This window comes from Suncus etruscus, chromosome 11 (genome assembly GCF_024139225.1).
Source record: "Suncus etruscus isolate mSunEtr1 chromosome 11, mSunEtr1.pri.cur, whole genome shotgun sequence".
Classification (NCBI taxonomy): domain Eukaryota; kingdom Metazoa; phylum Chordata; class Mammalia; order Eulipotyphla; family Soricidae; genus Suncus; species Suncus etruscus.
Genome location: NC_064858.1, coordinates 78,664,658 through 78,718,261, shown reverse-complemented (window position 1 = coordinate 78,718,261; position 53,604 = coordinate 78,664,658). Strand labels below are relative to the sequence as shown.

The 53,604-nt window shown below is 46.0% G+C and overlaps 1 protein-coding gene across 1 annotated transcript; it reads right to left on the bottom strand.

The window, feature by feature from the left end:
• Positions 1-4,736: 4,736 nt before the first annotated feature.
• On the bottom strand, positions 4,737-18,704 carry LOC126022529 (keratin, type II cytoskeletal 7-like). The gene is made up of 9 exons (XM_049783478.1): positions 18,405-18,704; positions 17,077-17,288; positions 14,799-14,859; positions 13,655-13,750; positions 11,355-11,519; positions 9,877-10,002; positions 7,228-7,448; positions 5,255-5,289; positions 4,737-5,037 (listed from the first exon to the last, which is right to left on the bottom strand). Exons 1-9 carry the CDS (start codon positions 18,702-18,704, stop codon positions 4,871-4,873), a joined length of 1,383 nt encoding a protein of 460 aa, XP_049639435.1. The 3' UTR covers positions 4,737-4,870.
• Between the last annotated feature and the right edge of the window lie 34,900 nt (positions 18,705-53,604).

The window sequence follows — 53,604 nt, the reverse complement described above, 5'->3', positions numbered from 1 at the left end:
CATGGCTGTCAGAAAGCTCCTGGGGGGGCTGCTCTTCAGAGTTAGCAGCATGGTGGGTAGCAGCAGGCATGACCTCTGGGCCTAACCCCTCCCTCTTGTGGAAGGTTTTTGAGAGTGGCCCTAAGATGTTGGGCTCCAATCTGGGTGGAGCACAGAATCAGTGCCCAGTAATGTCTAAAGAACAGAAAGTATGAGGGGATCAGAGAAATAGGACCTGCTATGTTATCACTCTGGCCCTACAAAGATGATTATTTTATTTTATTTTGTTTTATTTTGGTATTTGGACCTCACCAAGAGTGCTCAGCAGTTACTCCTGGCTCTTCACTCAGAAATTGCTCTTGCTCTTGGCAGACTCCAGGACCAGATGAGATGCTAGGGATCAAACTCTGGTCAGCTGTGTGCAAGGCAAATGCCCTACCTGTTGTAAAGCACATGGTCCAGTCCCATAATGATTATTCTTTTTCTCTTATTGTTTTTGTTTTGTTTTAGGGCTATTTCTCATGGTATTCAAGGGTTACTCAGTATTCCTGAGTTCTACATTCAGTAATCACTCCTGGACATTTTTGGGAAACTATATAGGTTTCTGGGGATCAAACCTAGGTCAGCCATGTGCAAGATAAGTGCCCTACCTCCAAATTATTGCTCCACACACCCCCCCACTAAGAATTATTGATTTTTTTGCCACACCCAGTGATGCTCAGGGGTTACTCCCAGCTCTGCACTCAGAAATTGCTCTGGCTTGGGGGACCATATGAGACACCAGGGGATCGAATCTTGGTCCATCCTAGGTTAGCGCTGGCAAGGCAGATGCCTTACCGCCCCCACCATGGCTCTGGCCCCAAGAATTATTGATTTGGGGGGGGTGGGCCATACCCGGTGACACTCAGGGGTTACTCCTGGCTATGCGCTCAGAAATCGTTCCTGACTTGGGGAATCAAACTGCAGTCCGTCGTAGGCTAACGCGTGCAAAACAGATGCCTTACCGCTTGTGCCACCACTCCGGCCCCAGAATTATTGATTTGATAGAGATGTCTGACTTATATTGAGATTTACTGGCCCTCACAAAATGTACATAATCGGTCAGAGGAGAATAAATGTAACAATTAACTCTGTGCTCCTGGCCTGCAGGCTTAAAGGGGTGGGTCCATATATGCAGGCCCATATAGAAGAAGGGACTAGGGGTTCCCGGTACTCAACCCCAAGGTGAGAGAAAAGTGGATGGCAAAAATGATCCAGCACTCTCTGGAACAAGTCTGGGTTTAGTGTCCAAGGAATCCCATCTGGATCCCCAAAGAGCTGAAGCTGATCAGTACGTTCTGGACCCTAAAAGCTGGCCTGCAAGCAAACACAACTCACCAGGCTCAAAGGCTTTAGTAAAAACACAGAGAAGGCTGGGGGGGTCCTCTATACCTGCCTCAGCTCCCCTAAAGATGCTGAGCCTTTAGCTGCAACTCTCAACCTAGAGATCAACCCCAATGCCAATGCCTCAAGCAGGAGAAGGAGCAGATTAAGTGTCTCAACAGCAAGTTTGCTGCCTTCATCGACAAAATGGGTGACTTTAATTCATCCATCCTGAACTCCTTAGCCAGGACTGATGATGTAGTTGGGAGACAGGAGGAGTGTAACCTTGATGAGCCCACAGTGTGGTAGAGGAGACAGATGCACATCCAGAGCATCACAGAACACACATCATAGAAGATAGGACAAGATACCCTGATTGATGATTGGTCTGTTACACAGCCCAGAAAAGAGGACCAGACCCTACAGATAAAATTGATATTCTTTTTGCTGTTGTTGTTTGTTTGTTTGTCTTTGGGCCACACCTGGCATTTAGGGGTTACTCCTGGCTCTGCACTCAAAAATTGTTCCTGGCAGTTTCAAGGGACCATACGGGATGCTGAGGATTCAACCTGGGTTCATTCCGGGTCAGCTGCATGCAAAGCAAATACCTTGCCACTGTGCTATCACTCCAGCCCCAAAATGAATATTCTTGATCATACCCTTCCTGAACCAGGAGGTGCTGGGAGGACCTGAGCAATCTGTCTAAATGGAATGACTGATATTTTATATAATAATGTTAATTATACCTACAGAAAGCATTTAATAATATCCACACTTGTCTCCTTCCATGTTTGTGTCAAGCCTTATGATTTGATGGGGAGTCACCATGTCTGCACCAGAAAGTGCCCAAGAGGTAGTGAGGTCTGTCCAACTGGGAAGATTGAGAGAGTTGGGGTGATGGAGAGGACAAGGAAAATCCCAGGAAAGGTTCTTAGAGATGGAAGAGGAAAAAGAGGAGGAGGAGGAGGAGGAGGTAAGTAATCTAAAGCAGGCCTGGGAGAGAGAGAAAGTAGGCTGAAAGCATTCCATTCTGAGTTCCTCAGGGTAGGATTTCAGATTTGTTTATCTGTCTTGAGGGACAGGTGCAAGGACTGGTGACAATGGTGTGACTCGAACCAGGTTTCTTCTTGTGTCTCTTTAGGCAAGGAGAGCCCCGCAGGGGTTGCGCTGCCACTCCTGTCATCTGGCTGACTGTGTCTTGGCCTGTCTGTGCAGATGGTGAGGCCCGATCTGCATACTGAGCTCTCCCACCTCCACACCAGGTGCACTTTCTGGAGCAGCAGAACAAGATGCTGAAGACCAAACAGCAGTTCTACCAGAACTGCAAGTGCTGCAAGAGCAACCGGAGCTAACATTCACCAACACTACTACATTGAGACCTCAGGTGGGAGGCCAAGTGCATAGAGGCCAACAGTGGGAAGCTGCCATCAGAGATCAACTACATGCAGGAGGTAGGAAGGCAGGAGGAATTAAAAGGTTACTGACAAAAGCCCCATCTCTTTTGTTGGGAACTCTCCATCTCTGTGCCAGTCACCACCAGTATTCTTGTTTGTTTGTTTGTTTGTTTGTTCTTGGGTTATACCCAGAGGTGTTCAGGGCTCTCACTCCTGGCTCTATGCTCATGGGTCACTCCTGGCCTTGCTCAGGGGTTGATATGGTATGCGGAAATCAAACCCTGGTCTGCATCATGCAAAGCAGAAGATACCCTCTATGCCTTGCTATCTCTCTGGAACACCAACATCCAGGGGTCTTTGAATTGCAACAGATCTCGACCTTGCCTTCTCCCTACCCTCATACTCCTCACCCACCACAGTGTGAGCAGCAGAATTGTCTGCAAGGACCACTACACTGGTGACCAGCAGTATCTGCAATGCCTCAGTGCCCCCAGCAGTGGGAACCTGGCATCAGATGGACAGAACTACAGCAGCTGTTGCTCTGAGCTGCTTCATCACCTAGGCCAGTGCAACGGGTACAAGCTCTGCAAATCCCATAGCCAGACATCCAGAAAAGCCTTCAGAAACCAGCTTGTTACAACCACCGGAAACTGCTGTCTTCTGAGTTTGCTCCCTCTTCCTCTCTTCCTTTGTTCAGGAAGGACAGGATATGCTCTACCTTTCTGGCCACTGTGTCATCATGTGTCAATGATGGTGTCCTTACCCAAGGCTGAGATCCATTCCTGGTCAGGGCCACTTGGGAGGCTTGGAAGGGACAGAATGACCCTATAGCACAGATGGGGCTATATTGGGCATGTTGTTGTCTAAGACCCCATACTGGCCTGGGGGTGGATGGAAGTGGTTCAGTTCCCTCCCCTTCTCATGCATGCTCTTACATTTGCCAATGAAGTTCACAAAGCACAAATAATATGTTCTGAGACTCTCTCCCTTCCGGACTGAACTCCATTTCCTGCTTTCCCCAAACAACAGAGGAGCTGGTCTTAGTCTGTCCCTATCTCCACATTCCCGAAGGGGGGACTCTCACCCACAGCCCAAACACTCCCCACCTCCAAGGGAGGAGGAGAGGAAGGGAAGAGAGAAGCCAGAAGACCAGTCTTTGAAGAGAAGGGCCAGGGGGCCGGGCGGTGGCGCTAAAGGTAAGGTGCCTGCCTTGCCTGCGCAAGCCTTGGACGGACAGCAGTTCGATCCCCCCGTGTCCCATATGGTCCCCCAAGCCAGGAGCAACTTCTGAGCACATAGCCAGGAGTAACCCCTGAGCGTTACCGGGTATGGCCCAAAAACCAAAACAAACAAACAAACAAAAAAAAAAAACAAAAAAAGAAGAGAAGGGCCAGGTTCTGGACCTCATGAGGGCAGGGACACAGGTGCACTTCCTCCTCTTCCACCTCAACAGAAAACTTGGTGACTATGAGAGCAAAGTCCCCTTAAATGGCATCCTCATGCCTGCCCCACTATCACCTACAGAGGATGGGGGAACCCCACACATAACATCTCCTATCAAGAATTTAGACAGTTTCATCCAAATACCTTGCACCAGCCCCAGAGTGTCCTCCAGGTTTTCTGGGGTATCACATACCAGGTACCAGGACAGCTAAAGACAGTGGATCTGAGAGCTAGATGTGAATGTGCTGGGTAAAGAGAAGGCACCATGTGGAAACCTCTGAGACCCCATCAAGAGGTGCCTCTCAGACCACTTTTATCAGAGCTAAGCTTGCTTGCAGTGTTTCCTGCCTCCTAGAGAGACTGGCATGTTGGCCTGTCCTGGCAACACAAAGTGAAGGAGCCCGGTTCTTAGCACAGTCCCCTATGCCTCCAATCCTGGCCCTTACAAATGCTTCCCCAGTGTCCAGGACAAACCTGTCCCTCCTCCTGCCCCTACCCCATTACCCAGTGATGGACCACTAGTGACGCTAGGAGGGCAGATGCAGACTCAGACTCATCCAGATCTCAGAGACTGCTTTATTCGGGACCATCCCCACATCCTTTTCCAGACTTGCAGTATTGGGGCAAGAGGCACAGGCAGGGAAGGGTGTCCATGGGTGATGTGTGTGGAGTTCAGGTAAGGGGCTACTGGTTCAGTTAAGGGCACTCCTGCGGGTGGAAGATGTGGTCCTGAAGGATTGCAACTTGAAGGTCCCAGGACTACCACCGCTGGAGAAGTTCAGGGCGTTGCTACCCATGGTGCCCCCGAAGGTCAGCTTGCTGCCAGTGCCGCTATTTGCTAAGGTGGAATTGACCACAGCTGGGAGAAAGGAGAGAAATTCAGCATGGAGCCCTCTTTGAGGAATCTGTGGGGCTGTGCCTCAGCTGCCCCATGCCACCTCCAGCCCTATTCTCTCACATTGCTAGAACATTGAAGGAAAGAAGACTCCTGGGTGCCCTCGGGTACATGTGCCTCCATGAAACTCAGCCCACTCTGGGCAGTACAGGACTAGGGAAGGGGCCCCACCCATACTTACAGATGTTCACAGCACCTGCACCATCTCCATCCAACCTGGAGACAAAAAAGTCCTGGGTGAGTGCTCTCTTCTGTGGGCTAGATCAAGTCTAGCGCTTCAGGTCTGCCCTCACCAGGCCTTCCTGTGGCCTTGACACCAAGTGAGTGAGCAGAAGGTACAAGGGGTAGGGGGTCTGGGGGCAGGGTATAGTCAGAGCAGTCACTGACTCTTTGGCAAAACACAACAGTGCTCCCAGAGTGCTCCCAGAGAACTTGAGGCTGTGTGCAAGTTTGGGTCTCATATCCTGATGTCTAGCACATTACCCACAGCCTGCAGACTCTCTGAATCTCCTTTGCTCAATAAATGTTCATCTGGCCTGGGAGTAGTAGTTCACTCCTAAAAGAGCTCTGTTCCCCAGGCTTCAACTTACTGCAACTAGTGTGTGCTGTCTCATAGACCCATAGCAGGGTGGGGAGTATCTGACTTTCCCATGCTCTTCCAGGGCCGGGGGCATTGCCACAGTGCCTCCAGGCCCTCACCAGCCATAGTACCCTTCTGCATCAATATCACACTGGTGGTGGTTTGTGGGTGTTTGAAGTCCACTGATCGAAAGTTCAGGACACAGGGGATTCGGTACACAGGTACTCTGATTATTGACATCATTGACTGCCTCTCCTAATCCTCCTTCCTTAAGGCAGTCTGCCACTCTTCATTACTGCACCTCCAGCTTTTAGCTTAAGGCCTACTGCTACTTAATGTGCATGGAAGTACTTGGAATTGTTGAGTGAGTGAACCTGACTGTGGATGGCAGGTACAAAGGGCGGTGCTAAGCACCCTGAGTAGCAGAAACAGGTCCTACACTGGAAATTAAAAATCCAGAGACAGCTGGGTGTGTGTGTTTTGTGACTCACAGTTCCATTACCACCAAGCCCTTTGCCGTGGGGATGAGTTTACTTTGGTGTGTGTGTGTGTCAGTGGAAGGAGTGAGGGGGAGTCCAGCAGCCTCAGTTGCCCCAGTCAGGAAGGCTAAGAGCAAGACAGGTGTGAGGAAGCTTGCAGGCACTAGACTCACTTGCAAATGTGGGCAGGGAGAGGCAGGCAAGTTGCAGGCAGCAGTAATGCCATAAAAGGATTTAACACAGTCTCAAGCACTCACAAAGAGGGGCTCAATTGTCTACAGCTAGCAATTTGGGTGATTTTTCCTTTCTTTTTCTAAATAAACATCTGCTTCTGCCTTACTTTATACTTGTAACTTGAGATTCGTACTTCCCACAAAATCTCCTAAATTGCTGAACTTCTGGACTTCAGCCTGGACATACCCCAGGAAAGGTGTGTGGAAATTTGGTATCTATCATCATCCTGTTAGTGGGCAGGCATCCTCTGCCTGTCCCTGAGCCATTGTCCCTGGATCCCACTGATGCAGAAGCCTTCCAGTTTTGACTTAAAGAAGGAAAAAGAGGCCCAGAATAGGCCCATTTGCTGACCCTAAAATGGGACTGTAATATCCACAGTGGAGAGATGCATGGGAAAGGACGTCTTGGCTGGGACAGCAAGGCCCTGTGCCCCAGATCATCTGCACACTCTTCCCAGAAGCCTCAGAGATCCAAATCCTCTTACTGCAAAGACTGGATGCCAATCAGGGACAAGACAACCCTGCAGAGCTGCGGCTTCTCTTCCTCCTTCCTTGCCCTCCTTCCCACTGCCAGCCTGTAGCTACCAGCCGCTCTGCTCCCCACCCTGCTATCATCAGCACCCAGGCACTTAGTTCCCCACCCACTGTTCCCTTGTCTTCCAATTCTTTTCCTCTCTTGTAATCTGAGAGAGAGAGAGAGAGAGAGAGAGAGAGAGAGAGAGAGAGAGAGAGAGAGAGAGAGAGAGAGAGAGAGAATATCCCCTGCAGAAAAAGACACATAGGGACAGCTTGTAGGTTGATTTCCATCCATTCCCAGGCCCCTCTGTGCCCCACAAATGCTCCCTTCCCAGCCTCTCCTTACCGGCTCTCCTCGCCCTCCAGCAGCTTGCGGTAGGTGGCGATCTCGATGTCCAGGGCCAGCTTCACACTCATCAGCTCCTGGTACTCGCGCAGCTGCCGTGCCATGTCCTGCTTGGCCCGCTGCAGGGCGGCCTCCAGCTCGGCCTGCTTGTCCCTGGCATCCTTGAGAGTCCGCTCCCCACGCTCCTCCACCTCGGCAATGGTGGCCTCCAGTTTGGCACGCTGAAGGGCAGGAGGGGGTTGTGAGCAGATACTGCCTTACTGCCTCTATGCTGCACTAGGCTGTAGGCCACTTATTCATGGTGGTTCTGTTAGACCCCCATCCACCAAGAAAGTCTGCAGCTAAAAATATTGACTTGCCAGCTTAGTGGTAGAACACAAAGTCCATGGCTCAGTGGTAAATCACATGCCAGCACCAAAACTGTGAGTCTCCCAATGCTGGGTTCCAGTTCTGGCGTGGTTGGCTACCTACCACCCATGACATCTTGGACATGATCACCTGAGTTGTTATCAACTCCTTAGAATTAAGCCGAAGTTTCCTCTTTTCCACAATAGCAAAGACCAGAGGTCTACCTCCCGATTGTTGCAGAGAGATCATGTGAGGTAAATAAGGTTATACATAAGTTCTTGGCACAATGTCTGGAATTTAGTAAGAGCTTATAAACTGTTGTGATTACTGTTATTTTAATAAAGGCTATTATGATTTATAAAGACCCAACCCTCAGCCTCCAGGGACATAGAGGCTGAGAAAGAATTCTGGGGAAGAGATCCAAGACCATGGGATCCTACTTTGAGTCTCCAAATATCTGTCAGATAACAACTAAAACTACATTCAACAAGGAGCCAATTATATGACCCCAGAATCTAGAGCAGGGAAATGCTACCTCCAAGCTTCAAAATGTATAAATTTCTATGCGACTGTAGCATTCCTTCTGCCAGGGGGTTATCCCCCACCAAGAACTGGAACCCAGAACCCAATACCAGAATCTAGTCTGGCCCAAGGCCCCTCTAATTAGCTACAAGGCTGCGATGGCCCTCTCCTTCTTCTCACTGTCTCTGGTCTCTATCCTCTCCCTCTCTCATGCCCACTGCCTCTGCTCCTCTGCCCTCTAGAAGTTTACTCTTTGTTCCTTATCCATTGGTCATACTGTTCCACTGGTGCCACCTTAGCTGGTGCCATAGTACTGCCTCTAGGTCCCCTCCCCAGTGGTCAGCACAAGCTTTGGGCCCTGCTCTGTAAGAGAAGATGGCCTAGGAAAGCTGTAGGCAGGAACTGCATCCATTCATCCTCTCCTTTGTGCCTCCCCCACTACCTGGTGGAAACAGCTCATTTCACAGGTGACCCCTGGTTCTGCACTGGGGCAGAGCAGCCTCCACCCTGGCGCAAACAGGCACATAGGGCTAGGAGAGGAGGACTGTGTCTGGGTAAATCACCCCCACATTCCATCCCCCTGCTTATCTCCCTGCTCCCTGAAGCAGCTGCCTTCCCACTGCAAACATATGGGTGCTGCCTCCCCCACTGCAAACATATGCTTGTCCCCTCCCCCAGCCGGGACTTGGGGACCCTCCCTCAGCAACACCTGCGCCTAGCACATTCTCTTGCCCTGATTGCACCACAGTGCTGGGGAAAAGGATGCAATGAACCCTTCAGACAGATCCCTGCTCTCATGGCGATTTTAGTATTCCAGGGAGATGACAAGAACTAATTTCATTAGACAAAAAAAGTTCTAATTGGGACAGGTGCTTCTGGCAACTTCAGACACAACTGGAGGTGGCTGGGGTGGGAGAGGAGGAAAGTATCCTAGTGAGGTCACCTTGTCCCCCCCTCTCCCACCGAGGAAGGGGTAGCTGCTGGCAAAGCTGGGAGAACGGCATTCCAGGGGAGCAATCATTTCTCAGGCCCTGAGGCATGTGTGTGCTTAGAAAATGTAAGGCATGGGGTGGGGGAGTGGAGCAGGCTTAGGCTGGTGTGGCCAGAACATATCAGACAGAGAGTTCTGGAAGGAGAACATAGAGGTTCCTTCTGGCCTCTGTGCTCCCACTGTCACAGCTCCATCCAGCCCCAAAGCTAGTGCAGGACAAGTAAGTGTTCAAAGTCAATTTGGAGGGTGGGTCTTCTCTAGGACTCACTGAACCAGGACATTTAATCCAGGAAATCTCCCAAATGGACTGAGAAGAAGCATGAGCTGAGCAGATTATAGGGTTGGGGCCAGTGGGGAAGGGGGCCAACCTCCTGCTCCTCATCCTGAGCTTGGCCTAAAAGGCCCAAAGGAGCAGACCAGTTAGGCTAGGGAAGGGCGGAGCCAGGGCAAGGTAGGCGGGTCCAGGATTGACAGTAGAGCTGGAGGAAGCAAGGTAGAACAGAATAAGGCAGGCTGGGTGGTTGCAGAGTGGGGTCAGGTGAAGCCGGCAGAGCTGGGCGGAGGCAAGGCTGGGAAGGGTGGAGCCAAGGTTAGCTGGGTTGAGAACGAAGGAACTCCCTGACTGGGCAGTGTGGTCATGGAGGGAGGGGGCAGGGGGAACAGAGCCAGTGGAGAGCAGGGCTGGGCAGGGCTGAGAGAGAAGGGTGGAGCCCGGGAAGGAAGCAGAATGGGGTCAGGGCCGGGCACTGGGTAGAGCAGGCCAGAGGCAGATAGAACACTAGTCCCACCTGGTTCTTGGTAGTGTCGATCTCAGACTGCAATCTATGGATGGTCCGGTTCATCTCTGCAATCTCGTTCCGAGTATTCCGGAGTTCTTCCCCATGCTTGCCAGCCTGGGCCTGAAGGCTCTCGTACTGGAGGCAGGCACAATACACGAAAGTGAAAGTCCGGCAGGAGCACTCTTTTTAGATGACAGCTCCACTCCACATCCAGGGCGACAGAGCTGATGCTCAACAACCCTCACCCAATGCCAGAAGGCTGCACTGCTCACAGTGATGTGGGGCAGAGGTTTTGTTTCCACTCTGCTATGGCAGGGAGGACAAGGATGAACTCCCAGGGCCTATCTGCAATGATAAGGAGTTCTTCCCATTTTGGTCAGTCCCAGTGCTGGGGAAACACTGGAAGTCTGAGCTTCTCATCTGTTCAGCACCCTCCTCACCAAACCACCCACTTTACAGATGAATAGAATGAGGTTTATACAAAGGAAGCTCTGTCTGCAGATTACATGAGTCTAAGGAAGAAAGCATGAACCCAGCTCCCCAGGCTGGTGGTGCCTGTCCTCACTCAGGTACTATGCTACCTCACTAACTCTACTTAAAAATGCTTCTTTAGGGTCTAAGAGCTAGTACACTAGATTAGGCATTTTCCTTGCAGGCAGCCAACACAGGTTTGACACACAGCCACAGCATATGGTTCACTGAGAGCACTGCCAAAAGTGATCTCTGTGCACAGCCAGAAATAAGCCCAGAGCACAGGGTGTGATCCAAAAACAAACAAAAAGAAAGAAAGAAAGAAAGGAGAAGAAAGAAAGAAAACCCTCTACTACCTTTAAATCTTTTCTCCACCTGCCCCAAACCCCATCAGTACTTGCCTCAATGAACACATTCAATGTTTAAACCCAAGGATCCAGGATCTAGTCCTCACTTTTCCATCTACTTAACTGTGTGCCATGGATTACTTAACCTGTGCCTTAGTTTCATTGTTGGTAAAATGAGAATAATAGTGTCTGTCTACAAGGGCTGATCTAAGGGTTAAATCGGGCCACGAAGGCTGGCGCCACAATACAGTGGTAGGGTGTTTGCCTTGCAGTCAGCCAACTCAGATTCAGTCCTGAAACACCACATGGTCCTCCAGATCAGACCACCAGGAGTGATCCGTGAGTGCAGAGCTAGGAATAAGCACTAAGCATAGTCAGGTATGGCACAAAAGCCTAAATCAATCACCATGAGTAAACCATGCCTGGTCTGTGAGTGCTTGCCGGATTTGGCTATCGTAACATTAATCTATGCCTCCCCTCCAATTGCTCCCCATCAGACTATGCTCTCCCCCAGGATTTCAACTCCTCTTCTGTGGAGTCAGAGAGTGCCACTGACTCACCCCCCTTGCCTCACAGAACAGTGGAACCCAGGACAAAAGTCTAGAGACAGGAAAGTAGCAAGTCACCCACTGAGTACCACCCAACCAGGAGAACTCCAGCCCCTCACACCTTGGTCTGGTACATGGTCTCGACCTCAGCCCGACTACGGTTGGCGATGTCCTCATAGTGGGCCTTGACCTCAGTGATGATGCTGTCCAGATCCAGGGAGCGGTTGTTGTCCATAGACAGGACCACAGAAGTGTCCGAGATCTGGGACTGCATCTCTGCCAACTCCTGTAAGAACCAGATCGAAATTCAGAACTTAGGACCTCCCTGTTCACACACCTATCTAGGTTTCCCCACACACTAGAAGAGCAAGAGGAAGACGAAGCTGAAGCAGGTCTGAGTCTACTAGGCATGAGTGTGTAGGCCAGCAACTGCTAAATTGTTCTACACACTTGGCCCCCTGCAGAATCCATGAGCCACTTCTCAAAGGAGAATCTGATGGAGTGATAGGGGATAAAGAGATGACAGCATGTGACACATTATGGGGAAATCCTAGTTGTGATGGTATGGTGTAAGCACTTCTGTAATGGAGATATAGTGCAAACCAGTCAGGCTCCGTCCTGTACCAATTTGGCCTTAATTTGTTTGTCTTTTGGGGGCACACTCAGCAATGCTCAGGGGCTATTCCTGGCCCTGTACTCAGGAATCACTCCTTTGTGGGCTTAAGGCTCATATGAGATGCTGGGAATCAATCCCAGTCAGTTGTGTGCCTTGTGAAGCACCCTACCTTCTGTATAATTACTCTTACTCCCACATGGTGGAATTGTTCGGGAAAACCCATCTATATTACACTGTTCATGGGGGAAAAGTGATTTATTTTTATTAAAATATATGTATAGGACTGGAGTGATAGCACAGCAGTAGGGTGTTTGCCTTGCATGTGGCTGACCTGGGAAGGACCCTGGTTCAATTTCCGGAAACTCATATGGACCCCGAGCCTGCCAGGAGTGATTTATATTATAGTAATTATTATTATATTTATTATATATGCAGGCTTCCTCTTTCAAGTCTATGATCTCTCCTCTTTAACATGTATCTCCTCTTTCTGCTTTTTTTCTATGCCAGAGAAGCCCATGTTCTCTCTTGAACATATATTCCTCCCTGCTCACATTTTTCTAAGTAAATTTCTTTCAATAAAAACTATCTTGCCTGAGGATGGAAAGATAGTACAGCAGGTAAGGTGATTGCCCTACACTCCGGCATCCCATATGGTCACTTGAGTACCACCAGGAGTAATTTCTAAATAAAACTATCTTGCTTCACACACATAAATGTATACATATATATAAAATATATCAATTTATGTAGGAAAAGGCAGATACAAGATGTTAAGAGTGAATAGATTTGAACTGTTTTCTTTTTTTGGGGGGGGTTGTTTGTTTGTTTGTTTGTTTGGGCCACACCCATCGGTGCTCAGGGGTTACTCCTGGCTGTCTGCTCAGAAATAGCTCCTGGCAGGCTCGGGGGACCATATGGGACACCGGGATTCGAACCAACCACCTTTGGTCCTGGATCAGCTGCTTGCAAGGCAAACGCCGCTGTGCTATCTCTCTGGGCCCATATTTGAACTGTTTTTAATTTTTAGTTTTATTTTATGTTCTGGACATTTTGCAAAATGAGTGTGTATTGCTTTTATAATGAGAGAAAAATAATCAATACACATACATAGTATATAATACCATATATATTATGTATATTGATTTTAAAGCTTCAAGGAAGCTGTATGTGCAGACAAAGACTAGATTAAAGGAAGCTGAGAACTTGTCTGTAGTACTCTTTAATGTCCTTAGTCAGCCCTACCAAAGACTGGACCACTCCATCTTCTGCCAAAGATAAGTAATGTTTGGAATCCTAAGAGAAAAAGGAGCTAGAGAAACCAGGGCAGGTAAATTTGAAAGATGTTAGGAACATATCTGCCTAATGAGAGCTTGATTTTCAGTCCCTCTGTAGGAAACCTTGGGCATTCCTGTCTCAACACCTGGGACTTTCTGTTATACCAGTTATGTTCCCTAGCCTTTTAGTTTCATTCAGCTCCTCCCCATGCCCCTTCCTGACAAATGGTCATTTTTCTCCAGAAGGTCAGACCTGAGTTCAAAAAGATAAAGAATAGATAAAAAACCAATCTCCCTCCCTCTTCCCATCCCCCTCACACAAACATACACACAGATACCAGGTAGAACAAATGGCCTTAGTTAGGGAGGGTATATAGGATATGGCATGACTCCCATCCTTAAGATACCCACCATCTGATGGGAATGTGGCACTGGTGAAGGGATGTGTTCTATTTATGACTGAAATCCAACTACAATGTTGTTTGTAATCACGGTGTTTAAATAAATATTTAAAAAAAATAAGATACCCACTACTTCATAGAGGTTCTTCAAAAAGTTTATCTCATCATTCAGGGCTTCCACCTTAGCTTCTAACTCCACCTTGTTGATGTAAGCAGTGTCCACATCCTGTGGAGAGAAAGGGGACACAAAAAGACATAGAGAAATATACCTCATTATTCAGAAGTTAACCAATCCATAGGTGTGAATTCGATGACTCTCATGGCTGCCTAGCTGGCCCACAAAGCCTAACCTCCACAAGCCCAGCCTATGTGATAGACCTCTCCATGCATCCCAGGACCAGAAGAAGCTCACAGCACTGTAGTCTAGAGTAGCCTGACACTCACCCCAACCCTTCAAATCTAGTATTTGGTCATTCCTAAAGGATTGAATAGTTTTCTCTGCCACTGTGGACTCTGTGACTTTGAATAAGCCACTTCACCTCTGAGAAGCACAAATTCTCATCAAGCAGGAAAGCATAAAATCACTCAATTCTCAGAAAGCCCTTTCCAAAATGGGAGAAATCTCAGTGCTGGAGGCTGAACTTGAAGGCTGGTTGCTGACTTTGATGTTTTACTTCTGAAAAATATTTTTCCTGATGTTTCAAAACTTATTCTTTCATAAGGCTAGACACCTCTGGGAGGGACCACATGACCTCCTCCCAGAGACTCTAGAACCCACCCCTCCACATTGCATTTCTGTGATTAGACCCTGAACACTGAAATGAGAGTGTGTTGAATCAGAAAAGTAAGGTTTTCCTAAGGCCTCCCAACCAGTTGCCCATCTCCAGACATGGAGTGCTCACTCAGCCCATCCTGCTCACTCAAGGCTGACCTGAGCCTCCATTCTGAAATGAAATATTCCAACTATGACAGAATTTCCTTATTTAGAGCATAAAGGACCCTTTCTAAACCACATCCTTTGGTGTTAATTCTAACCCCTCTAGACCCAGAAGCAAATCTAGTGAATCAACACACACACACACACACACACACACACACACACACACACACACACACACACAGAGTTTTTGCTTGAAGGACCTGACTTAAACCTCTCCTTCCTGTAGCTCCTGGACCAAACCTTGTGCATAAGTCCTACCTATGGCCTGCCATGTGGTCCCCTGTCCAATGTGTCTTTAGCCATAACTCCCCATTTTACTTGTCTGCACTCTCACCTTCTTTATCACCACAAACTCATTCTCAGCAGCTGTGCGGCGGTTAACTTCATCTTCATACCTGAAATAGAGGTGGAGGGGGATTAGCATAGGTTTGCCTTTAGCCCACTTTTTGTTTAACTGTGAAAATCTGCCCCATATCATCTTCACCCCACCCCCAGTTTCAACCAGAACACCAAATGCCTCTGACTTTTTCATCTGCCCAATCTTAAAAATTAAAGTGTTTCTATGAGGTGGGAGGAGGGGGAAGCGAGGAGGCATGGAACAGACTTGAGTATGGGACAAAGGCCATGGATACTTCGAGCAAGAAAGCAAATTCTGTAGGGACTCTTTTCAGAGAATCAGTGCTGGTGTCCCTATACTGCTTACCCAGTGCTGCTTCCTGTGTACATATTCATTAATCCCCACCATAGCTTCTAGCCATGGAATCTTTGGGGATGGGAAGAGAAAGGCAGAGAACTCTGACCAGCTGTAGGCTATTACGTGACAAAAGCCCAGACTTAAAGCCTGGCTATGGATTTCCAAGTCAGGGACTTAGCCACGAATTGGCTCACTGCCTGAGAGTGAACCTGAGCAGGAGGAACCTTGAGTATGCAGGAAGGGAGTAAAAAAAAAATCCCAACAAGATGATCTCTCCTTGCTTACAAACTGTTTTCACCAGCTGACCAACATGGATCCAAGAACTATGGCTAAAAGACACTGGCCTTGCCTTACCTCATTCCCCACAGCTACTCTCCTAGACCTATATCTTAGGAGGCATCAGCAAAGCAAGATACAGGGCAAGAGGGCATGATAGCCTAACTCAGATTTCATCTGGGGACCCACAAACAGCGTCAGAGACAAAAATCAGCTGTAATCAGCTCAAAGGTACAGCAAGAGGATGTTGGAGCTACTCTGTTGGGGAGCTCGGGGTGCTCAAGCAGCAGAGTCCTTCCAAAAGCCCAAACTTCCCAAGTCCCACTCCCTTGGATCCCTAGAATAGTTCTGGAAAGAGCTTCAGGCTACCAATCCATTGGCTGGGCCATGGGTGGCTAACAAGTTTGACACAAAGAGCCAAACTTTTAAACTGTGAGAGTCAGAGAGCCACACCATGCAGTGGCCTGCCAAAACAGACAAACACTCACACAAAAGCATATAATTTTAACAATAATATATTAAACACATAAGAGGCAAAGATCCGTGGTCATTTTGGCCGGGAGCCACATGCGGCTCGAGAGCCATGTGTTCGCCACCCCTGGGATGAGCCAATGGTGAGGACAGTTTACTGGGCCCTGAACCTGAGCATCATTTCAGTGCTCTGCCTAGATCCCAGGAAAGTGCTGGAGGGTTACAGGTTAGGCAGTGTGTGCACACACATGCATGTTGTCATGACAACAGTTTTTGACTGAGTGTCCCAGGCCATCCCTGCCTAGTACCTGTCTGCTTCCACCTGTTGTGGGATTAATCCTGTTGACTGTTGCCCCAGGGAAGTAGAGGGGAGCTCCCTCAGCAGAGGCCTTTGTTTGTTCTACCTCCAGTCAGAGTCAGAGTCCGAGTCCACTCAGACTTAGTCATATACCCCCAGCTCCTCCCCACAGTGCCCCCTGGGTTGGAATGCTAGACAGAGCCACGCCCAAGCCTCAGGCTTAGGTTCCTTTTTGACGAGAACAGGGGCACTTCAAAGGGCTCAAAACAACACCCTGTGCCCCCTTCCCTTCCCTTCCTCACAGCCTCCTGAATTCAGGCTCCTGCCATGAGCAGACATGCCCCCTTTCAGCTGCTGCAAGCCATCCCACATCAACCAGTGGGCACTGCCCTTCCCCACCCACGAACCCACCCTGGTGGCTTTCCAGGGCTCTTCCTATGGGCCAAACCCCAAATCCAGGTCCTACTTCTCCCAGTGATGGTTTATCTCAATCAAGATCCTGCCTAACTCCTCACCTTAACAAAATGGACTTGTTCTAGAATAATCTTTAAGGGTCCTGCCATTTCTGACGCACCTATCAGAGGTCGCCTGAAGCCCTACTCTCTCTTGGGGTCTTGGTCAGTTACCCAAAGGACATAAGCGTGGGGTGGGGCTGGGAGGAGCTATATCATGGGGAGAAAACAGAAGAAAAGATCAAACTCGCTGAGAAACTACAGCAGGGACAAGTAGGAGAGAGATGGACATGACTCTAGTGACTTCCCTTTGGGGAGTTGCTATACTCAGCATCTCCTGAGCTTGCAGAGGGGCAGCAAATGAGGGACAGGGGCTCCAGGGTAGTACTGGGAAACTCCAGGTGGTATTGGGGAACAGTACTTATTCTTGAAGTCCTCCACCGTGTCCTGAACATTGCGCAGCTCCACTTCCAGATTGCTCCGATTAGCTTGCAGCCCCTCCAGCTGCCTCTGCAGGTCAGCAATGTGGGCTTCAAAGATGCTCGGCAGGCGGCTGCTCTGATTCCCCTTCTGCTTCTGCAGCAACTCCCACTTGGTCTCCAGCAGCTTGTTCTGCTGCTCCAGAAACCGTACCTAGGAGGGAGTGCAAAAGGGAGCTGCTGTGGACCAGATCCTGCCACTATACCTCAACAGACCCTTGAAATCACTCGGTTCTCCCCAACCTCACAGCCCAGGTACACACACCTCCACCACACTCAGGGCCGACCCCCTCCTGGGTACCAGATGTGACCTGACCCCTTCCTTCAGACTGGATTCCCCAATCAGTGTTCGATGAGCATCTGCTATGTCACCAACCCTGAGAGCACTCAGTGTGGGAGGGCAGTGGGACACAGACACCCCCCCCCAAAGCCAGCTGATCAAGCAACACAAAAGAATCCTGGGCTTGGGGAAGCCCAGGGTATTCAGCTAACCTGACGAATAGGTGTGGCCAGAGAGGGGAAGAGATGCAGGGTAGGGAAGCGAAAAGGAAAGAGGAGCAGAAGTGATCTGATCTAGTCTAAGGGAGGAGGCCAGTCAGAAGAATACACTGAGCCAGCCTTTTAGCTACAAAGGCAGCAATCCCATAAACCCAAATAAAGCCTGGCAGCTTCCTCCAATTCCCACTCTCATCCACTCTCAACCCACCATAAGCAACATCCAGTAAATTTCTAAAATGCACCTTCTGGGGACCACTCAGGGCCCTGCCTGAGAATGGGGCACCTCACCTCCTATAATATAAGTAGTGGTGGCCAGATGGACATGGCCAGAAAGCAGGGAAGGGAAGAGCGTGTCAAGCCCTGACCACACTGCCCTCTCAGGGAAACGAATCTGGATAGAAATCACTGCTGGCCATGACCTGTGTGTGGAGTCCTCAAAGATGATCCTGGCAGCAAAAGTCTGGGACAAACCCAGCACCACATTTGCAGGAGGAAAGGTTGGGAAAGGAACACCTTTTGTGGAAAGACAGTTTGGATACCATGGGTTCTGTGTCCCTCAGCTTCAGGGCTCCCAGGGAGAGGAGCACCCCATATCAGCTACATACCTGTTATTAGGGACCCCTGCACTCGCAGAGGATCTAGGCCAGAGTGCCTGGGAAGTGGCTTGGCACAATAAAGGCATCTTACCTTGCACTGCTCAGGGGATTATAGGGGACCCCAGGAGTCAAACTCAGGTCAACCATGTGCAAACTAGAGTGCTACCCCTCTGTACCTTGTCGATGAAGGAGGCGAACTTGTTGTTGAGGGTCTTGATCTGCTCTCGCTCCTCCTGGCGCACCTGCTGGAGGCCAGGGTCGATGTCCATTTGCAGTGGGACCAGCAGGCTCTGGTTGACGGTGACAGCGCGAATGCCGGGGCCCCCGGAGGCCCAGGCGCCGGAGTGTGCAGCCAATCGAGGCCTCGAGGCGCCCAGGCCCAGCAGGCTGCGGCTGCTGAAGTGTCCGGAGCGCCCCACACTCGAGCGGGGTGCAGAGCGCGAGCTGAAGGCCTGGCTGCTCAGGTGGATGGACATGGTGGCGACGGCTGAGGACCCAAACTCGCCGACCCGGAAAGCGGCCGCTTTTATCCGCTAGGTGCAAGCGGATCGCCTTTCACTGGCAGGGGCGGGCCTGGCCGACACCTGCTTCAGCCGCGAGGCCCCTCCCTGGGCCGCGATTCCGCCCTCGGCGCCGCCCAGCTCACCGGGCCCTGCTGGCGATCCGAGGGGGAAAGGTTCAGACAAAGACCCCACCACCACCCAGAGCCCCTGAAGCATGCGGACGCAGGGAATCCCGGAAAGCAGCTGTACCAGCTCATCTGAACCAGGTGCATGCATGTAGGGCAGTTACCTGGAAGAGGCTCCAGAAGACAAATACTCAAGTTTTGAGACCAGAGAGCGCATAGGTCAAGGGACAAGTGGTTTGGGGCAGAGGTGGACAAAAATATTTACTCTTCTCCAAGGTCCTCCCTGATTCCCACACTCCCTTTCTCCAAGATCAGCTTCTTGAAAGATCAATTGGGTTCTGGAGTAATCTGACCCCAGGGCAGAATACTAGGGCCTGGCCTAGCTGGTTTTCCTGGCCACAGAGCCCTCCACTTATTTCCTCTACAGAAACTGGGCTGAGAGGGGCATGAACCCACTTCTGGCCCCTCTCCTACCCACTCTAATAGACTCTGAAGCCCTGAGGCCCATGGGAACAGTTATCCTGGACATAAACCTTCCCCCTCCGTGTCACATTCCTGACTGATGATTTCACTTGTCCCAGGAAGGGGACACCTGGGCGTGGTGAGGTGGCTTTGTGGATGTCTGTGTACCTTTATGTTCTACATATGCAGGCCTCTTTTCACTGCTTGCACCTGTGACTTATATGGGATGCTTGCTTAAGCCATGGATGCTGTCTTTCAGGGCGGTAGGCAGACTGGCACACTTGTATGCACCTCTGTGAGTACCCAAGCACGCAATGCTCTCAAATGCTCCCTCTATCCCTATGCCATTTTCTGTGTGAAGGACTCCAATTCTCATCAACTTTCCCTTTGAAGCCACTATAGAAAAAATTCCCAAGAGTTTCAAACCCAGTCCAAGAGAGGAAGCAGAGACCCCTGGATTGAGATGTCTCAATCCTAGCAACTTCCATCATAACAGACACACCTTCTGCACAACAACTGTGTCCTCTTTCCCCCATATAGCTAGAGGGGCAGGCTGAGGAGTCTTTAAGAGAGCCAGCCCACAGGCTTGCTGTCACCTAAAACACACCTCAGACCCAACCAATGAGCTGGCCAAGTTGGTCACATCAAGCCTTTATGGTGTCTAGGGTAGAGTGTGGAGGTGAAATGCCCTTTCTGGTGCTCACTTCAGTTGGACAAAAGGACTTCTGGGGAAGCCCCCTCAAAGCCCCTTTGAGAAGGCCCATGCTCCTCCTGTCTCCCTTTGGACAAAAGAATGCACAAGGAAAACTGTCTACGGTTGTGTCTTCTGCAGGGTGTGAGGAAAGAGAACGTGTGAGAATGCATATGAGTCTATGTGAGAGAAAGTGTGTGTGTAAGAGAGTATGAGTGTAGGGGTGTCTGTGTGAGAAAAAGAGTATAGAAAGTACCATATTTTCCAGCGTATAAGATAAGATGACTGGGCATATCAGAGGACCCCCTAATTTTAGACTTCCTCTCTGACTCTGGCCAATCTGAGCAGGCTTTTTATAGTGTAGATTTGGGTACAGAACATTGTCTAATTTGCATGCATCAAAAGCCTGTTTGGATTGGCTGAGTCAGAGAGAGGCGATCCTAACAGCCTTGCAGTGATTGGTGCAGGATCGAGTTGGAAAATACGCTTTGTGGCAATATCCAGACAATTTTCATTTAGCAGCCTATCGAAACGTTTTTCAGAATATACTCAGCGTACAAGACGACTCCCGATTTTCAGTTGACTTTTTTTCGTTTCAAAAGTCAACTTATATGCCGGAAAATACGGTATGTGTGTATGTAAGAAAGTGTGAAGATAGTATATGTGAAAATATACGTATGAGGATATGTATATGAGTGTATAAGTGACTGAGAATATGTGATTGTGTGTCTATGTGTAAAGAGTATGTATGTATGTGAGGGAGAAAGAGAGAGAGTTCACCTAGAATTTTCCATTGTCACTTCAACAACAGATTTTATGGTCCTGTCATATTTGTAGTCAGGAATGGTTGCACTCCTCCCCTTCCCCATCCCAATCCCCACTAGGTGAAAAAAAAATGATTGTTTAATTCTCACACACTCACTTACACAGTGCTACCTCATTCATATACAGAAAATATATCTACATGTCACTTGCATCCACTCACACACATGAACTCACAAATAAACATACATCACACATTCCAACTTCCTTACTCCTTAGAGCTTATCTTTAACTCTTTCTTCTGCTTAGTTTCACCCCCAGCATCCTACCCTTCCATCCCTCAGGTCCTTCCTACCTCCCACATTCTGCTGCTGGCCCACCTGCAGCCCCCACCAGATGTGCCCTTTAGACTATGTCCTGTCCTCACCAGGCATCCCACTCATCTTTCCCCTTCTCCCTAGGGTCTCACCCAGAAAATCCCTAGTAGGAAGCTGCTGCTGACCTTCCTGATGACCCACGACAAGTCACTTCCCCTCAGGATGGGCCACAGTGTCTTCAGCATCAATGATAGCCCCAGATTCCAGGGAGACTAAAGGACAAAAGTTCTGTCTGCTCTTAGACCCAGGTCTTCCGTTGAGCAACATTTCCCCATTCCAGGGCCTGCCCAGCTCCTGCCCCTGGACTCCTCATCCCCTTCCTGAAGTGATCCTGGCAGCTCCAGCCCTCGCCAGTCTCCTCCTGTCTGCATTCATTCTGAACCCACTCGGTGCCAGGCTGCACCCACAAACACGCTCTGGAAGGCTTCACAAGCAGGTGTCAAAGCTGAGAGACCAGAGGTCAAATTCCTGCCTGGCAAGAGTGCCAATTCCAGAGGTTCTACTAAACAGAACCAACTTTGCCTCAGACCAGGCCTACTAAGCACACAAACTTATGACAAGTATCTTCAGAGAACCCTTCCTAATCCCCTTTTCTTACCCCCAAAATCCCATTTCCCCATCTCATTCATTCACTCTGTCTCTATCTCTCTCACTTGTTCATACTCTCTGTGCATGTCTGTTTCTTTCTCTCTCTCACCTGCTCATTCTCTGTATATATCTCTATCTCTCACTCTCTTTATGTCTCTCTATCTCTCAGTCAGAAACACACACAACACACAATATACAACACACACACACACACACACACACACACACGCGCGCGCGCGCGCGCGCACACACACACACACACACACACACACACAACCCAAGCACTCCAAGCACACACTTGTCTGTCCTGCCACTCCCCACCTGGTTTCCTTTCCCCATGGCTCTGAAAAGTCAGGCTCAGGTCCTCCAGCCCTGCTCTGCTGCATTAAATTTGCCCCAGACACCATGAGACCTGACTTTGCAGAGGAAACTGGCTGCTCCCCTGACAAGAAGTGGTGGAGACATTACTTTTGACCTCCTGCTGCATTTTTAGAACCATTACTCATTGCCCATCCCCTCTGAAAACACATCCTCTGATTCCTAAAGGAAAAAAATGTTCAAAGGCATGATTTGTTTTCATTATCATGGAATTTACATGTTTGTTATTATAGCAAAAAATAGCTTGACATTTCTGCTTGGAATGCAATACTTGGTTTTTTTTTTTTTCTTTGTAAGTCATGATAGAAAGGTAACAAAGAGGTAACACTGGCTCCCTCTTTAAACCCATTTTCTCCCTTGAAAATGTATCTAGCTTGCTCCTCTCTCTGTTTCTTTTCTTATTTCCACTCTGGAGAAGCCAGTGTTCTCTCTTGAACACTTTTTCTTTCTTCCTTTCTTCTTTCTTCTTTCTTTCTTTCTTTCTTTCTTTCTCTTTCTTTTTTTCTTTCTCTTTCTTTCTTTCTTCTTTCTTTCTTTCTTCTTTCTTTCTTTCTTTCTTTCTTCTTTCTTTCTTTCTTTCTTTCTTTCTTTCTTTTCTTCCTTCCTTCCTTCTTTCTTTTTTTTCTTTCCTCTTTTCTCTTTCTTAATAAGTTTCAATAAAGCAATAGTAGGGCTCTTGCCTTGCAAGGGGCAAACTGGAATTTGATGCCTGGCATCCTATATATTCCCCTAAAGTACCACCAGGAGTAATCCTGAGTGCAAAGTCAGAAATAACTCCTGAGTATCACTGAATATGGCCCCAAAATAAGATAAATAAATAAGTTTCAGTTAAAAATTATTATTAAAAAAACAGAGGGAACATATGTAAAAGTCACCAGTTTATTTTTCAGAGGAGATGAATTCATAGAAAAAGACAAAATAAAGGAGAAACAACAGCAGATTGGGTGGTGCAAGCCAGTGCCCAAGTGCACTTCACAGATGCCTGAATCTCATAAGCACATTGGTTACCCTCTTTTATTCTCCCAATAACCATCCCTATAGTGTTATCTGTTATTTTCCTCACTATAAAGGAGGAAAAGGGCACAGGATTTTTTTTTTAAGTTTTTGTTTCACACCCGGCAGCGCTCAGGGGTTATTTTTGGTCCTATGCTCAGAAATCGCTCCTGGCAGGCTCAGGGGACCATATGGGAAGCCGGGATTTGAACCACCGACCTTCTGCATGAAAGGCAAACACTTTACCTTCATGCTATCTCTCCAGCCTCAAGGCACAGAAATTTTAGTGGGCTTGAGATTTAAGATTTTATACAGCTGTATAGAGAAACCCCAGCATTTAAATCTTGGCAGTTTAAGCAACTAGATTACTTAACTAAAAAAGAAACCAGAAAATAGGAGAAAAAACTACAACAGAAGTAGCAATGAAAGGCCCTTCTCACCTCTCACAATAAACCTTGTTTTCTCCCTAGCCCCATATGCTACTTTTTCTAGCTGTCTTGCTCTCCACTCTTGCATATACTTTTTTGTCCATCCTTCTCTTGAGATGTTTGTGGGTTGTTTTTCTTTTTTGAAATTTGATTTTCATTTATCTAAACTATCTTCTTGCTTAGGTTTCTGATAAATAGTCAATGGGGTTATCATTGCACATCTGAATGCCTGTCCTCTACCCTCATATCTAGTCACATTTTGGTTGCAATTCCTTTCCCAGAAGTTGTGAGCTTTCTGGCTTCTGGTTTACTCAATTTCAGATTTTTATGTCTTCAGAATGTGTTTGAGTCTCTCTCCTTTGCAGGTAGCCTGTTTATGTTGTTGACTGGTTTTGTGCTTGAAGTTTGGGGGGCTTTCACTTCCTAATTTTTCGAGTTCTGAAATTCCTCCAGGATATGATTAAATGCATAACTTGTCATTTATCTTGCTAGTGGACCCTTGTTACATCAGTATTTAACCATTCTCTTTAGTTCAGAGATGTTTCCTTCTATTGTTTCTACTTGATTAATTTTTTCCTGTTTTCTTTATTTGCTTTTGAGCCACAACTGGCTCTGAGCTCATAGACCACTCATTCTGAGGCTCAGGGACTATATTGGGTTTGGGGGATCAAAACTGGAATGAATGATAGCCAGGCAAGTACTTAGAGTACTGCTGTACTATCTCTCCAGCCCCTTGATATATTTTTTACTTCTGAAACAAGTATTATTTAATATAAGTTTTCCTGGTTTGACTCTGATTTTATCTTTTTCACTCTTAACTTGCCTTTCCTTGTACTTCTATTCCCTGTTGCAAGAGAGTTCCTTCATTTGTTCTTTCAGGTGACTTTCTCCATCATCCAGTAGTAGTTATTCTAACTTTGTTTCCTCCTTTGATGTTAAACTCAGATTTTTTTTCCAGAGGGAGAGTGTTTGTTTGGTTTGGTTCTGGGACACAACGGGCAGTGTTCAGGGGTTACTCCTTGCTCTGGGCTCAGAAATCGCTCCTAGCAGGGTTGGGGACCAAATGGGATGCCAGAAATCAAACTCAGGTTTGTCCTGGGTTGGCTGCTTGCAAGGCAAATGCCCTATCACTCTCTGGCCCCCATGTTTGGTTATTTTTAGTGGCACTGGAAATTGATCTCAGGGTCTCCCACATGCAAGACAAGTTACTGAGTTACATTATTAACCTAAATTCAGACTTTTGCAACGTTCTTTTTCTAGAGTATGTTAAGTAATACTTTATTAAATTTCACAAGGTTCTTACCTTATTTTTTTTTTATGGTTTTGTTTTGGAGCCACACCCAGCAGTGCTCAGGTAATATTCTTGGCTCTACACTCAAGGAATCATTCTTAGAAGGCTCAGAATGCTGAGCATCATATGGAATGCTGGGCATCAAACCCAGGTAGGCTACATGCAAGGCAAGCACCCTACATGCTGTACTATCTCTCCAGTCCCATAATTCGTTTTTTTCTTTCAATTCTATGAGATTTTCCTCAGTAATTCTCTTAGCAGTGCTCAGTGATGCCAGAGATTAAACCTAGATTGGTCATGTATGAGGCAAGTGCCCTACAACCCTCGAAGTTTTTATGCAGACATATCATGTACCCACAGTTTTCCATCTACTCACATAAACTGATTAGCTTCTCATTTTATGGTGCTGTATATCCTGGCAGACAACCAGAGAGTTTCCTTTCTCTACCTCACCCACCAGGTTCTCAGTAAGCTCGGAGAGGAGAAAGAATCCAATTAGTAGCAAAGCAATGCATATTGTTTATTCAAAGGGGCAAACCACTAGGTTTATGATGAAAAAGAGCAGCTGCCTGGCCCACCCATCTCTCTTCCCCATAGGCAATTATGCTGGATTTTAGCAGCAGTTTTCAAAGCTACATAGACCACACTTGGAAGGGCAGAATAGGAAATGTTGCCCTTTGGTGCAAGAAACTAAACATGGGGCCAGAAGACTAGCCCTCCACCCCTGTGAGTAGCTACTTGGCCCTTATTTTTTAATATACATATATATTCTTTTATATATGTATTTATATATACACATATATTCCTTCATAAACATTATATTACTTAATTTTCATATGCACATATATGTTTACTATATACATATAAAATATTATACATTTATAGTGCTATGGATTTTTATTTATTTTTAATTTTTATGGTTTGGGCTACTTCTGGCTATGCTCAGGGGTTACTCTGGGCAGTGCTCAGAAAACCATACATAGTCCCAGGGATCTATCCAATATCAGCTACCTGCAAGCACCTTAACCCCTGTACTATCTTCAATTGGATAATGCTACTTCTTAACTTTCCAGATGAGGACTCCCAACTTTAGAAAGTGAAATTTACCTCTTTCACAAGCTTCCCTCCTGATGATAGAATTGTTTTATTAGTCAAGGAGACCCAACTACAGTCATGTTTATAATTACAATTTTTCAATAAAAAAAGAAAAAATATCATATGTTATATAGATTTATATAACTTTTTCTTCTAATTTCAGTACATTAAAAAATATTCATAGCTGAGTGATGTTTGTTTTTCACCACCCAACAAACTTCTTTATTTTTTTGTTTTCCAAGGGTTGCTAAGTGCTATGGAATCCAAAGTCATCCAGAATCACCCTCACTATCTAAATTTCATGGTTTGTGTGAACATGTCACAGATTCTATCAGTTTCAGCATCTGAAGTTCTTCTCCAAACACACACACACACACACAACACACACACACACACACACACACACACACACACACACACACACACACACTACTTCCAGCCTCTGGATCTCTACTGACTCCCATTCAAAATTACTGCGGTCTTCTGGGGATCTTCCCCTATCCCATAGGAGACTCTCTCCTCTCATGTGCTCTCATCATACCCTGTGACCTGCATTCTATTTCCTCCTCTTGCTCATTTTACATCCACGTTTTGGTAAACTCTGACCCTTCAGGAGCTTTCTGAGGAAGATGAATAAGAGAGATGAAAAAATGTGACTGAAATTCTTCTCATAGTATGTACATCTGTAAAATTCTGTGCTGGAAATGCTTTTTCTTAGAATTATGAATTTCCTTCTTGATGTCTAGCTACCAGTGTTACTGCTGAGAAGGTTGAATGATTGTGACTATTACATGAAATATTTTTCATATAATAAAATCCACTACATGAAATTTTTTCTTCTCTTGCTAAGTTTGCAGATCTTTCTTGTCCCCCATAAAATGATTGAGTATTTGTGAGATACTTAGTTGGCCATTTCAATATGCAAGTGAAATTTTCTAAAATTTTATTTTGGAAAATTTTCAGCGATTTTTAAATATTTTTTAAAACCTATTACGTTTTCCTGAGACTGCTGAATTTAAATGCTCTACCTTCTCTCCTCTCCTGGTTCTAATTTTCTTTTTCTTTTTTTAATTTAAAATGGGTACAATTTTATTTTTTTAATTTTTTATTTAAACAACTTTATTACATACATGATTGTGTTTGGGTTTCAGTCATGTAAAGAATACCACCCATCACCAGTGCAACATTCCCATCACCAATGTCCAAATCTCCCTCCTCCCCACCCAACCCCCGCCTGTACTCTAGACAGGCTTTCTATTTCCCTCCTACATTCTCATTATTAGGATAGTTCGAAACTTAGTTATTTCTCTAACTAAACTCATCCCTGTTTGTTATATTGACTCTCCTAGTCTTAACTTTGTCCTTTTTCTAGACTTCCAGAATTTCTTCATAGTCTCTTCAAAATCTTTTCCTCAAGCTCTTGTTCTGCTCTTATAACTTTTTTGTTCTGTTTGGTTTGGTTTGGGGCCACACCTGGTACTGCTCAGAGCTTACTCCTGGCTCTGTACTCAGGAATCACTCCTGATTGGACTTAGGGTAATAAATGGGATGCTAGAGATCAAACCCAGGTTAATTGCATATAAAACAAGAGACTTTCTCATTTTAATATCATGATTCCTGTTATTATTCCTTTACTTATGAGGAACAGATTTTGTTTTCTGACCTTGGATCTTATTGCATTTCGTTCTTGTTTCAAGGATATCTTTTTTTTTTCTCTTCTAAAAAAATATTTTCTTTGAATATTCTATCTTCCCACTCCTGACCTCCTTTGGATTATATTTTCCCGTCTGTTTCCAGAGGTAGCATTAATAACTGAGTAACATTAATACTGGAAAGGATTGGTAAAAAAATAAATATTCTAAACCCCAGTCTGATATCTATAAATCAGACTTCTAACATTCAAGAAGTCAAATGGGAGAAGAGAGCTAGGAGTTCAATGGTTGGTTGTAACTTCCATCTTTGTTGTAACCTATCTATGTCCAACAGTACAATTTCAAAGACTAGTATAGTCATCTACAAATAAATCTGGATTATTGAGGATGGGCACATCTTACTGTTGGGGCCTATGAAGAGAATTCCAAAGTCAAATGGCTACTAAAGAGACTTCAACTTGGATAGATAGTACACCTGGATAGATAGTACCCAACTCCATTTCAATCCCCTGCATCTCCAGAGTACCATCAAGAGTGATCCTTGAGTGCAAAGCCAGGAGCATCCTTTGTGTGACCAAAAAATAAAACCCCTGAGCACCTCTGAAAAAAAAACACAAAAAACCTTCAACTAATTTGGCAGAATTTTGGGGGGAGGGGTTCCACAACCAGTTGTGCAAGAACACTCATGGTGATACTCAGCAGATTCAAATATGTTTGTTTTCCAGTCCTTTGAGCCATCTACCAGTCCCATCTAGGATTTTTTTTTAAATTATGTTTTGTAGGAGCTAGGAATATTACTCTAAAAGCATGGTGTATTGAGGTGTCCCAAATTCAATACTACATTGTCCTCCAATCAGCTTTACTGAGATATAATTTACACAAAGCCAAAGTATTCATCTTTATGTACAGGGGTGTCCCTTGTGATAAATGCATACTCACATGCAGTCACCTCCAAAATAAAATCTATAACACCAAAGAGGATAAATACAGAATATCACTTATGTGTGGTCTTTGGAATAACTGCATAAAAATGCAATGATATAAATGGGAGTTGTCTTTGCTTTTTGTTTTTCTTGGATCACACCCAGCAGCACTCAGGAGTTACTCCTGGCTCTGTGCTCAGAAATTGTTCCTGGTAGGCTTTGGGGGACCATATGGGATGCCGAGAATCAAACCACCATCTGTCCTGGGTTGGTCACATGCAAGGCAAATGTCTTACTGCTGTGCTATCTCTCTGGCCTCCTTAAAAGGGAGTTGTCTTGAACACCTTTAGCCCCAGAGTATAGCAGGGAGAAGAAAAGAAATTGAGTGGAGGAGGAGAAACACAGATATGAAAGGATGGAGGGAGCTGGGGGTCAAGTGGTTTCAGGTGTATTGGTAGAATTGAGAAAGGACAGAACTAAATATCCAAGCCAACAATAACAACAATAAAATCAAGAGACCCAAACTTTAACTATCTAAACTTGTGGGGCTATGGAAGTAATATGAAATGCATTTGGGGAACATTGGTGGAGGGTGGTCAACACTGGTGGTGGAGTTGGCCCTGATTTATTCTATGTCTGAAACCAACTATGAAGGACTTTTTAAATCACAATGGTTTCAATAAAATTAAATTTAAAAAATAGAGCACCAAAGAGTCCTTTATGCTTCTTTATAGTCACCATTGATAGATTCTAGAACCTCAGATAAGTAGAATTTTATAGTGTCCTTTTGTGTCTGACTTTTTTGTTTGGTTTGGTTTTTGGGCTACTTCTACGTTTTTGTTTGATTTGTTTTGGGGGCTACTTCTGGTGGTGCTCAGGGCTAACTCTTGGCTCTGAACTCAGAAATTAATCCTGGCAGGCTCTGGAGACCATCTATGGTGCCAGGGATCAAGCATGTGTCAGGTATGTGCAAGGTAAAGTATCTTACCCACTGCACTCTCTCTGACCCCTACATCTCACTTTTTTTGTCCAACATGAATTTCTTAGATTTATCTATGTTGTTACATGCATCCACTTTTATTCCCTCTTATTCTGAGTGGTTTTTATTGTTTGGATGTGGCACAATTTGTAGTATACTATTCTGGATACTTGAATTGTTTACAGTTTTTTGCAACTGAATGCAATGCTTCAATTGAAGAATCTCTGTACCTTAAATAATATATATCTTCATTTCATAGGTAACTAGAATTAGAATTATTGAATCATATAGACAGCGTACATTTAATTTTAAAAATAACCAAGTAGTGGTTTGCCAAAATGGTTCTACAATTGTGGAGTTTTTTATTTTTGTGTTTGCTTTTTATTGTTTTGGGGTCACACACTCAGGAGTTACTCCTGGCTCTGTACACATAAGTCAATCCTGGCAGACTCAGGGGATCATATGGGATATTGGGATTTGAACCAGAGTCTGTCCTGTGTTGGCTGCACTATCGCTCTGGCCCCTACAATTGTGTTTTCCTGCCAGCACAATATGAACATTGTAGCTGTTTACAAACTCATTAACACTTGCTATTATTGATAACTCTAATGGGGGATCTTAAATTTCAGGATTGTTCCAACCTTATTTCCTTAATTGTTAATACATTAAATGTATTTTCATCCGCTTGTTGAATATTCAATATATTTTTTCTGTGATATACATGTGATCAAATATTTTACTAATTTTTAGTGAGTTGATAGGATGGAGAATGAAATAGACTGCAGTAAAGCAATATTGTTTTGCAATTTTATTTATTTATTTTTTTGGTTTTTGGGTCACACCCGGCGGTGCTCAGGGGTTACTCCTGGCTGTCTGCTCAGAAATAGCTCCTGGCAGGCACGGGGGACCATATGGGACACCAGGATTCGAACCAACCACCTTTGGTCCTGGATCGGCTGCTTGCAAGGCAAATGCCGCTATGCTATCTCTCCGGGCCCAGTAAAGTAATATTGTTAAGTGTATACACATTTATTAGCATATATAAGAGCCTGTATGTACGTGTGTGTGTGCGCGCGCGCGCACGTGCGCGCGCTCGAGTGTGCGTATGCATATAAGCAGGTAGTGATCAATGATGGTAAAATGTCCTTCATTTCAGGAAGACCTTTGAGAAAAATTGTCAGTGGGACCAATTTTACTTTCTATACATTTATATAATAATCTTCCCCCAAAGCTACAAAAGATATGCCATCATACACACCTAAAACCACATTTAGGTTTGTGTGAGGAATAAACACAACAGAGTAATCTTGGTCAGAAATGTCCAGTAACACCTAGAAACCTCAAGTATAGAAGTTGCAGAAAGTACAGAGGCAGAACTCAACGCAGTAATGGGTAAGACACTTGTCTCACACACAAATGACCAAGGTTCAATATCTAGCAACACCAATATGCCCCCCTGAGCACTACCAGGAGTAATCCCTGAAGGAAGAACCAGGAATAAGCCCTAAGTACTCCTGGGTGAGACCTCTCCACACAAATGGTCCAGAGAGAACAGTGTCCTCACTACTGTACAGTGCAGATCACATTGTACTGCTTTTCCAAAACACCCATTGACTAGAGAAACAGCTCAGCAAACTGGAGCACACACTTTGCATGTGGGATGCCTGAATTCAATCCCCAGAACTGCATGGTTCCCCAAACACTGCTGAATGTAACCCCAAAACTGAATAAAACACAGTACCTTACACTGGTATGGCAAGATTGTACCTCTAAAACATAAACACTTTCAATATAGAAAATCAATATTACTCCAATAAAAAATGTAACTCAATTATCAGTTGGAGAAATAATTCAATTGGTAGAGTACCTGTTTAGAACTGCAAGGCTTGTGTCCCATGTCAGTACTACATGCCCCCACCTCACTCCAGCACCACCATGTGACCCCAAGCACCACTACTTGCCTGCCACAGCCAAGTTCTACCAGGAGTAAACTATCTACACACCACCCTACATTATTAAAAGAAAATTTTCTACATAAAACAGACACTGCCATATAAATGGCCCAACTTCACAGATAACACTACTAATCTCAGAAGAGATGCCAAACCAATGAAACTCACAGGCTAAGCACTCTGGGGCTCCCTTAGGAAAGGAAAGTCTTGGCAGCCACAGCCACACTTCATATGAAGTTGCCACCATATGAATAATCCAGCTTCACTGCTTCAGAAGATGCCAAGTTGATAAAAGTCTCTTGTGCTTACCAGTTTCTTCAAGGAGATTCTATAAGCTATAGAGGAGCACACACATAGGGGAAAGTCTAAGAACCCTGAGCATAGAATCTTCTGCCCCTGTAAACTTGGTTGCAGCATGCTCTTGGTGCCTGGACGTAGTCACCAGCTTAGAAGTTCCCTAACACCCCATCACCACTACCACTGACACTTCATGGAGGATGTCTCACATAGACATAGTTGACTCTGATGTCCATTTCCATCCCATATTGACTGCTGCTGAAAACTCTACCCTTCTAAGAAGCCCTTATCCAGAATCCAACTCAGCATCAACTTAACAGAACCAAAGCTGCTTCTAGTGCTCTTATCATTTAGAAATTTACCAGAGATTTATGAAGCCTGTTAGGGATGACGTCAAAGCCCAAACTTTGGAACAAAAGATGCTCCTGGTGCTCTTATTACTTATAAGTAAGATGTTCCAAGTGGGCTAGAATGTGGCTGATGGTAGAGCACTTATATTGCATGTAGAGTACCTAGATTGATCCCTGGTACTGCAAACAAGAAATAAACAAATAATATAGAGCTCTCTGATAGGAACTGGAGACAACAACCAATACATATTTTTTCTATTCTCAAGTATTCTACTATCATCTACCTGGCTGCTTTCTTTGCTCTGTAAGTAATTAGTTCTGCTCTAACATGTACCTTCCTAAAACTCACCATACTGTGCACAATTGGGCTATAAAATCACAGAGTTTATTAGGAAGTGGGAGGAGGATACAGTTAGGAGCATGATACTTATACGTTCACCTCTGACACATTTGCCAAGATAGGAACCTCATAAAGATAGTGACACAGTTTTACACATATTAAACAGCCAAAAGATACCTAATGACTATAATAAATAGTCTCCTGAAAAGAGACTTGAAGTGTGCTTGTGGACATGAACATTGGAAGTATTAGTCTGGAAAAAGAGTTGCTAGAGAAGTCTGAGTTGTGAGCATTTTATGACTCAGTTGAACCAAACACTTGTTTTCTATATTTATCCATGTTTTTGCCCAACAAAATTGTGTGAACAGATGGGAGGTTCAGGTTGTGATTAGATTGTTCCATACCACGTGACACTGATTTTGAAATTTTCATTTTCAAAACAATAAATGTTTGTGTTTGTGTGTGTAACTCTAAAAAATAATAGCACTCCATTACAGTTTTCAGTAGGTTTCAAAGGCAGCTGAGCTCAATATATGTGTTCAATCCACCATACTTAGTAGGAACTCTTCATCAAGTGCTTTTCCACAGGCAGGGGATTTTCTAGGATCAGGAATAATAACTATATTTCTTTCACCAAATAGCACAGCTCCTTAACCTTGACAGGTGCTTAGTAATGTATGTGGATCAAAATTAAAATAAAATTTGTTCTATTATCCTTCATGTATTAAACACAATCTTTATGTGAATTTAGGAAGACAGATTATTCAGATAGATTCCAGATGTGCTCAACTTCGTGGAACAGAGCTACCAGATGTTCTGTTGGAATTTCTCCAGACAAAAGCTCCTCAGCTTTACTAGACACTTTCCACTGGGAACCTGACAATTCAGCCAGATGTGCTGAATGAAATACGTTTTCCCTAAGACAACATTGAAATACAGGCACCCTTTCTCTCCCTCCCCTTAATGTGTAGCAACTGAGAGTAGAAGAAAACATGTAGACACTGCAAAGGCCTCTCTACCTGGGGCACAAGTCTGCCCTTTGTCAGTCAGGCTCTAACCAAGAAGATGATCCCACCAGATATCCCCCACAAAGAGAAGAGTTGCAGATGAAAAGACCAAGCAGCAAATGAAAAGAGAACCCACAAATATCAATGATTTTGCACTGATAGAGTAAGCTATCACACCTAAAGCTGACGGAACACCTGGAACAAGTTAGAGCCATTAATACTCAGAAGTGAAGAGGAAAGGCCCTGAAACATAGGACACGGTGCTCAGCTGCGGTGGCGTCTCCCAGCTCAGAGCAAGGCCCAGGGTGCCTGAGACCCAGACTACTGAAGAGGGAGTACAAGTTGGCTGTTGCTGGTGGCTTGAGGAGGACAACAGGATGAAGATGTTTTTTGGAGGATTGGGAAAGTTTTCAAATGGCTTCAGCTGCTGCTACACACTGGAAGTCGCTGCTACAACTCAGGTAAAGTCCCTTACTAGACTCTCAAGAACAGCAAGCCTCAGTCAGCCTACAGTCTCCATCATGCCCCCTGTTGGTCAATACTAAAAAGAGCTATTAGGCATCTTAGAGTCTTACTTCCACACAGGAGTCAGGGCTCAGAGTGAAAATGCAGTACAGTATCTGTTACACCTGAGGTGATCTTTTTGATGAGGAATACCTCATCAACCTTGTAATGAGGGCCTAACCAGAAAATCCCCTAAAAACAATCATTGCAATATGGATTGAATTGACTTGAGGTTGAATTTTTGATTCAGTCACACAATAAAATATCTTTCTATATTCCATCCTTGTCATCATTCCTGGAAAACAGCAGACATCTTTAAAATATTTCTTTAATTTCTTTCTTTATTTTTTGGTTTATTTCTGTTTTTGTTTTTGGGTCACACCCAGTGATGCACAGAACTTACTACTGACTTAGTGTTGCTTGGGGGTTTGGGGAACCATATGGGATACTGCAATCAAGCCCCAGTTGGACACATTCAAGTCAAGTGCCCTACCCTCTGTACTGTTGTTCAGGTGCCCCTGAAATATTTATTGATAAAACAAAATTTAGAGTCAAATATACACTGATTAAATCAAGATATGCCCTGCTTGCTAATGGATTGTTTTTTTATTTTAATTTTAGGCATCATGGATTACAATATTCTTGACTTAGTAAGAGTGCTTCACACTTAACACATGCTCAACACACCTCTACTACACCTTTCCTCAGAATGCCCATTTCCTTCCACCATTGTCCATTGTCTTCCCCCACCACATAAACACCTTACCCCCCTTTCCTTGTCCTGTGGTAGCTTCCTTTTGAAGACCAGTTCTCGATTTCTGTTGCCTTTGGGTATTTGTTGTTCCTCTACTGTTTCTTTATATTCCATAGATAAAAGAAATAATTTTGTGTATGTACATCTCCCTCTGACTAACAGCATAAAAGCCTCCAGGTCATCCATTTAGCAGCAAATTGGATGGTTTCATCATTTTTATAGCTGAGTAGTATTCCATTGTATCTGTATGTATGTATATATGTATGTATCAAAACTCCTTTATACAGTCATCTGTTTTTGGATACTTGGGTTATTTCCATATTTAGCTATTACGGAGTATTTCAATGAACATCAAAATACAAACATTTTTTTCTAAATTTTTTTTCTGTTGGGATAGATGCCAAGAAGTGGAGTTGCTGGTTTCTAGGGAAGGTTAATTCCTAGTTAATAGAGGAGTGATCATATTGTTTTCCCTAAAAATTGGACCAGTCAACATTCCAAACAGTAGTATATGAAGGTCAAATGTTGTCTATTTTTAAAAAATAATAATATATCATTATCTTTTGAGGTGGCATTAAAATTAGGTCAGTACTTTAGAAAATATTGGTGATTAAAAAGCATACCATAATAATGTCATGTAACATTGTTTTGATAGCAAGAAAAAGAGAGAAAAGTTTAGGAACCCTACAAAAGTATAGTAGTGTTCAGAAGCCATAGTGATAGTACAATGGGTAGGGCACTTACCTTGCATGTGTCTGACCTGGGTTTAATCCCTAATCTATGTACATAGCAGTATATTCTGCTGGGATTACATGGTGCTGGGATTGAAATTGAGATTGAGTGTGGATTAATTTATAGTACTCAAGACAAACCAAATATAGCATTTACATTGTTTATATATGGATATATACTCCATATATATGATATATATGGATATATATCCCTATATATGAGTATTCATATATGGGTATATATTCCTTAACTACCTCCATTGATGACACCTTAGATTCAATAAGAAATTGTGTTTAAAAATCTTTTTCACCTCCATGTTGTTCATCCACTGAACAGATGTTTGAATCATTGCTCTGGAATGTAAAAGCTTGAAGACAGCATTCTCTCCTGTCTTAGAAGTTAGAAATTTACTGACATTTTCAAAGCTATGAGCTTACCCTGATCCTGGTTGCTCAACCACAGAAAAAATTCTTTGAGGAAATGGCTAATGGCAGAGCTGGGATAGAAAAAAATCAAAAGATCAGTGAGAGTTGGCTTATACCCAGAAAGTTAGGAAGTGCTTAAAAGAGTGGAGGGGACAAATCACAAGAACAGCAATGTCAACTTGAACAAGCCCTCACAGACCCAAATAGTAAGTAAGCTATAAATTTCTGAGTCTGTGCTAACATAAGTGAGCATGAAGTAATGAAGAAAAGAAGCATGAGTAATGAAGAAAACAAGTGTATTTTCCCCTTCATAGAGAAGATGCCAACTCATAAATGTAGAGGAGAAAATGGATTTGGCAACCATCATAGTCATACTTCAGCCCAGAAAAGGTCCAATGATGCTGGAAACTAGGAGGAAAAAGTGTGAGAAGAACCAGAATCAAGTACCTCTTCACAGAGTAGGCTTTAATTACAACAAAGAAAAAAGTCATTTATGACAGAGAGACTTGGCCATCATCAAAGCTGACCTGGCCAATGATGGGCACAGCCTCATGGCATCAGATAGGGAGAACACCGTTCCTCTATTAATGCATGATCATGAAAATTTATTAATTTTTCTATAATTGGTGATGTGGCATCTTGTAAGCCTATATATCACCTTTACTTCTTCTTACACTAAACCCCAAATTAATTCTAGGGCCTATGTTTTGTAAATACAATTTAATAAAAACATTAGATTGTGAATCTAATAATAGAAGTTAATATCTTCTTATTTACCGAGAAAGACTGCAAGAACTGCTAATTCGTGCTTCCATGTCGGTTCCTGCCAGAACTTCATAACCTAGCATCTAATCAATGGGAGACATCAGACCCACTCAAACAAGAGACATTCCACATGTCAAACAAAAGATATTCCACAAAATAACTGGCTTCCCTCCCGGGGAGTGTCAAAGTTCTGAAAATCAACAGTGTTCCAGATCAAACGAGACTAGACAAACAAGACAAGCAAATGCAGGAACAATTTGAACTATAACTTTTCACCCTAAAGTCAAACTTTTACAGCTAGTAAAACTTGAATGGACTTTAAAAAAAAGTGGATGGAAGTCATGGACACCAAATACAGCACTTTAATTTTAGATCAAAATGTTGAAGTTGAGTGAGAGAAGGTCCCTGTTGATAGGAAAATACTCTTAAAGAAGTGAAGAGAGGGGCTGGAGAGATAGCATGGAGGTAAGGCATTTGCCTTTCATGCAGAAAGTCGGTGGTTCGAATCCCGGCATCTCATATGATCCCCTGAGCCTGACAGGAGCGATTTGTGTGTGTGTGTGTGTGTGTGTGTGTGTGTGTGTGTGTGTGTGTGTGTGTGTGGTTTTTGGGTTACACCCGGCAGTACTCGGGGGTTATTCCTGGCTCCAAGCTCAGAAATTGCTCCTGGCAGGCACGGGGGAACCATATGGGGTGCCGGGATTCGAACCGATGACCTCCTGCATGAAAGGCAAAAGCCTTACCTCCATGCTATCTCTTTGGCCCCAGGAGCGATTTCTGAGCATAGAGTCAGAAGTAACCCCTGAGCACTGCTGGGTGTGACCCAAAAACCAAAAAAAAAAAAAAAAACAAACAAACAAAAGTGAAGAGAAGGGAAGGATAAATAGCCTGGAGGTAGGGCATTTGCCTTGCATGCAGAAGGATGATGGTTCAAATCTCAGCATCCCATATGGTCCCCTGAGCCTTTCCAGGAGCGATTTCTGAGCATAGAGCCAGGAGTAACCCCTGAGCGCTGCCGGGTGTGACACAAAAGCCAACAACAACAAAAAAGAAGTGACGAGAAGGGAAGCATCAAGATAGCAAGTTGCTTTCAAATCATTGAGGGTGGGGGTGGGGGTTGTTCTTTGTATCGTTCATTCTTGCTACTTTGTCTTAAGTTAGAAATGATTCAAAGGGGAAAGAAGAAAAAAGAAAGTCCAGCTATTGGTTGTGGCCAAAAGCTCTGAGTGTTTCTTTATCTCACTAACATAAAGGCTGCAGCCAGTTTGGACAGCCAAACCTGTTAGTCCTGATGGTCTGGGCCTTCTTCTCCTGGATGTGGGCTGGGCAAACCACTCTGGTCCAGCCGCAGGCAGGAACCCGAGCTGCCTTGGGTCATAGCCCATGGTCATGGAACTCAGGACCAAGACTTAGGTAGTGGATAGGAGCCCTGGGATAGAAGCAGCAGGGGCTCGAAAGTGTGCAGGGATTACGGCATTACACACAGCCTACAGGTTCAACCTCTGGTGTCACATGGTCACTGAGCCCTGTCAGAAATGATCCCAGACCACTGCTCAGGTACCATGATACACACACACACACCACCACCACCACCACCACCACCACCACCAAGGCCATAATAAGGAGGCACAAACCAAGATTATATCTGACACTCTCCCCGTGACCCAACCCTCTCATAGGCCTCCCGCAGGCCTCAAAAGCTCAGAGGAGGAGCCCCTAAAAGGGAATTGTTGCAGGAGAGCCAAGGGAGAAGAGTCTTTGATGTCTGATACTGTGTGTTGTTGACACAGTAAACATGTGTTTTACCAATAGCAAGTGCCAACTCTGCTCTCATTCCCAGTACCTGCAGGAGTGTGGGAGGGGCCAGGAACTTTCTGCCCTGGAAACAGAGCTTCCGCCTTAACAAAGTTGCTGCTTCCATTTTCCGCCCATTGAAGATTTTTATCCTAAAAGTTAATGCTTCCATGAAGTAGTTCTGTGAAAATCAAGGACGGCAATGAAACGTGTGTGTTGAGGTAGTGTCTGTGCAAAGGTGAGCTGCTATTAGGCAGCATACAAAGTTGCACTTCACAATTTTTTTAAACAATATCTTTATTCAAGCACCATGATTACAAACATGATTGTAGTTGAGTTTCAGTCATAAAAAGAACACCACCCATTCACCAGTGCAACATTCCCATCATCAATGCTTCCACATCTCATTTCACACTGTTTTACACTGTTTTATACACAGTGGAAGGTTTGCTTCTCGAATGTATTCCAACTGACTTTATATTGGATCAATTTTTCATCTGCAAAGGTCATTCTGAATTCCAGAGTATGTAACACATTCTGGATTCTGTGTCCCTCCCCATCCCTCCCCTCCACATTCCCTCTCCTCTCCTCCTGTTCCTTTTCCTTCCTCCCTTCCCCTTACCTCCCTTCCCCTCTTCTCAGGGGAGAAAAGTGGTTAATGGGGAGGCAAATGGTCATTATAAATTAGTATAGTATCTGTAGTAGTGTAGTGTAGTGTAGTATAAGAAACCAGAAAGCCGGGGCTGAAACGGTGATGCAAGCAGTAGGGTGTTTGCCTTGCACATGCCAGACCTAGGACAGACCACAGTTTGATCCCCTGGCATCCCATATGGTCCCTCAAGCCAGGAACGATTTCTGAGCACATAGCCACGAGTAACCCATGAGTATCACCGAGTGTGGCCCAAAAACCAAAGAAAAGAAAAAGGAAGGAAGGAAGGAAGGAAGGAAGGAAGGAAGGAAGGAAGGAAGGAAGGAAGGAAGGAAGGAAGGAAGGAAGGAAGGAAGGAAGGAAGGAAGGAAGGAAGGAAGGAAGGAAGGAAGGAAGGGAGGGAGGGAGGGAGGGAGGAAGGAAGGAGGAAGGAAGGAAGGAAGGAAGGAAGGAAGAAAGAAAGAAAGAAAGAAAGAAAGAAAGAAAGAAAGAAAGAAAGAAAGAAAGAAAGAAAGAAAGAAAGAAAGAAAGAAAGAAAGAAAGAAAGAAAGAAAGAAAGAAAGAAAGAAAGAAAGAAAGAAAGAAAGAGAGAGAGAGAAAGAAAGAAAGAGAGAGAGAAAGGAAGAAAGAGAGAGAAAGAAAGAAAGAAAGAAAGAAAGAAAGAAAGAAAGAAAGAACGAAAAGAAAGAAAGAAGCAAAGAAAGAAAGAAAGAAAGAAAGAAAGAAAGAAAGAAAGAAAGAAAGAAAGAAAGAAAGAAAGAAAGAAAGAAAGAAAAAGAAAGAAAGAAAGAAAGAAAGAAAGAAAGAAAGAAAGAAAGAAAGAAAGAAAGAAAGAAAGAAAGAAAGAAAGAAAGAAAGAAAGAAAGAAAGAAAGAAAGAAAGAAAGAAAGAAAGAAAGAAAGAAAGAAAGAAAGAAAGAAAGAAAGAAAGAAAGAAAGAAAGAAAGAAAGAAAGAAAGAAAGAAAGAAAGAAAGAAAGAAAGAAAGAAAGAAAGAAAGAAAGAAAGAAAGAAAGAAAGAAGGAAAGAAGGAAAGAAGGAAAGAAGGAAAGAAGGAAAGAAGAAAAGAGAAAGAAAGAAACCAGAAAGCCACCTGCTGGCTGCAGCAAAGCTGGCTCCCAGAGATGGTCTGTGGTTGGGGATAGGCTTGGTGTGATTATGTGTGACTCCCAGGATCCTCAAGACCCTCAACGACTACACACACACACACACACACACACACACACACACACACACACACACACACACACACTTCACTTCACCCCTTGCACAGCCACTTTCCATTGTAGCCTCCATCCATTTATTTACCCTTCGGTGATGAGAAGGCCTACTCTTATCCCAGATGTGAGTTCAAGTGTTGGCAGTGGTATCTATCAGAGCCTAAAGAAAACTCCAGATCCCAATGAAACCTCCAGGGTCTGGATCAGGAAGAAAGTTTCTGAGCAAACAAATAGGCTTTGGGCCTGATGACCTGATGAAAAGCTGGACTTGGGAGTTTTGACTGAGGGGAGGGAAGGCCCTGGCAGAAGCTATCTTAAACCAGTCTTATGAGGCCTGACCTTTTCACTAGTTCTATCTGGAAAACAACTACATATTACAGAGTCCTGTCAACAATACCTTCAGCCTACAGAGTTGAGAATGTTCACTTCTACCCCACGGCCTTGCCTTCCACTGCCCCCTAACCCCACCTCAGTCCAGTTACTGACTGATTTTAGGCATCTTGATAAGGTGGCACCCCACCAGGGCAAGTGTCTACTTCCACCTTGGTCCAGCATCTGACCCCAGTATGACCTCCTTTCTCCTTAACGCTGACTCATGCTTCCAGAATGGGAACCAAGGATTCCTGCTGCCCAGCAGCCTGATGTATCCTCATTCCAAGGGTAGCTATGGAGGGGGCTTGTAGTAGCTATCAGCTCATATCACTCCTCATCTGCCATTTTCTGAGCACGTACCAAAGAACTAGGCTGAGACTACATTATATTGCTACCCATGGGATTTTTCTGCCCTTTTTTTTAAGAGGAGGAGGACCACAGAGATATGCACTCTAAGGGTTAAGGCATTTGCTTGCCATATGGCTGACCTCATTCGGTTCCCAGGTGTGGACATAAACCCAAACAACACAATCTCAAAAGTAGGAAAGTCAGGCTCAGAGAGGATCATGCAGAGGGGAGTTGCACAACATGCAGGCTCTTGGCACAGCCACGCCCACCCTTGGGCACCCCCAAGAGCTGCCTGGGCACCATATCTCTCTTCATTCTCCCCCTCACCCCCAGTATTTAACTTGATCTTGGAGGTCAACCAGCAGGAGGCCCACTCAGCTCTCTGGGGGTTCCAGACTTGTAGAAAAGAAAGTCCCTGGACCCCACATTGACCATGGCAGAGAGAGGAGGGTGTGACTTCCTGCTGGCAGGCTGCCTCAGTGACCAGGGAGGGGGTCTCTGGGTCACTGATACCCTCACCCACCTGGTGCTCTGGGGCAGAACTGTGGTCACTCCCCGCTGGCCTCCACCCGTGATGGGGGCGGGGGCAGGTGGAGAAGGCAGCCTCCTGCCATGTCTGTGGTTTCGGGTGTCTGTTGATGTCAGGCCTGAGCTATGAACAGAACTCCCCATGTCTGGGGCTACACTGGGGACTGAGAAATAGCCTTAAAATTTTATAAATCACTAATTACTTCCCCTTTCAGTCTAGCTCCACCTCCCAACTCAGAAGGACTCATCTCTACAGGGCCACACATGACTGCCCTCAGGACCTCCTCCCAGCTCAAGTCTATCTTTGTGGTGCTACAGATCCAGTTACCTGCTTGGACACTTGCCCTTCATTGCAGGGAAAATGTGTATGTTGGCAGAAGCATTCTGCTGGGCACCTGGCTTGCAGCCACAGTAGGGGCCCTCCCACATGCCCCACCTCCTTTCTGCCATTTCATGCCCACTATGTGTCCAAATACAGAGTGTTCCCACTGAGAAAGTCCCACAAGCTCCTTCAGGTCCCCACAGAAACAGGCACCTTTCCACTAACACACATTCATTGCTGGGTAGAAAGGGCTTCTGCATGGATAAAAGTCTGAGCTGCATTCCATTCACACGTGCGTGCAAGTGTGTGCTTTCTCCACAGACACCTGGCAGCGTGCCACATGCCAATCACACCTGTACCACACACACTCGAATGCATGAGTGACAGAGTCTACCCAAGTGGCTACACACCAACAGCATATGTAGATGGACAGGTAGACAAAGGGTGACCTTCAGGAAGCCTGAGGGAGAATATGGGCGAAAGAGGACTGGAGCTGGAGCAGTTTCCAGCCTCACCTGCAGGGGCCACTGCACTGGCCACTGCACCTAGGGGACAAGCTGAGGGCTGAGCTGGCCCCAGCACAGTCCTAAGGCAGCAGGTGGCACACTGAGGCCGCAGGCTGGGTCCAGACCTGCCTGAGGACTTGAGGAAAGAACTCTCTCTCTCTCTCTGTGTCTTTCTCTCTGTCTGTCTCTGTCTCTCTCTCTGTCTGTCTCTGTCTCTCTCTCTCTCTCTCTCTCTCTAACACACACACACACACACACACACACATACACATATACACATACACACAGGATCAGCGGCAAGTTTCATGAGGGAGAAACAGCTTAAACTCAGGAAGGAATGACTGAGTAGGGAGAAGAACCTGCGAGAACAAGGATGTTAGAAAGTGGAGAAGCCATCTAGTTTAGCCTTTGTGGAAAACAATATGGAGATTCCTCAAAAAACCTGGAAATGGAGCTCCCATATGATCCAAATATATCACTCCTAGGAACACAAAAATACAATTCAAAAATCCCTTCCTCACACCTATATTCGTTGCAGCACTATTTACAATAGCCAGACTCTGGAAACAACCAAGGTGCCCTTCAATTGATGAGTGACTAAAGAAACTGTGGTACATATACACAATGGAATATTATGCAGCTGTCAGGAGAGATGAATTCATGAAATTTTCTTATACATGGATGTACATGGACTCTATTATGTTGAGTGAAATAAGCCAGAGGGAAATAGACACAGAATAATCTCACTCATCTATTGGTTTTAAGAAAAATTAAGGACATTATTGTAATAATGCCCAGAGACAATAGAGATAAGGCTGGAAGGACCAGCTCACAATATGAAGCTCACCACAAAGAGTGGTGAGTACAGTTAGAGAAATAACTATACTAACAACTGTCATGACAATCTTAATGAGTGAGAGAAGTAGAATGCCTGTCTCGAATACAGGCAGGGGTTGGGTGAGGGGAGGGAAGGCCTTGGTGGTGGAAATGTTGCACTCCTCTTCAGGAGCATTCTGTTTATGACTGAAACCCAACTACAATCATGCTTGTAATCATGGTGCTTAAATAAAGATTTTATTTAAAAAAAAAAAGAGGAGTCGGAGAGATAGCATGGAGGTAGGGCATTTGCCTTGCATGCAGAAGGACGGTAGTTCGAATCGGGGCATCCTGTATGGTCCCCTGAGCCTGCCAAGAGTGATTTCTAAGAGTAGAGTTAGGAATAATCCCTGAGCGCTGCTGGGGGACAAGAAAAGAAAAGAGAAGAGAAGAGAAGAGAAGAGAAGAGAAGAGAAGAGAAGAGAAGAGAAGAGAAGAGAAGAGAAGAGAAGAGAAGAGAAGAGAAGAGAAGAGAAGAGGAGAGGAGAGGAGAGGAGAGGAGAGGAGAGGAGAGGAGAGGAGAGGAGAGGAGAGGAGAGGAGAGGAGAGGAGAGGAGAGGAGAGGAGAGGAGAGGAGAGGAGAAGAGAAGAGAAGAGAAGAGAAGAGAAGAGAAGAGAAGAGAAGAGAAGAGAAGAGAAGAGAAGAGAAGAGAAGAGAAGAGAAGAGAAGAGAAGAGAAGAGAAGAGAAGAGAAGAGAAGAGAAGAGAGAAGAGAAGAGAAGAGAAGAGAAGAGAAGAGAAGAGAAGAGAAGAGAAGAGAAGAGAAGAGAAGAGAAGAAGAAAAGAAAGAAAAGAAAAGAAAAGAAAGTGGAGAAGCACTGGGGAAATAGAGGAAAGAAAAAGGATGAAGGTTAATTATGGGAAGACAAAGCCATTACAAATGCAAAATCTAGGAGGATGGGATAGGAGAGGGATGGAGGGAGCTGAGAATGAAGAAGAGGATAAAGTGGAGGACAGCAGAGGGGCTCCCAGGGCCCTGAGTGTTTTGGGTGCAGGCAGTGAACAACACTCACAGGCCAAGCTCTGCTACCTTTCCAGACCCCAGTTAGGGGCTCCTAGAGATTGAGGAATAGCCCAACTCCCCTTCGTAGTTCAGAGAGAACCCCTGGTAGTCACCAGGGGACTTGTATGTATGCCCAAGATGTACTAGGAGTTTCCAGAGGGAAACCCCAAGCCCAAGAGGAGAGACAGAAGGTGGGCAGGTGGGATACTGGCATCAACAGAGAAGGCAAGTGGAACCAATAACTTTCAGAGAACGGAAGTCTCAGGAAGTTCTAGAAGCTAGGGGCAGAGTAAGGAAGACAGGAAGTCATTTCTCCCACTCCAGACAGATACCACCAGTTAGGAGCAATACACCTTGTGGGCTAGAGAGGCTTCCCAGACAGAAGCCATGGGGCTGGGATTGGGACTTGGGGCTACCTTCCTTTCTTTCTGGATTTCCCCCACCTTTTCCCCTTCCCTTCTTCTTTCCTTTTCTTCCCCCTCCATTTCCCTCCCCTCTTCACGCCCTTCTCACCCTCTATTCTCTCCTCCTCCTCCATCTCTCCTTCCTCTCCCCTCCTCTCCTCTCCATCCCTTCCTTCCCTCCCACCTTTACCTTCCTTCTTTCTCCTCACCATCTCCATCTCGTTTTCTCTCAACCCTCCCTTCCTTCTCCCATTCTCCTCCCCTCTCCCATTTCATTCCCCCTCCCCCTCTCACTCACCTGGTGTGAATGTGTGGTCCTGGGGAATGGACTCAGCCTCAGTGGTATCCCAGGCTGCCTGATACCCATGTGAGTACCATTAGGACCATTTCCAGGGAGACTTTGGTGGTAGGAAAGATGCCCCAGAGAACAGGGCAGGAGGTGGGGCACTCTCAACCTCACTTTCCCAGATGAGGAAAAGCTGGGGTTGCATGGGGGCTGGTTCCGCTGACTGCTTCCCTACTCCCTGTCTTCTTTCTCTGGGAGGCAACCCAGAAGACACCAAGGAACATAATCTCTCCAGAACCCAAAATAAGTAAGATGTCCCCACCCACCCAACATGGGGGGTGATTCCTGCCGTGTGATTGGGCACCAGAGAGTCATTATAAAGGACTGCTGCCCTGCTCTCTGCCAGAGTAGCATCCGTGGCTGCGTGCATCTTTTTACCCCTTAACCCCAGTGTCACATGGGGAAACAATGCAGGAAATGCTCATGTGTAGAGAACAAAGATGGCTGCTCTGATGATCCGAAAAGTACCAAACAGCTAGGTATCCTCTCAGATAAGGTCTTTAGAGAAGAATTACAGAGGATGTTCATGGAGCTCAAAGAAAGCTTAAATAGACTTGAATGGAACACAAATAAGAATCAAGAGGATATGAAGATTGAAATTAGAAAACTTCATACTGAAATAACCAGTCCAAAAAACTCAGTTTATGAATTCAAAACCTCAATGGAAAGCCTCTCCACTGGAGTAACAGTGGCTGCAAACAGGGTCAGTGAGCCAGATGAGGCACAGAACAACTCCATACAGCAGAAGAGATTGGAAGGGAACCTTAAAGAAAATTATCAGGCAATGTCTAAACTACTCAAAGAATGTGAACAGATGAAAATAGAAGTCTTTGGTAAACTCAACAAAAACAACATAGGAATCATTGAAGTCCCAAAGACCCAGGAAGAGAATAATAATAAGAGGAGTTGGAGGAAGAGTAAGAAGTGGAAGAGGAGGAAGAAGAGTAAGAAGAATAAGGCAAAGAAGAGTAAAAAGAAGGTGAAGATGAAAGAAGAAGAAAAAGAAGAGGAAAAAGAAGAGTAAGAAGGCGAAGAAGAGAAAGAAGAAAAAGGAGAAAGAAGAGGATGAAGAAAAATTAGAGAAGAGAAAAGAGAAGAAAAGAGGAGGAGGAGGCTAAAGATGTGATTCAAATTGTAGAGTAGATGCCCTATATATCTCAATGCCTAGATTTGATCCCAAATGACCTCATGTTCATGCTCTATTAATCTCACAACTTGTATGAATTTATGCATATCTGTGTGTATAAAAATATGTGATATACTTAGGCATGCTCACATCTAATAAAGCAACTGTAAAAAAATACAGGCAGGGGTGGGGAAGGAGGTAAGGGGGCAGTGGTGGTAGGAATGTTGCACTGGTGAAGGGTGTGTTCTGTTTATGACTGAAACCCAGCTACAATCATGCTTGTAATCATGGTGCTTAAATAAAGATTTTATTTAAAAAAAAAAAAAAGCTGGGGTTGGAGTCAGCACCGGAAGTTCATGCTGCCCAGGGGGCCCTCACCTGACCCTGCTCCAGATGAGAGTCCAGGTGAGGAGACATCAGAGGTGGGATTTCAGAGCTGGGTGATTTTCAGTCCTTGTACTTCCACGGTCATTGTCTTCCCTGTCCTCTGGCCCTGGAGAGTCCTGATCCCATGCTCATGGTATCAGATAATGAGCCAGACCCTAAAAGGGAGCTCCTAAAAACAGTTCAGGCTGCGGTGAAGCCCTGGACCTTGACTATGCGGGTCTGTTCCCAGAGTCTCTACCTTCTAGGAGCTGTCATCTTGTTCATAGCCCATTTCAGGCTACTTGGAGGTGACCAGTGAGAGATTGGGCTCTGCCTCTCCCTGTTTCTGCACCCAGAAAGCCCAGATGGGGAAAGAAGGTCATTCATGAAAAGGGCCAGGAGAAAGCTATCCTGCTCCCTCTTTTCAAGTGAGAATACTGGCTCTCATTGGAAACTGGACTTATCTGAGGGCCTATGCAGGACTTCCTCTGGGGCTGAGAAGTCAGAGATGGTGGTAGAGTCTCAACACACACTGGGCACCCCCTCCACAGAACCCCACTCTCCACCCATCAACACCCACTTTCCATCCTCAGCAGGGGACACCCATCATCCCTTCTCCACAGAAAGGGAAATCAATATACACCCCTCCCCTATTTCCACATCTCCCCCTCTGGTTCCTCCTCCTGCTTCTCCCAGGGCAGTGCTCATTCCTCATGACTTTCAAGCCCCCTGTGGACTTTTCTGGCCTCTCCCTACCCCACACCCCATACCCTCCAACCAGTGTCTGTTCCCCAGCCATGTGACACTTTCAAGCCATGCTCAGCTCACCTGAGCGTCACAGCAAAAGCACCACAGCCCTGTGCTCCTACAGAGTGCCTGGCTCCATCCAGTCTGCAGGCAGCCCCCAGCCACTCCTGTATATATTATCTCGCAAGTACTGGACATTCCCAAGCTATTCGGCAGCTTCCCTCTTTGTGCTCGCCAGAAAATGTCATGGGGTGGGGGGGACTGACAGCTCCTTATGCAGCCCATTAATGTTCATAAGCTGCAGCAGGTCCCCTGCACAGCCTGAGGTCTCGAGAATTGTCCCTGGGGCAAACGACTCACAGCCCAGGAGCAAAGAGCAGGGAACACCTATCCACATGAAGCCCTTCCTTTATTCCCTCAGATGCTCCAGGAGATGTCAGTCAAGAGGGCCAGAGATAGCCCACCACCTACTCCCACTGCCTGACTGCAAGACTGGGCCTCTGAAGGGCCAACGAAAGCCCCCAATTTCTTCATCCTTCACTTCCTGGAGCCAGGAAGTTTTGCAATGGGCCCTGCCACAGAGACACTCAAAGTGGAAATCGAGGAGGAGCCTGCTGCCTGCCCTGCTGGAGCTGAGATGGAGCAGGGACAAAGCCAGGATGCAGGCAGACCAAGCTAAGGTGATGACAGAGACAGCAGGAATCACAGGCCTTTGCTAAGCTCTTACTAAGAACAAGATTCCACGCTAAGCAATTTACAGATGCTTGCATAGATAATCCTTCCCATAACTCTGTGAGACAGGTAGAGTCTTCATTTTACAGATTGTCAAGGTGGCTCAGAGAGAGCTTGCTACCAATTTGTGCTGCCTCACCCAGCTAAGCAGATGCACAACTGGAATTCAAATCCAGCTCTGCCCACTCTGAAGCCAATGCACTTTCCACACCATTTCATGGCCACCACAACTCTAAGTGTGGCAGAGGAGGGGTAGGGAGTAATTACTTCTCTTCCCAAAAGAGCTCAAAAGTTTCCTACTGCCAAATGATGCCCCGATGCCGAGCTGACCCCAGCCTGCCTTTTTGGTCTCCGCTCACCCCAAAACACACACCTCATACTCAGTCTTGTTTATCAAGTCCAGCCCCTCTAACCTTAGATTCTGGTGTTCAAGTTTGGGATAGAATGCCTGTCCCATTTTACAGATGATAAAACTGAGGATTAAGAATGTTAAGTAACTAGCCCAAGGTCACACGACTGGGAAGCAATTGAGCCTGGTTAGAACTCTGGTCATTAGAGCATCAAGTAATAAAGCATTAATTTGTGCCACAGACAATTAGGGAACAGAGTTAGCAGGACAAGTTGCTAATGGTGCAGGAGAAGGGAGAGAAATAAGGTGAGTGCAGGGTGGAGGCTGGCCAGGAATTCCTTGAAGAATTGAAGCTCTGAATGGGTGAGCTTGAAAGGTTTAAGATAAGAAAAATATAGAGACTAAAAAGAAGGGTAAGAGAAAGAGACTTGTTCAAATTAGGGAGGCAATGGAACTAAAGCACAGAGCTGGAGAATGGACATTCGGGTGCCCACATTACACTCTTTCTCTTCAGAGAACACCATCCCCACCCCATGCCACCTGTGTACCCCAGGTGACTGGCTTGTCCTGAGCCATCCCTCTATTCCTGATTCAGGCCAGCTTTGTCTAGATAAGAACAGAAGGACTGGAGCATGCTAGGATTCAGACACTGTGTGCAGCCGCCTGGCCTGGAAAGCAGAATATGAGTGCAGACCCACTGCACTCATTGGGGCTTGGATGCACAGACAGACAGACAGACAGACAGACAGACAGACAGACAGACAGACAGACAGAGCTGCGACGCACCCGTGGGTTGGCCGCTCCCACGCTGGGAGTCACCCGCGTCACACTCACAGCATGTGCAGACTCGCCATAGTGGCCCAATCCTGCGAGAGCTGGAACAGGGCAAAGGAGGCTCGTGGAAGCCTGGTCTCTCGAGAACACTGGAACATGCCAGCACTTGTTAAAGCCCTAGACCCCTCTTCATCAAAGGGAAAGAAAACCGGGTTCCTGGGAGAAGAAGCAGAAAAACCTGGGCGAAAGAAGTGGAGAGTCGGGTATAGACTCCATAGCCTGACAAACTTAATGATTCCAAATTAAGATAACACTGCACCGCTGGTGAAAGGATGGATATTGGACATGAACAACTTTGTAACTGTATCTCATGGTGATTCCATTAAAAAATATTTTGAAAAAAAAAAGTTAAAAATTAAAACACTGAACCCAAAAAGAGAATACAATCTAAGATCTGCTCCCTTGTCACACCGTGCACACACATAGCAACACCTCTGAAGGGCATCCACATGAAGACTGAACTCACATATGTATCTGTGCTGGTGCACACATACACTTTCCCTCTTCAGAGAACACCATCCCCACCCAGTGCCATTTCCCAGTCCTTCTTACTGCAGCTCCAATCTCATGCTGCTGTTCTGACTTAAGAAGTGTTCAACAGGGGCCAGAGAGATAGCATGGAGGTAGGGTGTTGCCTTGCATGCAGAAGGATGGTGGTTCAAATCCCAGCATCCCATATGGTCCCCCAAGCCTGCCGGAAGTGATTTCTGAGCATAGAGCCAGGAGTAAAACCCTGAGCACTGCCAGGTATGATACCCCCCGTAAAAAAAAAGAAGTGGTCAACAAAAACAGGCCCACCCACCTTTGCATGGCTGACTTCCATCCTTCTGCCCTGGAACATGGACTCACTTCTTTCTTTCCTGCCTCTTCAATCTCCACTCCTGCTTCCAGAGCTCCAATTTATGCTAGAGAGGAGGGAGGAAGTGAGGCTTGTAGAACTGACCCTCAAGATTTGTCCCAGAGCTTGAGGACTTGAGTCTGACAAGGACCTGAACTTTCCTGTCCCCCAAAGTTATGTTGAAGGTTACCAGAGAACTTTCTACCAAAGCCTGGAACCAGAGCAAGATCCCCCAAGGCCACCTTCCATGGTTACGCTGGCTGGCTCTGTGTGTCCTACATTAACCCCCCAAGTCCAGCGTTAGAGAGGAAGCCCCCCAAGAATTATCAGCTTAAGCTTTTGGGCCTAGGCCCCTGTGTCCTACTTTCTGGTCCCACGGTGGAGGAGGCCACCGTGGGGGTGGAGGAGCTATATCCCTGGAAGGGACAGGAGGAGGGAGATTACAGAGGCGCCAGCCCAGGGCTCCACCATGCACCTGCCACAGCTCCGCTGGAGACGGGACCTGCCAATTCGCCCCACCCCATGAGCTCATGGCTGCATTTGCCAGGCACTGGCTCAGAGCGGGTGCTGACAGCAGCCCTGGGCATGGACCCAAAGACCAAGGCGGGAAGTTTAGTATCTGCAGCAAAGACAGCCCTGCAGGGCTGGCACAGTCCCTTGGGCTCTGAGCAGGCCCCTTCCTGCATGCTGCCCAAGGGCCCCTTCAGATACCCAACCTTCTCCAAAGAACCATGGCAGAGGGGCAGAGTGGTCCCCCTTCTCCCCCAAGCCTCAGTCTCCCTTTTGCATCTTTTGCCTTCTCTCTGCCCTGCTGGTCCTGTCCCTCTAGAGTGGAAACTTTACTGGGCAGGAACCTCAAGCCAATAGTCATTCCTGAGGCTGTGACCAACACGCAACTAAATGCCAGTTATAAAGTGACTGAACCCCAAATAGATGCCTCTGCTCCAGGGGTGGGACATCCCAAGGGAAGGCTGACCAGTCCATAGGTACACTTATGTTTTTGTTCACAGCCTCCTTTCCATTCCCCCATGACACCCCTCTTCAAGTGTTCTCAAAGCTCTGAATCCTCTAGACATCAGTTTCATGTTTGGGGGGGGGGGGCGTCTGCTCATTCCATCCCAGCTCCATATGCCACTTGCCAAGAATGAAACCCCACATGGACTTCAAGATCAGACCCCTCCTTTCCCTCCCAGACTAGACTTTAGCTAGACTCTTCACAGGTCCTCCCTCCCCACCAGGGAGCCCCTGTTCTTTTCAGTTGCACAGCCCTGCTCTCCATCATCCCTCTTACAAGGACCCCCAAATGTTTCCTTCCTTCCCTCCCTACCACCAATTACCTGTACCCTGACCCACCCTGGACCAAGGCCTGGGATGATCAGGCTGTTCCCCCTGCAGGAAACCTGAACAATGCATCTTCCTCAAAGCCTGGATCTTTACCTCATCATCACCCCCATCCCATATGCTCCAATCTCCCTTCCTGACCCTCTTGCTCCAGGGACCATAATGCAGGACAGAATTGGCTCAGGTGCCCACCAGCCAGCACTTCTGTGAAGCTGAGCTTCTTCCCACAAAGAGGGGCTTTTGGTGGGGTACCTGGGCTCCCATCACCTTCTCTGCCTCAGGCCTCCTCTCTCTCCTTGAACTCCCTCAGAAAACTAAATCTGGGCCAATGTCCCTGCGGCCAGGACCAGCCCAGCACAACATCACTTCTCCATGTCATTTCCAAGTGCCATCAAGTGGGCTGGGCAGGCGTGTGGCTAGACCATCCCCACCCAGGAGGCAGGGCAAATTCCCATGGGACCAGGTCATGCATGAGCCAGGGCTTCCAGAACCAGCTGGTTCTGGGTTGATGCTGCTGGGAAGCTAGATCCCTGTGCTACCCCCCCGCCTGTCTCTAGCAGAGGAAAAGATTGTCCATACCCAGCGTGTCCCCACCCCATGCTCCAGGAAGACTTCTCCAACCAACTCCACCCAGCATTTCCTCTGCCACACACAGCGTCCCCTCCATCTACTCATCTGCCTGCTCCTATGTGGCTTTGCAGATATGCTCACAAAGCCACATCTTCTACGATCATCACAAGTTGGGAGTCCCCAGAGCTAATTAAGCCTATTTTTCAGGAGATAGTCTCTGCCCTTAAGGAGTGTCAAGGGAGACTGGAATTGTCATATTCCTTTGCCTGCAATTTGTTCCTCTTGCCCATTCAGCATTCTTCCTGAATGGAGCCCACTGGTTTAGGTACTGATGGAGAGAGACCCCAGAGGGGATTGTACCTGGAAGAGATGGGCTTCTCCCCTAGGCAAATTCCTTCCTTTAAAAACCCTTCTTGAGGCTTGAAAGATAGCATGGAGGTAAGGTGTTTGCCTTGCATGCAGAAGGTCAGTGGTTCAAATCCCGGCATCCCATATGATCCCCGAGCCTGCCAGGAGCAATTTCTGAGCATAGAGTCAGGAGTAACCCCTGAGTGCTGCTGGGTGTGACCTAAAAAACAAAATAAATAAATAAATAAAATAAAAAACCCTTCTAAGAGGCCTGAATGCTAGATAGTACAGTACAGCTGGTAGGACACTTGCCTTGCATGCAGCCAACTTGTGTTCAATCACTGGTACCTCCATGGTCCCCCAAATTTTTCAAGAGTAATCTCTGAGTGCAGATTTAGGAGTAAATCTTGAGTACCACCGGGTGTGGTCCAAAACCAAAAAAAAAGTATTTTAAACTGAAAGACCAGGTTTCCTCCTGGATACTCATGCTGCCCCCGATACCTCCAGTCGTTCTCCTGGATGCCAGCAGAGGCCATGGAGTCCCATTCTAGATGTGTAGACTTATTCAGACTGGATCTTGCACCCACATATAAAAGGGGCATGGTAACAAGAATGTATGTAAATCAGTATGTTAAGTGGGCCTGAGCAGGCACTGTTGTACCCACATTTTGCAGAGGAAATTATCATCTTGAGGTCATACTGCTATTTACAGTGGTACATATATTATTCTAACAAATCTTCCAAGTCTCTGTTAGCCAAGCAATATTCAGGTGTCCCCTGCACTCCTTTCTGTGAACTGGATGCAATTAGTTTAACCTCTTCAGATTCATAAGAAAGAAACAAGCAACCCTTCTTCAGTTCCCCCTTTGGAGTCCAGAGGTGATTTTAACTTCATTTCAATCATAAAAGACCTAGGGATCTTTGCTCTGCATGCTCTAAATCCCCAGCTACCCTAGACTCTTGACCCCCTTTGAGGTCTCTCTTTGTCGGTACCTAATGGGTTGGCTACAGGCATAGTCAGTTACTCTCAGAGGTTTTGTCTTGACTAATGGGGATAGCAGTTCCTGTCCAGGAGCTTCCGAGGGTCTGGTAGTGGTCATGGGGATGTTGTGGAGAGGAAGGGGCAGTTGGGAGCAACAAGGGGTTGGGGCAACAGCCACCCAGCTGGCCACCTTCGGAGCAGGAGGGCAGGACCCATACCCATAGACTCTCTACCAGCTGAAAGTACCCACATGGGTCACCTGCAGGCTGCAGGGGGACACTGAGAACTTGGCTTCTCCCAACCCCACAGAGGCTCCAGCGGGAAATATGTTGAGCTCGTCAACATCTCTCTGGCCACAGGCTGAGTGCTCTGGTGGCTGCTAAATGATGGGTAAGAAGCCAGGT

What these genes read in the sequence shown, in the direction of transcription:
- LOC126022529 (XM_049783478.1), bottom strand. Translation starts at nt 18,704, where the DNA reads ATGTCCATCCACCTGAGCAGCCAGGCCTTCAGCTCGCGCTCTGCACCC. An exon ending in TGAAGAACCTCTATGAAGTA is followed by an intron (nt 11,520 to 13,654) that starts GTGGGTATCTTA and finishes TGGTTCTTACAG; the next exon opens with GAGTTGGCAGAGATGCAGTC. An exon ending in CTGGAGGGCGAGGAGAGCCG is followed by an intron (nt 5,290 to 7,227) that starts GTAAGGAGAGGC and finishes TTTTGTCTCCAG; the next exon opens with GTTGGATGGAGATGGTGCAG.